The sequence below is a fragment of the Phoca vitulina genome, unplaced genomic scaffold, assembly GCF_004348235.1.
Source record: "Phoca vitulina isolate PV1807 unplaced genomic scaffold, GSC_HSeal_1.0 scaffold28, whole genome shotgun sequence".
NCBI classification, from domain to species: Eukaryota; Metazoa; Chordata; class Mammalia; order Carnivora; family Phocidae; genus Phoca; species Phoca vitulina.
The window spans coordinates 6,013,857-6,085,945 of NW_022589731.1; the positions used below are offsets into that span (position 1 = coordinate 6,013,857).

At 39.0% G+C, this 72,089-nt stretch overlaps 1 long non-coding RNA gene across 1 annotated transcript; it reads right to left on the minus strand.

Annotated features, from left to right (window-relative positions):
* Window positions 1-24,432: 24,432 nt before the first annotated feature.
* On the minus strand, window positions 24,433-38,659 carry LOC116644103. Its single transcript, XR_004301700.1, has 3 exons — window positions 38,546-38,659; window positions 25,259-25,741; window positions 24,433-24,664 (listed from the first exon to the last, which is right to left on the minus strand). It is a non-coding gene; the product is annotated as an uncharacterized LOC116644103 (long non-coding RNA).
* Between the last annotated feature and the right edge of the window lie 33,430 nt (window positions 38,660-72,089).

A 72,089-nucleotide genomic window follows, 5' to 3' on the forward strand; every position in this document is an offset into this window, starting at 1 on the left:
TTTCTTGAGAGGATTTTAATTTTGTTTGATCAATAGTTTAATTAATGGCAGACCTGTTGTCATTGATAGGCTTCTTTTTTTCTTCGCTATTGTGGTTTTTTTTCCCCTGTTGCTATTAGTCCTAATTCTTCCCTCCTGTGCTGGGTATGCTCTTTCCTTCTCATCTGGCCTTTCTGAAGTCTCAACTAAATGCTTGAAGTGCTTAGTGAGGTCTCTTCACTTTGGTTTGGCTACAATTCCATGTCCTTCAACATTGCCCAACCTCTGGCAAGTTTCTCAAGTCCCATGACACAGATGCAGCTCTCTGTGAGGCCTCATGGTGTGTGGTCCCGTATATCTGCAGCCTATCTCTGAGCCAAGGACTGCCAGGGAATCATGATCCTGGTCTGCCCCTCGTTCTGCACAGTATTCTCTTCTCTGGTCCTTTGCCCAGCATATACCAGTTGCTCAGGTGTCTGAGTTCTATCTCTGCCTCTTGTGTTCAGTAAAACACTGTCTACTCTAAATCCTGCTGGCCCCCATTTCACTGTGGAAGCTTTCTCAGTGCAACGTGTGCACGGTCCAGCCACAATGCCCTTTTTCTCCCTTTATTTCCCTTGACTTGACTGAATCCAGTTCCCCAATTCCTCCCCAGACCTACCCCTCTTTTTATATCCCAGTTAGGGTACAGAAGAAATTAGCTGAATAATTCAGCTTTTTTGCTATGGCTCTCACCTATTTCAGTGAATCTAAATTAAGGTTAGTTTATTTCCCTGTAAAGCTGATCATGGATGTGGGTCCCAGTGGTGAACTTAGAACTTATGCTCTCCTCAGACTCAGTCATCACTGCTGCTTTGACCCTAAAACAAATGACCTCTGATTTCCTCACATTGTTCACATGTTCTAAGCCATTCCTGTATGATTTTTCTTTTCTGCTCACAGGATTCATGCAGTCAAGCGCTTCAGCCATATACCCTACCCCGCATTCCAATGAAACACCATTTTCTAGTTCTGAGCTTCTTCATTGATCCTTTCAGAAATTAGACTGAGGCACTCCAAAATTTCTAGGCACAGTTTTATTCTTAGAGCCTTGAATCAAATGGTATGCCTCAGTTCAAACATGTCTATCATTTAAATGAGATATCTAAGTTGTTTGGCTTTACAAACTGCTTGTAAAAAAAAGAAGAAAAAAAAATATGTGGTCTAGAAGCAAATGTTCTTAGGATGAGCAATGTTCTTAGGATCTTATATAAACCTGATAGCAGTCTGTGACTGCAACTGTGGTAGTGTTAGATACATTCAACAAAACTAAACATTCTTGTAGATTCTCTCTGTTCTCCCTCTGACAATCAAGCAATCAAAATATGTATTATGCCTATATATAAAAGTTTCCTTTTATTTGCTTTGCGATGCAGAAGGAAAGCATACCATAGCTTCTACCACTGAAATGACAAACTAGTATGGGACTCAAGACCAACACCCCTGATATAATGGTGCTCTTTCCAGGAAATCTCATGAGAATTTATATGGCTCACATTAGAAAGGTTTTATTGCTCTTAGGTGGGAATTTACTGGGAGTAAGCTGGAGGAGAAAAATCTGTCCATAAAATTGATATACAATATCTATTTATATCTGCATACCTACAGATATAAAATAACTATAGAAATATAGTAGATATACCTACTGCAAATATATAATTAATTTGTTCCAAATTCACAAAATAATCCCCACTAGTTCATCAAATTCTTATGAAAAAGTAAAAGATACAGTGAGTAATATCAAACATACATTTTATACACATGGCTCATCATCTATTTCCATATCATTTGTCTCATTAACCCATCACAATAACCTAGAGGCAGGATGGAGCAGGTATTCCATTTACCAATGAAAAACGTGAGGCTCATGTGGTCAAGTGACTCATTGAAGGTCACACAGCTAGTTAATTATCCTATCTGGTGCTCTTTTGATTATACCACTCTAATTTGGTTTCCCCGACATGATTGCGACATCAAGACACTTCAGTAAGTTTAAGTGTTTGATCAATAATTCAAGGAGCTACTAATTGAATGGGGCGATGCTTATGGATTCATTAAAAGGTATCACTTCTCCATAGAGCACTAGCAAAGGTCATGGGATAGCTGCCCCTACGTTGTCATAATCATCCCTCAAAATAAATTATTCAGATTAGGAATTATATACCCATTAGCTTTCGGGAAAATGCTGATAAGCACATTTATCCTCCAGCTGCTCACTAGGCCCATTAATATGTATTTTCTCAAGTATAAAAAACAAATACACTGCGACCCTGAACAGGTGAAGGCATCAGGAGAGCCCATTCAGAAATGGGGAGTTTGCTGCTTTCAGCAAACCTACACTATTAGGCCTGTACTTCCAGCATGTCATTTTAGAATAAACATCCTCTGGGAGGCAGCTACACGGATGCTTTCACAGCAGAGTGAGGAGTGCCTGACACAGCTATGAATGAACAGCAGATGTTTGCTGGTGAGCTGGGATCACTGACTTTAATTGCAAGAGTAAAATGATCTTTGGAAAGGGAAAAAGCCCAGTGTTATCAGTCACTTTTGTGCAACCCCTGCACACTGAGTAATTACGTCTGAGAGCCAGCTCTGTTGTTCTGAAGGATGTGGAAGGGGGAGGGGGTACATGACATTTACCTCCTTGTACCATTTGGATAATGTTACCTTGTCTGGAAAACCTCAGGACAAGAAAAGCCTGCAGTCTTCACACTCTCAAGAAATTCTTTTGAACTTAGTTATGTGGCTATTGGTAATTGGAGAGTGGATAAAGTAAGAATAAAAAGTTCTAAAGCAATTACAACGTATTTTTCACATTTCAAATGGAACTAAATACAAAGAAAATAGATACACTGATTTAAACAAAAAAAAAAAACCCATGAATAAAGAACAAATTACAAAATTGTTAATGTTATTCTTCAAAGCGAGTATCTACAGAGTATTATTCTTAACTGAGGAATGATTATCATTAACACTGTTTTGGATTGGAGAAGAAATAGTTTCAAACTTGGAGTCAGACAGGTCTGGGCTTAAATCTCCAGTAGCTACTCAAAAGCTGTGTATTTAAAAATATACATTAAAGGGTTTTTTGGTTGCAACAGAAATCATCCTAAGGCAAATAGGGAAGGGTATCGGGGTATCTGTTTGAATCCAATAAATAATTGAATAATTAATTCATGGAAAGCGTCAGAACCTGGGCATTTCCAAAGACCTCAGCATCAAACATAGGGGAACAAGCTGAAGTTCTGCCATTAAATGTGCCAATTTCTCTTGGAGGTCACAGTCATCTTCATGTGAAGGGGAGGCTGATGTTCTGAACATCTTGTTAAGTTGAATACATTGGAATGGAGTTTGTTTTATTGAGGCATGTTACCTTTGGTTCACACGTCTAGAAGTGGTGAAAGTCTCCTGCAGGTGGGGGAGCATTCCCATGTGCACAACTGCAATATATATTTTTTCCTTTTTCTTCTACAGCTAACCAGGTGTCCCTCCACCATAGCAGTTCTTCAGGTACTCAACATAAACCCTTTTTATAAACCATTGCCAAGGACCTCCTCCTACTCTCTTTACTAACTCTCAGTCTTACGACCAAAATATCGTCTTCCCAAATTATTGAATTCCTTCCTCCCATACCTGTGCAGAAAACTCCAGCTAAGAAGGCAATCCCTCCCCTCTCAAGGAATTGAAGGTTACCAGGGTTCTGCTTGGGAAACTTTAAGATAGAAGCCACAGCAAACTCATGTTAGAAACCAAAGTGACTTGTAATCAAGGAGAACTTCCCAGGGTTTCATATTCTTAAAACTGACCAGAAAGATGCTCAGACTTCTAGGATTTATATGATTTTAAGCCTGCATTATCTGTGATCTCTATTTCATCTAGCTATTGCCAACCCCGAGAGTGTTTTATTCTTCTGTAAAATATGAAGGAATGTATAACAGGTAGTGTCTTCTTCCACACGAGACAGAGACACTACACTGAGTTGTAATGCTGGGAGCATATTGATCGTCTTCTGTGGATCATATAACAGCTTAATTGATCTCAAACAGGGTGGGAGAGAGAGAGGGAGAGAAGGAGGGAGAGAAAGGGAAAGGGAAAGAGAAAGAGATTTATTCATTTATTGTAAAGAATTGTGGTTATGAAAGCTGACAATCTCAAGATCTGCAGACAGCAAGCTGCAGACCCAGGAGAGCTGGTGTCCCAGTCAGAGGGCAGGACAAAACCAATGTACCAGCTCAAGGCAGTCAAGCAGGAGGAGCTCCCTCTTACTTGAGGGAGAGTCAGTCTTTTTGCTGTATTCAAACCCTTCTACCTTATACTTAACAATCTTAGGTTAAATAACAGCACAGAAGGGACTAGGCTGATATCTCCATGGATGTAATTTTTTTTTTTTTTTTAAAGATTTTATTTATTTGACAGAGAGAGACACAGCGAGAGAGGGAACACAAGCAGGGGTAGTGGGAGAGGGAGAAGCAGGCTTCCCAAGGAGCAGGGAGCCTGATGTGGGGCTTGATCCCAGGACCTGGGATCATGACCTGAGCCGAAGGCAGACGCTTAACGACTGAGCCACCCAGGCACCCCTCCATGGATGTAATTTTAGAAACGCCATCAAAATCCTTGCTATACCCCCAAATAAACATCCTTGCTACTTTGATATTTCAAATGTCTTTAATATAAAATAACATTTGCATCTCATTATGAGACAAGGATTTAAATGCAATGTAAATCCACCAGAAAAGTCTATGTCAATACATTAACCATGGGGCTTTTTACTTGGAGTGATGGAAACCTAATTTCAAGCTTGTTGAAGGGGAAAAAAAAAAATGAATTCATTTGATTGTTACTGAAAATAAAAATTATATATATATATATATATATATATATATATATATATATATATCAGAAATAGCTGGAGCTAGGGGTTCAGATTATGTTTTTAAGAAATACAGAAATACAGGTCAGTACATTTTCTCTCTCTTTCTCCCCCTACTTAACTCTGGGACACCTTCATTCTCTGGCAGGTTCTCTCTTCTTGATGGGAAAGACAGTAAACCTTCCAGGTTCACATGCTTCCTACAGCTTGTGATCTCAGGACAGAGGCCCTGCCCCTCCCAGAATCTAAACCTGTCTCCTAAAGGAGGCCTCTAATTGCCCAGACTGGGAAGCAAAGCCCTTTGATAAACAGTAGCCCTCCTTTAGCACATTGAATCTGCGAGGGGTCATTTCCAAAATGAAGGCCTGTGGGAAAGATAAAATGGGTAAAAGTCTTTGACAATGTGACCTTCAGACTAGAGTTTGAATGATATGAGCATTCAGAGGCAGATGAAACCAGATACGCCCTTACTATATTTTAGGACCTACCTGTTTCATGCTCAAAACAACACCATGACGTTTATTATACATATAAGGAAAAAAGTCTCTGAAGATAGGTTTATGGTTCTTAACCCATTTTTTTGTTTGCTTGTTTGTTTCCTTTACTTAAGTATATCTACAGATAGAAAGTATACTTGTCAGAGTCACTGAATAAATAGCAATGAATCTCAACATCATATATGTACGTGTGTATACAGATTTAGGGAGGAGGGTCCAGTTAGTTTTTGCCGTGTAACAAATCGCCCTGAAAGTCAATGGCTTAAATTACAATGATTTATTATTATTTATGTAAATAATAAATAGTTATTTATATAAACATATAATTATATATTATTTATATAAGAAATAATCATTTATTTGTTATTATTTCTAATTCTGTGTGGGTTGACTGACTGATTCCTATGCTGGTTTTCCCTGGCGTCATTATGTGGCCATCAGCAGAAGGGTTGTATGATCCAGCTGTCTCCTGGTGCTTGCAGGTGGTGAGCTGGGAATCTCAGTTTCCACACAGCCTCTCACTGTCTCTGAGGTTAGCCTGTTTCTTTGTTTATGGGTCTCAGGAAAGTGTCCAAGCATGTGTAGGTGGAAGCTGCAAGTCTTTTGAAGACAGCTTCGGGAGTCTCCTGATGTGACTTCAGGCAAAGTCTAGTCATCAACATAAGCCATAAGGCCAGTACAGTTTCAAGGCTTAGTAAATAGACTCTATAGCTTAATGAAAAAACTACAATGTCACATTGAAGACTGGGGTACATACTGGATGGGAAGAATCTGTGGCCATATTTTGTGATTGATCATATAGCCTGAATTTCAAGGTTCAGGCAAAAAGTAATTAGGAAAAGCCCTCCTGGTTGATGCTTGCTATCATGATCTTAGATCTTTCCTAGATCTTTGTTTATGTATTTTTAAAGATTTTATTTATTTATTTATTTGAGAGAGGGAGACAAAGAGACAGGTGGGGCGATGGAAGCAGAGGGAGAGGGACAAGCAGACTCTGCGCTGAGCACCGAGCTCGACGCAGGGCTTGATCCCAGGACACTGAGATCATGACCTGAGCCGAAACAAGAGTCAGATGCATAACTGACTGAGCCACCCAGGGGCCCCTCTCCTAGATCTTTAAACCTAGATTTTTCTGAGTTAATTGCCATATTCTGTTCATCAGGAAACAGTGATGCTCAGTCAGTGGCCATCAATGAGCCATCTAGTGGTCAGGAGTTCAGTAAACTCTATTTGCAAAACTCAGCTTTTAATTAATAGTGAATTTTAAAAATCTATCTTAATTTAAACTTGTCACATCAATTAGCCTCAGGGATGAATAAGTAAACACAAACACAATTTATCACTTTGTCAAGTTAACAAACACCATGTTGATGTGCTCAGCGCCCCTAATAAAGATTCATGAATTCACACATCTGACAGTTGTTAAGCCTATATGCTATCTAGGCTGGCCGTGCTCTTGCTAGAGATTTTAAGGTCAACAAGATGGGAATCTTCTTATTCTTGCTACTCTTACAGTCTAGGAAGGAGGCTGAAATAAAGGGATTAGTAAAATACTGTAGAAAATGAGGTGGACTGTGGCAGAGATTATCCAGAGGATGAAAAAACAGACAATTTTTCTTGAAAGCTTACTGCATGAATTAGCTCATTTAAAGTTTATAAACATCCTGTGAGTTAACAACAATAGCCATGTTTTATTTTAATAGTTTAAGAAGTCTCATTTAAGCTCAGAGACATCAAATAAGTTTCTGAAGAACATAGTAAATAAAGGCTGTGGCCAATATTCCAAACAAGGAAGATCTGACTGCAAGTCCCTTCTTCTATATAAATTATGCACATTTTAACAATATATTCATAATTTGGTGTCTATTATATTAGTTATACTTTGCCACATAACAAATTGCTGAACACTCCATGGCTTAAAACAGCACAGGCTTATTGTCTCACAGATTCAGTGGGCCAAGAATTCAGGCAGTTTTACTAGTTTACCAGCTTCAGGGTCTCACCAGACTCCAATCAAGGAGTTAGCCCGGCTGTATTGTCACCTGGATCGCTGGCCGAAGAAGAAGTCACTTTCAAGATCCCTCAGGCTTGGGGCAGATTTTATTTCCTTGTGGTTGTGACTGAGAGCTTGAGTTTCCTGCTGACTGTCAGAGGGAGGCCACCCTCAGCACCTAAAGGCTGCCCCCTGTTCCCTCTCACGTGGCTTTCTTTATGGGCAGCTCGCAACATGGCAGCTTGCTTCTTCAAGGCCAGCCAGAAAGCAAGAGTGAGTCAGCTAGCAAGAGGAGTTTTGTATCACATATGTAGTCATGAAAGTGAACCCCCATAGCCTTTGCCACGGTCTATTGGTAAGAAGCAAGAAACAGGTGCTGCTGCAATCAAGGGAGGGGGATAATACAAAGTGCAAACACCAGCACACAGGGTGTATGGGGCCACCCAAAAGTCTGTCCATCACATTGATGGCAGACATTGGCATTGACTGGGGGTTCACTCATGGACTTGTAAGTTTGAGTTTTGAGATGCCATAGGGAGTGCACGTATGCACACCCACACACACACAACACACACACACCTTGTCTCACCTTCTCATACTCATACACTCACATATCCCTCCTAAGCTTCACAAAATATTTTGCACACACATTTCATTCATGGCACCAAACTGTGAACTTTCAATCCAAAAGGAAATAACTTCTATCCTATTTTTTAGTCATCAAAGAGTTGGGGGAAGGGGAATGGTGGGGAGGGCTGCTAAGCAAAAACATTCAATTATGTTCCCCTCAAGACTGAAAAGCAGAAAGGGGGAGATTTCATCAAGGAACTTGGCAGGCCACAGAACAGTCCAAAACATACACAGTGAATGGCCCCTGATAGAATTCTATCCAGAAGGCAACCCTGCCGCCTATTGAAAGATTCCTTAGCTGGGCTGGCAAACAATGTACATTGAAGGACCTTGGAGTTAGATAATCCTTTTGCCTTCAGTGTGGTGATAAACACAGGGCCTGGGGAGTATGGCTGTGTTCTATAGAATGGAGAAGCAAGGCCAAGACATCCTCAGGGTTTTAGCCACTCCCCATGGATCTCTCTGGACTTAGAACCTTTTTCTCCACCTGAGAGAAGAAGGTTGCTCTTTGGGGGTTAGAAAGCCTATTCTTCTCTAGTGGATGGGGCCACACCAGCACTATAATATCCTGTAATAATATTCTTATTCCCAAGAATAATAAGAAAAATGGTGAGCCAGTGGGGAAGGAACAAGATCACTCAACTATGTACCCAACAAAAGTGCCGCCAAATGACAGAAAAATCAATACAGCAGTAGACCAGTGCCTTGGAAAAGAGACTTTGGAGTCTGGCATACCAGAGTTAAAACCTAGTTTGTTACATTCTAGCTATTTGATCTTGGGCTGATTAGTTGTTTCTCAGAGTCTCAGTAAAATAATACTAGATTCAAAAGTAAAGTGAGTTGTTCCTATGTGTAAGATTCTGTGCTAAGCACTTTTCATTTATCACCTCATTTAATATGGTAACTCTATCTCATTGTCCTTAATCAGAACTTTTCAAATTATAAACAAGAAAAGTCTAAAAACTCAGGGTCAATTAAGCAAATATAAAATATAATATTAGTAATAAAATAATGAAATGAGGGAGGGAGGGCTTACAGGTAAAGATTCTGCTGAAATGGGTGGACTAGGCATTACCAGATCCACTTCTTGCACACGGTTTCTTCTTTCCCACTGACTTTTTGTGCTTTAGCTTTACTTTCTGTCCATTCCATAGACATATTTCCTCCCTATGATAAGGAAATGGACAAATGCAACTGCAACAGGCAGCTGGTTATGATTACATCACCAGGTAAGGCCTAAGGAAGACGTTAGCTGATCTTCCTTGAGTAAACATATCTATCCTTCTGTCAGTTACCACAGCCATGGGGTTGGAGTTCTCTGATTCACTTGCCCTAGGTCACATGCCAAACGCTGAGGCTCAGGGTGGGATCTTTCCATTAGTAGGTTCACTATAATAGACATGATGGGTGAAGGAAGCAGACCAAAAAAAAAAAAAAAAAATCAGTTAACCACAACAGGGAGGTATATTTAGTTAACTATTTTATAGATAAGAAAACTATTTCAGAGTTTAGAGCAATTAAGTAAATGGTAGAAGATTATCCATGTATAGGAGGTAAAGGAAGGTTTGATTTGAGCCCTGATTATGTTTATAACCTATAGGAAGAGCTGTTATCAATATACTGTTTGGTTTAATCTTCTCATTGATTCCAGGAGTAAAATAGGGAGTATTTGAATGGACTAGGAAGTATTATAAGACTACTTGGGGGAAAGGTATCTTACATGGATTTGACTGGTAAAGCAGAAAAGCAAGAGAAATGATACTTTGCTTAATTAGGTTTAACCAAAAAAAATTTCTTTCAAAGATTTACTTTTAGTTGAAATATTATGGAATTTAGAGTTAAGGAGAGATGTGTTTGTTCTCCTAGTTGAAGATTAGAAAACTAAGTTAAAAGAAGCAGGTTCAAGTCCAGGCTTAGCTACTGACCTCACATTTGATTTTGGACAAGTTATATATACTCCATGAGCCTCAAGCTCCTCTTAATCTAGAAAATAATATTACTTCACAGTCTCTTGAGATTCAAATTGGGAAGGAAATTTAAAATTGTATTGAAAACCTAAAAACACAATCCAAATGGAAGATGCTACATGCCACCGTTTACTGATATCATTTCTAAAATCAGAGAAAATGGATCTTTATCACTCTAGTAGTTTTATAACTTGGTAACAGAAGAGGAATCTTTTGAGCTAATTTACCTGTCAACTTCTATTACCTTACAGATCAGTATTATTATTATTTATTGTGGTGAAGATAACTTTTGTAAGAATTGCTAGGGAACAAGATATTTAAAAATTAAGTGTTGTACCCAACAAAAGGCTTTGCTTTAACTCAAATTAAATGTACTTTTCTTTATATGTATTACTCTTCAGCAAACAGGGATATTCTATTGGCTTTTGTTATACTGCCCTTCATTCATATCCCTTTGCGCTGTTCTCCTGGACCTTTTCCGCTACGAGCTCAGCAGTCCTTTTCACTTTCCCTTGTAAGAAATCTCTCCTTCTCTCCAACATCTCTAATCATCTTCAAGGCTCTTTTCCTATGTAATTCTAGATAAGAATAGGGGATTGATTTATAGTAAGTCTTCATCCACTGCTGTGGAGACACAAAGTGAAGTGCTACATCTTGTGAGTAATTACTTTAGAAAACAAACCCCCAATGCAGCAAGATAAAACGATGGAATTCATCTCCATCACATTCATTTTGACAGTTGCAGGAATCCAGGTCCGATCGTGCTGCAGTGAAAACTACAGGCTGAGGCTGGCAAAAAAGAAAAGACATGTTCTTGTCAAAGCGACTCTCATTGCAGCTGAAAGACCATTCAGTTTTGTCTGAGAAGGACACCAAGCTACTTTCTGAGTTCTTGGCAAGCTTTTGTTCAGGAAGGGGATTCTGAGTGATTTTGCCTATGTCATGTGACCGTTCAGTGAATAACCCACCAATAGCTGTCACACAGGGACCCCGTCTTTCCATTGATGCCCCCATCTATGACTGCTCCAAGCTGACCTTTGGTCTCAGGTCAGTGCTCTCTCTGAGGGGACAATAATGTTGTAGAGCCTTGGGATGTAGGAAAAAGAATGGGGAAAAATTTCTCCTTGTCTTTTTACTCGGTTTTTCTTTTGGACACAAGTTTGGGTTAGGAAAATAATTAGAAGTGTTCTCAGAAAATGAGATGAGGAAATATAGAAAATAAAGATGATTAGGTCTAAATTTAACAAATTAACAGAGTTTTTTTATTTTTATAATTTTTTTTGTTTAAGATTTTTTTATTATTATGTTCATTTAGCCAACATATAGTACATCATTAGTTGTTTTTTTTTTTTATTATAACGCTTGGAGTTTTAAGAATACTGCTTAAGACCTAAGAGTTAACAACCAAAACACTCAAAAAGAAATTATTAAAATTAAAAGCCAGAAATTATTAAAATAAAACTTCTCAGGGAGCGAGGGTACAGACAATGAGCAATGGGGTGAGAAACTGCTGCTTTTCTTAATAAATCCATAGATTAATTTTTACTATGCCATATACTTTGATAAATGTAATTAACAAAGATACCATAAAATATGGCTATAAAATAAAAAATGATTTTGTATAGAATGCAAACTAAGCTTATTAATTACTAATATAAATTTTCACATTTATTTTCTAACTGGGACTTTATAATAATAATATGGGAAAGTCAAGGTTTATTGCTACATTTGTCAAGTGAAAAAAAGTGAAATTCACAAAAGGTAAGGAATCTTCCAAGATTATTCGGAAGTCAGAGGTACACTGATTAGGAGAAAAACCCAGGTCCCCGGCTCAGACATCAGCATTCTTCCCATCCCCCCTCCTCTGACAGAAGGGATATTCACAGGTGCCACTCACTAGAGCAAAACAATTTTAAGGCAAGTGGCAGGAAGAGAAAGCCACAGAGACAGTGACCTCAGATTTAAAACAGGTAGAACATACAAACTGGGTCGAGATTGTTTTAAGTAATGTGTAAGTGAGCCCCTGAGTCAGGCAGGTTAGGAGATATTAGACGTCAGTGGGGAGCAGGCCTAACACGGCAAGGGTGATGAATATGCCATTCCACTTAGCATCTCTGACAGAGAACTCACAGAGCAAACTCACAGACTCGTATGAGTCCACTGCCGGGTGCAGTGCAGCGAGGTTGAAATTTAGGAAAGAGCGGAGCCCAGGATTATATTTGTCTCGCTGAAGGGGGGCCAGAGGAAAGGAGGAGGGAGGATGCAGACCGGTCCATAACCTGTGCGGTTGAATGGCAGGGGCAGACCCAGCAGCCTGGACCCCTTTCTTATCAGTAATCGCTGCACACTTGTTGGAGGGGGTGGTGGGCATCTGCTCTATCCAGGGCTTTGCTGATTGTCTTGATTTCTGTGAAGTGGAAAGCCTGTTGCATCGAGCTGTCTGCAGTGATGCTTGAACAATTTCTCCTTGGAGATTAATTCAGAAGGCATCTGTGCATTACTTATTCTCTCTCTGTCTCTCAATGGAAATGAGCCTTTTGGGGAAAAATTTGGAGTGCAGGCCTTTTATGCTATGTGTCGGACCCCATCTCCTTTCTGTACATCTCTGCATTGGCCTAGATCTGGGTTTGTAAACTCCATGCAGTCTATACTTTAAAAAATAATTTTATCATGATGGCTTTGGATAAAAAGTGACTTAGGAGTAGAACAGAAGGTAGACAAGCCAGAATGCTCTTGTTACCCTGCAGACCACCTTGTCACCCTGTTGCTGAATATAGGGAAGGAAGGAAGTTGTGGAGTTGTTCTTGAAATAAGATTCTGGAGGTTAAAGAAAGAAACAAATCAGTGTCTTTTCATTACTAATATGGTGTGTATGCACAAACACACATACTCCTCACGACCCATTCCCAAGGTCCCCACGCCAAGAGAAGTGTCCTGAATCTCCTTTCCAGTGAGGACTCAGCAGATGATAATAGCCCATCCCTCATCTGGTATCTAGACCTGTGGTTTGGTCTAAATTCCAAATCATAAGAGGGACAGCGTGATGGTGGTGGTAGTGGTGGTGGTGGGATGTGTGTGTGTGTGTGCACGTGCGTGTGTGTAGTGGGGGAGATAAAACCAAAAAAATGCACTTCAGTTTAAAGTAACGTTCCTCTCTGATACAGGTTGTTACCCCTTTGTAATTTTGTAACCACTGAAAGCATTCACTGGGCATCAACTGAAAATTAAAAGAAGGCTGGGAGAAAGTTTAGGAGTTTTCAGGGGCAAAGTTGGAGGTGGTAAATAAAGCAGGCAGCTATTAACTTTTCATCAGAGATCAGCAGGAAACAAACAGCAATTATTCCCCATAGAAATTCACTCTCAGACTGTCTGCACTTTGTCCTATCCCCAGGCATAGTGTGGATGACATAGCTAAGCAAGGACACAGCCTAAGATGCACCAAGGTGGGGAAGTGAGGGATGGAGAGCAGACAGGAGCACCAGAAAGAGAGGCAGACACAGAGCACACAGCGAGGGGAGGACAGGGACACAGAGGGGGAGAAGCAGACACCAACAGCAATGAGAAAAGCAGACCCAAGCTCAACGGTGTACTGAGTCCCCAGAGATAGGGGCAAATTTTTTGCTCACCTCCGTCATTTTTACAATACCATTTTGTTTTTTATTGCAACATCCATTATCTATCTGTATTATTATTGTTCTAACATTTTCTTTAAGCATTAAATAATTTTTATGTAAACATTTTAGTAGAACCACCTATGCAAAACCTTACATTTAAATTTTAAAAGTTGGAATAACAACAGTATGAATTATATGATGGCATTCTAGCTAAGTGTTGCTGCCCAAAAAAATCTCTGAGGTTCCTTGTTGACACTATCAAAAAAAAGGGAGGGGGGAGGGAGGAAAGAGAGAAAGATTAAGTGTGAAACTATAGCAACAAAAAGGAGGCCTATTCCAGGTGCCTAGGTAGCTCGATCAGTTAAGTGTCTGACTCTTGGTTTTGGCTCAGGTCATGATCTCAGGGTCCTGGGATCGAGCCCCACATCGGGCTCCATGCTCAGAGGGGAGTCTGCTTGAGATTCTCTCTCCATCTACCTCTCCCGCTTGTGTTCTCTCTCTCTCTTTAAAATAAATAAATAAAATCTTTAAAAAAATAAAGATTTTTCCTTGATAAAGATCATAGGAATAATAATAAAAAAAAAGAATCATAAAGTATGAAAAATGTTTTTCTCCCTGAGATATAATGTGGTATTCCATGGTGTTATGGCTCTGTACCATGCAAAATAATTTCAAGCTCCTGAAATCACCTGCAAGATGCGTGAATAACACACATAGAGATTCGCTGATGCAGTGGTTAAGAGTGTGAGTGGGTTGGGCGCCTGGGTGGCTCAGTTGGTTAAGCGACTGCCTTAGGCTCAGGTCATGATCCTGGAGTCCCTGGATCGAGTCCCGCATCGGGCTCCCTGCTCGGCAGGGAGTCTGCTTCTCCCTCTGACCCTCCCCCCTCTCATGTGCTCTCTCTCTCTCAAATAAATAAATAAAATCTTAAATAAAAAAAAAAAAAAGAGTGTGTGTGGGCTCTGGACATGGAACTGGACTTAATACTGGCTCATTCATTCCAGAAATGTGTGGTGGGTACCTGCTGGGCATTTCAGGTGCCAGGAATAAATGGTAAAATAATAAAAAGAGTCTTCCTTTATGGGCCTTTTTAAAAATTGTAGTAACCAAATTTTGTGTACATAACAAAATTTAGCATTTTAACTGTATTTAATTGTACAATTTAGTGGCATTAAATGCATTCACAATGTTGTGTAATCATCTATCTCTTTCCAGAATCTTTTCATCATCCCAAACAGCAACTCTGTATCCATTAAACAATAACTCCCCATTCCTCTCCCACAGCCCCTAGTAATCTCAGTTTCACTTTCTGTCTCTGTCATTCTATCTTTTTTTAGGTACTCCGATAAGTGGAATCACACAATATTGGCACTTTTGTGTCTGGCTTATTTCACTTACCATAATGTTTTCAAGGTTCATCCATGTTGTAGCATCAGAATTCCATTCATTTTCATGGGTGAATAATATTCCATTGCATGTGTATACTGCATTTTTGTTTATCCACTCATTTATTGATGAACACTTAGGTTATTTCCACCTTTGGGCTATTGTGAGTAGTGCTACTATGATCATCCCTGTACAAGTATCTATTTGATTTCCTGCTTCCAATTATTTTGGGTACATACCTACTTCCTTCATGGGTCTTGCACTTTAAGAGGAAGTAAGAACAGATAAATTTCAACTTCAGAATATTATGTTATTGGGACACACATGTGACAAAGGAGGACAAAAGAGCCAGACAGAACCCAGGTGGAGGAGATTCTAGTAAGAAAAAAAAAAGGAATAGCACAGGTGAAAATTCTAAATTAATTGGGTGCATAGTCCATTATGAAAAAAAGAAAATTCAGGAATGCTTAGAATGGGGGAAAATGAGATTAGAGGGAAGGGCAAGGAACTGATCCCACAGGGATTTATAGACCATATAAACATCATTGAATCTCCCAAATACCCACATGATCCTTCACATCATTCAGATTCCTTAACTGAAATATCACATTCTAATAAATATCTTCTTTGATCATCATATGCAAACTGACATGTTACCCTCATCAGCTTTTAGTCCTTATCTTGTTTTATTTTTCTCCATAGCATTTATAGTCCATATATATGTATTTGTGTGTGTGTGTGTGTGTGTGTGTGTCCTTCTGCCCCTCAGAATAAAAGTTCCATGATGCAGAGACTATGTCTTTTATTTTACTTCTGCATCCCAGGACCAAGGAATGTGGCACATAAATGAGCTATAAATATCAGTGGAATTAATGAATGAATGAACCAATGAGTAAGTGAACAGACTCTCATTTACTAGCTTTATGACCTTGAGTAACGTATTTCCTTTTTTTAAATTCAAGCACCTCTTCTGGGTAGTTGTGTGGATGAAGTAAAATGTGCATAAAACACATAATACAGGGCACCTGGGTGGCTCAGTCAGTCAAGCATCCAACTCTTGATTTCAGCTCAGGTCGTGATCTCAGGATCTTGAGACTGAGTCACATGTCAGGCTCCATGCTGGGTGTGGAGCCTGCTTGGATTCTCTCTCTCTCTCTCCCTCTGCCTCCCCCCACCCCAACTCACACTCTCTCTCTCTCTCAAAAAAAAAATCTGTAATACAGGCCCTAGAACATACTAAATGTCCAATAAACATTAGCTCATAGAATTTAGAGAAAAGGACATAAACAGCAAAAAGTTGAGGGAGATAAATATAGAAAAACAAAACAAGATAAAACTACCCATTCATTATTTGTTTTGGTGGGAGCTCCGTCCTTGTATTAGACCCATCCATCACAAAAGGAAACAAAATTAAACAAAGCCAACAAATACATGTTACACTTTTGACTGTCAGAGAAAATAATAAAATAATGGGAATGGGCTGATGTTGAACACAAGTAGAATTTAAATTTTTGTTTCATACAATCAAATATCAGTCATGAGTTTTGCTTTCCTACAATGATTTACTGGTTTCCACACAAACTGCAGTGAGTGAGTGAGTGTGTGTGTGTGTGTGTGTGTATGTGCACGCTATGTATGTAAAAACATACCTGTGTGAAAATACATAGAATCATATGATGTGTTTGGAGGAATTTGAGCAACTGACCCAGGTGAGTATAATAGTTAATCTCTTGTTCCCTTGCAATACATCAAGAGACACAGAATCATCAGAAAAATCAGGAAATTTGAAGGTGTTTTTCATGCCTCCTCCTCACTCCCCCAAAAAACTTCACTCTCTACTCTTGGGGATTTGTAAACTGTAGCGATGCTTGTTCCTAATTTAATGAAAAACAAAAATCAATAATACAGCATTGATCAACATGGACCCTGGGAGTAAAAAAGAATCACATCATGGAGGTGTTAAAACACATATAAAATTGGAGATAATGAATAAGGTGTTCTAACTGTAGCTTTTGGCTTGGACCTGATAAGAGATAATACTCTCCCACAAGGAAAGGCTTTCATTTCACACCTACTTTGTGAAGCTGGTGATAATTCTGAGGCAGTTTGCAAGGACTAGGACTTATTTTGCCAATTTCATAGCTGCTCTTGGATTTGAGGAATAGAGACACAAGGCTCCTTTTATAACTCACTGGGTTGTTGTTGATTTTCTAATTTATTTATTCATCAGCTATACCTTTCTACTTACAAGAGGAATTGGCAATGGTTTAAAGCACACTTTCTTCTGAACCCACCAGGGCTGTGTTTTACCACTCCCTGCTCTGGAGAGGAGTTGGAGCTCGTTCTGCTGAGTTCCAGCAAAGGATGGCTCTGGATATGGGTGTGGTAGGGAGAAGATGAAGGGATTTTCATTTAATATATCAAAATGGAAACCATTTATTATGAAATTTTATTTATGTATACCCCATTTAAAACTCCCACTATAATATGTATACACTAGGCCAGTGGTTCTCATACTTAGATGATTGCCAGTGTCACCTGGGATCATGTTTTAAAAGCAGTTTTTCAGGACCCAGCTCCAGACCTCCTTTTGCTGTGTATCTGGAGTTAGGTCTAAGAATCTCAATATTTAGCAAGCCCTGAGGTGAGTCTGCTGGGCTGGGAACCACATTTTGAGAAATCACATAGTAATCAATATTCGCTGATTGATTTGTTAATATTCTGTTCATGACTTGCTCATCATTTCCTGTTTTTTTCTCCCACTGACCCTAACTGCTATTCTTTTTTTTTTTTAAAGATTTTATTTATTTATTTGACAGAGAGAGACACAGCGAGAGAGGGACCACAAGCAGGGGGAATGGGAGAGGGAGAAACAGGCTTCCCGCAGAGCAGAGAGCCCGATGTGGGGCTCGATCCCAGGATGCTGGGATCATGACCTGAGCCGAAGGCAGACGCTTAACGACTGAGCCACCCAGGCGCCCCCTTAACTGCTATTCTTATGGTCCATTTGGGGGAAGTTAAGCTGATTTCTGATAGAAAAATCTCCCTATAAGACTAAAACCTTCTTTTAACAGTTGAAGAAAGTACTGTTTGGAGAGGACAATAGACTGAGCCAATATCAAAGAGGAGTGGAAGAGTTAGGAAGAACACAACATGGGTGGGTCCTGTTAACAATGGCTCTTTCTTGAGAGGCCAATTATCAAGAAACTGTGTTAAATCATGTGTCCTTGGGAAAAAAATAGCATAATAAAGAAGCAAAAGTTAGTTGTCATAAAAGTCACAATGGGAAAGCCATTGGGATATAAAGCATGAAAGAATCAATGTGGAAACATAAGGATCTGGTTTCTCTTTTATCTAGAGTCAGGCCATGTCAGGAGATGAGTGTGTGTGTGTGTGTGTGTGTGTGTGTGTGTGTGTGTGTGGGTGTGTGTTTGTGTGCAGTAGATGGTAGACTGCCAGGAAAGGAGATTAGAGTCTTCTCCATGCACAGAACAAGATGAATCGGTGTTGATCAAAGACTGACATCAAACATACGGCCTCCATAATTTAACCTGCTGTTTGTAAACCCTCATTAGAAAGCAAAAAGGATCATTATGAGTTTCTCAGGTCACAGGTATTAACTCCACATCATTCTAATTTCTAGTCCTTGGTCACTTTCTGCCACATCCTTTGCTGCATCTCAAAATCAATTTGCAATTTAATGTTGTGGGGTCTGCCAAAGAAGTTAAGTTCTGTCACCAAAGTTGCCAGTAAAAGTCATTAACATATGAAGCACTAAAATCAAGGTGAAGCGTGAGGGTCTGGTTTCATTTCTACCTATAGTCAGACTGTGTGAGAAGAGGGGCCCAGCCTAGGGGTGTTGGGTGTGAATGTGCATGTACACAGGTAATAAACCTCCACGAAAGGAGATCGACGTGTTCTCCAGACAGAATGAGTTGAGTTGGTGTGGAACAAAAGCTGTATCAAATATATGCCCTCAATAATGAAATCTGCTCTCTGTAAACCGCCTTTTGAGAGGAGGAAGCTTCATTATGAGTTTCTCAGGAACATGTGTTAGCTCCATGTAGTTTTAATTTCCAGCCCTCAGTCATTCTCCAACACATCCTTTCTCTGCCCTCTCAAATTCAATTTGCAATTTAATGCCATGAGGTCTGCCAACGATGAGGTCTTCCATGTCCTCAGTCACGTGGAAAAACATACAGCATTCTGTGCAGGGACCTTACCCATAAAACACCAGTGGCATTAAGCCATCATATTGAAAGAAAATCACATTTCATAAATTCTAAGTTTAATCTATATGTAAATTTAGCCAACATTTTTAAAGAATAATAATTCATGAGTATTGATGTTTACACTGCTTGGCAATGTTTTTTCTTATTACTTTAAGTAATGATCCAGATACAAACAACATTCTTTTATTTTATAAAAACAGGTGCTTGGTTGATTGAAGAGATGCTGAAGAGACCCATCTCCTACTTTCAGAGAAACAAAACCACCAGCATCTTTCCTGAGCTAAGAAGAAAGAATAGTGATACTAAACAGAAAGCTACCAATTTTCAGTAATTTATATTAAAATTTTACTAAGGAAAATGTAAAGGTTTCCTCCAAATGCCCACTTCTTTTCATTATAACTATAAATCAACAACAAAAAGCAACCGGTAATAACGGAGACATTGAGATTGTTCCGACACAGTTATGGTATTCCTTTCAGGCATAGATATAGATCAGCATCACTAAGATTTGGTGAGATTATTTTAAAATGTAGATTCTTTGGTATTTGAACAACAAAAAACACATATGATTTAATAAGTGTGGTATGGTCCAGAATTATGACCAGAATCACTGAATTCTTAATTTATCGACTTTATCTCCAGTCTAAAACAAAGCCAAATCCACACTAAAATGCCCACACTATCCTGTACCTTGACATTTATATGAAAATCCTGAGTTGGGGGCCCACGAATCTACATTTTAATAAATTATCTGGAAAATAATAAAGCCTAGCCTAACATTTTTTGGCTGTTTGCTAAATGCCACTAAGTGTCCTAAAAGCTTTATTTTAAACCAACTTATTTGGTTTATTCAATTATTTCCTTATTTTTTAAATTTAATCTTCAAGAAACCCAATGAGGTATTACTACTTCCATTTTATAGAGAAAAAAAGCTGAGGCACAAAGACTAAGTTGCCCAAGTTTATTCTAGAAAGTCTCCAAGCTGATTCAAACCAAAGCAGATAGAACCCAGAGCTTTTATCTTCCAATATACTGTACCTTGGTGATTTTGGTGCATATGAAAAGCATTGAGTTATGAAATAGATATATAGGGCCTTCTGCAATAAGTAGTATAAAAAGCACCTTCAAAAACATGGAAAATAATATTAAAAATATTCCTTACTTTTGCTTTCATAATTACATTCCCTGTCCTAACATTACCAAATCCCAAATCTGTACATTCAAATACCTTTTTTTATGTGTCTCAGTTCAACTCTTCATGCCATACAACAAATTCAGAAAATTCTCTGCTAATTTCTCTTTCTCCAGTGCTGCCTGCTGCCTTCCACACTGTTCAGCAGATCTAAAAAGGAGGCAGTCATCCTCACTCTTTCTTTCCCTCATCATCAACATTTCCTGCCATCAGTAAGTGATCCCTATAACTTTCCTATTAAATCTCTAGCAAATTCAGCTCTCCCCTTTTATAGTCTATGTCATCATTATCATCACCATCACCATCACTACCATCATCATCATCACCATCATCACCATCATCATCATCATCGTCACCATCATCATCACCATCATCACCATCACCATCATCACCATCATCACCATCACCATCATCACCATCATCATCATCACCGTCGCCATCATCACCATCATCTTTCCTGGACTTCAGCAATTGCTTTGCCTCTTGTCTCCCTCTTGTCCCCTCCAAGCCATTCTTCACACTGCGGCAAGAATGATCTTGAAACATGGTGGCTGAATCCCCAGGTCCTTGACATTTTCCAGGAAACCTTGCATGTGCCATCCTTCCTATCTCCTTGGCCTCAGATCAGATCACTCTCCCCCAACACTTACACTCCATGCATGTCAGCCTTCCTTTAGTTCCTCTAGCTCCCGACATTCCTCTGGCTTCCTGCTTTCACATGTTTCCCTCTGCCTGGAATGCTCCCGTTAGAGGAGCATAAATTATGAGTAACTCCAGGCCTCAGCTGTCTCATCTATAAAATGGGGATAAAATAACTTTAGATCAGGGTTGTTAATACTATGAAATACAAGTATTATATATTCAATAAGCTTTAATTTCCCTAAATATGTTCAAACATTTTTAGGTATCTTCTAATAATCTTTATATTAAAACATATTGAATAATATATTCCTTCCCACCATTTCACCAGTCGTCATTTCATGGACTCTCAAGGTTAGATGTGTCCCTTAAAGAAACTGTTTATCTCATTTCAGAAATTCATTAAAATTTTCACAAATCTTGTTGTGAAGTATTCTTGCAATTTTTAATTGCTGGCTAGTTAACAATAACCTTCAGAATGTTGCATCTTTCTAAAAATGTACCTGTTGGATAGCTATAATTTTCAAAATGACTACTTTGTTCTACAATCCATCAATGAGTTAGTAAAAACAATGAATGGAATTTTCACATTTTTGTGGGCCCTGACAGGAAAAAAAAAAGATTACAAATAAATGAGCAAGTAAAGGAGCATTAATTAGCATCGAATTTGTAATAGCAGAGTTCAGTGCTCAATAATTTGAAAATTAATTGAACTTTTATGTTGATGTATAAGGTAAAAACATAGCCAAGTTCTTGTTGAGAAAAGATTAATATTACTTAGTAAAAACTCTCAAGACTACTAATTTGTTGAAGAAATAAATGTATATTGTATAAAGGTTATTAGTAGTATAATCCAGCAAGAAGGATGTTATAGTATCATGTATGTGAAATATGGAAATGGAAAAAGACAGATAGACAGAGAGGGGAGAGAGAGAGTGAAGGGAGAAATTGTGAGCAAATGTTGGGAAATGAATAATAGGGAATTCAGGATTAAGAGGATCCATGACATGTTTATATCCATCTTGCAACTTCTTTATACATTTGAATTTATTTCAGAATGACATTTATGGAATCTGGATGCAGACTATTCTTTTAACCTTTCCATAAGTATAAAATTATTACATAATTTTTAAAAATTGCCTTTTGTCCCTGGAGCACCTTCATACATGTCCCAATTTTCTCTACAGCACACCCTATTGCTTACTATACAGTTGACCCTGGAACAACAGGGATGATAGGGGTGCCAACTTCCCACACAGTCGAAAATCCACCTATAACTTTTAATATTTTTTAAAGATTTATTTATTTATTTGAGAGAGAGAGAGTGAGTGCATGAGCAGGGGAGAGACAGGGGAGAGGCAGGCTCCTCGCTGAACATGGAGCCCAATGCAGGGCATGATCTCACGACCCTGAGATCATGACTTGAGTCAAAACCAAGAAGCGGATGCTTAACCAACAGAGCCACCCAGGCGCCTGTCCACCTACAACTTTTGACTCCCCCAAAACTTAACTATTAATAGCCTACTGTTAACTGTTAGCCTTACCAATAACATAAACAGTCATTAACACATATTTTGTATATTATTTTTATTATATACTGTATTCTTATGATAAATTAACCTAGAGAAAAGACACTGTTATTAGGAAAATCATAAGGAAGAGAAAACACATTTATACTACTGTACTGTATTTATCAAAATAAAGCCACATGTAGGTAGACACAGTTCAAAACAAACTCATGTTGTTCAAAGGTCAGCTGTACTATATGATGTTTTAATTTATTATTATCTGTTTCCCCCCATTAGAATGTAAGTTTGTGAGGCTGAGATTTTTTTTTTTTTTTCATTTTATTCGCAGCTGTACACCCTGGATCTTAAACAAAGCTTCAACACAATAGGCACTCAAAAACATTTTTGAATGAATGAATGTTTGAATGAATGAATGGATAAATGAATCTATAATATGGTGGTACTGAGGATCAGCATAATATATTTACATTATACACACACATAAGGCACTTAGCACAGTGTCTTAAGTGCTTGATAAATATGAGTTGCTTTTACTGAGTAGTTCAGGAGGGTTAGATTTCCTGCTGTGTGGTGATAAGAGATGAGGCTGAGGCCAGGGACAAGGGCCACATAAGGAAGGGACACATGGCTCATCGTAAGAAACTTATACTTTATTCCATAACAAGTGAGGAGTGGTTTATTCGGATTTGTTTACATGAATTTCCCTGTTATATGTTGAATTGTTTCCCACAAAATTCATGTGTCAAAGTCTTAATCCCTAGTACCTTATTCTGGAGATAGGGTTTGACGTTATTTGACCTTATTCTGGAGATAGAGTCAAAATGAAGTTATTAGGGTAGTCATAATACAATGTGACTGATGTTATTGTAAAAAAGAATATTTGGAGATGGACTTATGTAACAAAGAATGTCATGTGAATGTGAGGAAGGCCATCTCCAGACCAAAGAGAGAAATCTGGAATGGACTCTCCCTCATAGCCCTCAGATGGAACCTTGATTTCAGACGTTAGCCTCCTGAACCATAAGGCAATAGATTTCCATTTTTTAAGGCACCCAGTTAGTTCAATTATGTTAGGGCATCTCTAGAAAACTAGCACAATCCTTTTGGCCATCATTTGGGGATAAATGGGAGGCATGCTTGACTAAAGCAGGGTAAGCCACTTAACCCTTCTGAGCTCCAGTTTCTTCATCTATAAACTGGACATAAGGCCTGATAAGCAAACCTCATGATTCTACATCAAAGACAGCCTGTGAAAATGTGTAAGAGAAATTGATGATAAATAGAAAGGAATATGAATAGGGCACGTAAGGCACAATGCGTGTCTTCTAAATACATAGGCTTTTTTTTTTTTTAATCCATTAGAGCTTCTCAGAATATTCATCACAAGTAACTCTCTCTTATCTAGAGGAAAATATTGTCAATAGCAATTCAGCCACCCTTTTCCTGAGAAAAATTTCCCACCAGGGTATCATCTCCAGTTCTGAATGGACGCATCAGTGAAATGTGACACGGACAAAGAATGAAATCTCTATGATCAACATGGCATTTTTCTCCCACAGAACCAGTGAAATGTGAAAAAGTCTGTCCTGAAAAATAACTGGCAGGGAAAGTGGGGCCAAACACTTATCCTGCTCTTGGGTGGACACAAGTGATTGAAGGGCTTAATGGGTGAAGGAAATTGCCCCCAGGGAGACAGAATCCTTGAGAACACCTTACTGGCACTGGACAGTCTGAGACCCAGTGAATTTTGTTGTTTCATATAAATGAATGAATGGTGCTTACAGCCTGAGGTAGCACAAATGAATCAGTAATTTAACTTCCATTTTAAGTTAAACAAATGGAAAACTGTGCTTTCCAAATCTATTAGCACCTTATAATTAAGCCCTTAACAGAGGTTCAGTCGTAGAATACTTCATCTTTTAAAGAAAATAAATTGTTGACAGTTCACTTTTAATTTGAGTGTTGTTAAGTCTTTTACCTAAATTGTGACTTCATGAGAACTGAGTACTTACAGATTCTTGAAGAGACGCATTTTGTTCTTAGGTATCAGTCTGGTGTAGGATGAAGCAAGACCACATCAGCAAGCAGAGATCTGGGCTGTGAAAGGGTCACAAAACTGTGAGCTTCTTAATGTCTAGGATTGTGTTTTATTTTGATATTCACCCCCAAAGACCCTAAATAAGAGGGCTTCATAATATTCTTTCTGCTAAATTAGATGATAGATACATATATGTGAATAAATAGGAAATGTTAGAACGCAAAGATAAGAGCAGAGGCAAAATATAAGAAAAGGGGAATTAGTCTTTGTCACTAAGTCACCTAGTCACTAAGACTTGAGTCTTAGAGGTCAATATCTTTATGTCTGAAACCTCCCCTTCACATATTATTCATGAGTCTTTCCTTACTTCTTTTCCTCCAATCACCATTCCATTAACACCTGTTCTCAAGAAGGAATCTGAAATTCATGCACAGAAAGGGGTAATTGACTGATGTGCCAACTTAATGACCATCCTAGAATCCTAACAGGAATTAAATTCTTAATTAAACTAAGCTAGACACTTTTAATTGTCACAACCCACAAATGGGGAGTGGTGGGTAGGAGGTTCTTGTGATACTGACTGGAGGCCAGGGGAAGCTGTTAAACATGCTACAATTCACAAGGCACCCCTCCCCAATAAAAAGAAGAATTACTTGAAAAATTAATGGTGATAAAGTTGATGAGGTTGAGAAATCCTGGTCTAGGGGAATAAAGCCTAAGCAGCGTAATTCTCAGCATAATTGGCAGTGAAGAGAGGAAGAAAGGATATTTGTTGAGAAGAAATCAAAGCTTGTCTTTACAAGGTATCACAGTATATAAAGATAGTGACATCCTCCTAGAGAGGCAGTCTGTGTAAGAAGCCGAATACAGTCAGATCCTTGTCTTCAGAAGGGAGGGTCAGCATGGCAGCCTGATGGCTGAGCCTTCTGCGAGCATCAAAGCCAGATTTCAGAGTGTGGCAATGGTGTTGTTTCCAATCTTGGGACCCTTGGCCTCAGAGTCACATCTCTTTCTTTTAATTTTGCAATTTCCATAGAGCAAGTCTTAGTTCTCTTCATCTCCACATTTCCCACTGCTGGTCCTTCCAGGGGTTTTGTATAAGGATCCCACATCTCTTTAAGCCCTTGTTATTTCATCTGTAAAACAGGAATAAGCCACAACAATAAAAGTGATTCACTGAATGGGTTTCTGTGAAGCCTGAAACTTACCTAGGACAGAGAAAGCAGGAATTGCATCTCACTTTTAGCATTTACTACCAGTTTCATTCTTTTTAAAATTTTAATTCCAGTGTAGTTAACATACAGTGTTATATTAGTTTCAGGTGTACAATACAGTGATTCAAGAGTTCCATATATTACTCAGTGCTCTTCAAGATAAGTGTACTCATAATCCCCTTCACCTATTTCACCCATCCCCCCACACCTCACCATCTGTTTGTTCTTTATAGTTAAGAGTCTGTTTTTGGTTTGTTTCTCTCCTTTTTTTCCCCTCTTTGTTCATATTTTTCTTAAATTCCACATATGAGTGAAATCATATGGTACCTATCTTTTTCTGACTGGTTTATTTCACTTAGCATTATACTTTTCAGATCCATCCACGTTAAATAACAAGTTTTTTTCTTTTTAATGGCTGAGTAATATTCCATTATATATATAAATTTATTTATCCATTCATCTACCATGGAACTTGGGCTGCTACCAGTTTGGCTATTGTAAATAATGCTGCAATAAACATGGGGGTGCATATATCCCTTTGAATTAGTGTTTTCATGTTCTTTGGGAAAATATCCACTAGTGCAATTACTGGATCAGAGAGTAGTTCTATTTTTAATTTTTTGAGGAAACTCCATATGTTTTCCACAGTGACTGTACCAGTTTACATTCCCACCAACAGGGCAAGAAGGTTTCTTTTTCTCTACATCCTTGCCAATGCTTGTTGTTTCTGGTGTTTTGATTTTAGCCATTCTGACAGGTGTGAAGTGGTAGCTCATGGCGGTTGATTTGCATTTCCCTGATGATGAGTGATGTTGAGCAACCTTTCATGTGTCTGTTGGCCATCTGTATGTCTTCTTTGGAAAAATGTCTATTCATGTCTTCTGCCCATTTTTTAATTAGGTTATTCATTTTGGGGGTTTGAGTTTTATAAATTCTTTATGTTTTTGATATGTCATTTGCAAATATCTTCTCCCATGCAGTAGGTTGCCTTTTAGTTTTGTTATTTATTTATTTATTTTGCTGTGCAGAAGCTTTTCATTTTGATGTATTCCCAATAGTTTATTTTTGCTTTTGTTTCCCTTGCCTCAGGAGACATATCTAGAAGGATGTTGCTACTACCTATTTCATTCTGAACTAATTGCTCAACCCTCAATGTTCTCATTTGTGAGATGCATGTCACCTACATCAATAGGACATTGTGAGGATTTAATGCAAAAAGGGAGAAGAGCAATGAGCTCTTGTCCTTTCACATTGTAAGTGTCAAATAAATCATATTGCTGTTGGGATCATTGTTATCATTGATAATCTTTTCTATTGATTATCATTCATCGATTCACTGATTGTTTGGTTTATTTGTTCATTCATTCATTTATTTGACCAACATTTGGTAAGATCTTGCCATAGTCTAGGTATTATAGAGATAAGTGCTTCAAAATGCCTCTTTCTTGGCCAAAAATTGTGAAGCTGAAACTCTGAATTTGGAGGAAGCAGAGAGAGCTAGCCAATGTAGAGAATGAATGAAAGTAACCTGTGTCTGCAAGTCATCTACTCTAAGAGAGCACATCAAACTGGCTTCCTTTTAGCTCTTTTTGTCTTGTCACCTTTGTTGTTCCTTCTAGGACTTGATTCAGCACAATGTGATATTCTTTTTTAAAAATTTTATTTATTTATTTGAGAGAGGGAGAGTGAGCCAGAGAGAGAGAGAGAGAGAGAGCATACAAGCAGGGACAGACAGAGAGGGAGAAGCAGACTCCCCTGCTGAGCAAGGAGCCCGATGGGGGCTCAATCCCAGGACTCTACCGATTGAGCCACCCAGGAGCTCCATAATGTGATATTCTTTATTGCAAAAAACTTCACCATGTTAACTCAAATAAACAATCTTATTAAACCTGATTTAGGAAGAAGAATAGGGCTAGAGAAAGGGAAAAAAAAATCAGTGAAAGGACAAAATGATATTGTGCCTTAGGATGAATGGACTGTGACAATGGAAAGTATGGATTCCTGTGGTGGCCACTCCCCCCAACCACTTCTACTTTTTTTCCTAATAAAAGTTATTAGATAGGTATTTGGATTTTATTGCTGTGTAACCAACAGGTACTAACAGTGACATACAACAATACACATTATTTCTCATGGTGTGGCTCAGCTTCATGCTGTTGGGTCTGCTGCCCCCCTTCTCATGCTGCATGCAGTCTATGGTGGGTGGTCAGCTGGGGCAGGTCTGACTGACATGAGTTCATTCTGGGACCCAGACTGAGGAGGCAGGGAATACCCAGAGAAAACTCTTCTGAGAGATGCCAGGAAAGAAATGGAGCCTGTTACCTAGTCCTATGCTCCATTGACCAAGGGAGGTCACAAGGCCAAGCACAAAGGAAAGTAAAGGAAAAGTATACTCCACATTTTGTTTTTCTTTGAAAGACTGGAAGCATGCATTGAAAAAAAAAAAAAGATCAAGAAATGAATAAAGAATAAGGGCCAATAAAATGACCTTGCATATAACCTATGGGCTGCAATGTCCTGGGAAATAGATTTAGGCTCAACTGATGTAACCCAATATGTCAGCCCTGGCCACTACCAATTTGTTTCATTTGATCAACTGGAAATGGCAGGTTAGTTGGAAGTTTTTAAAAGAAAATTGTTTCACCAGATTGTTCTGATCCAAAGAAATGGTCAAAGAATAATACCTTGTATTGTTATTGTTGTAGTTAAATATTTTTTCTGTATTATCTGTATTTTGCTGTATTATCTATAAAGCATAAATAATCATGCTGTCTAACTCACAGGCCATATATAGGAATTAAATAAGACCATGCATAAGCAATTCTTAGCATAGAACTTGGCACACAATAAGCACTCAATAAATATTACCCAACAATAACTGAAAAACAGAATACAAAGACTTAGTTAACATATATTTCAGAAGCACCTAATATATGTAAGACCTAATATGTGATAGATTGTGCCACAGAGAACAAACCTCTGCTTCCAAAAACCATGTACTAAAATCCGAAGGTGGAGTTAGGAAGCTCTTACCAGTCATCAGTTCTTAATGACAGGCTTTCTAACCCAATATATGCCCTCTTTTTCCCCCCTTACACCCATTTTAGTGGTCCAATCACTGGTAATCAAAACAGCCCAGGCAGAGGGACTATGCTGACGTTGTTACTGACAGGAATGGCAGAGGCAGAATAGGAGCACTGAAGGAGGGGAGTCAGAAGACATCCTGGAGGTGGTGGCGCAGGAAGCGCAGTAGGACTTTCATGCGCAGGTATCAGGGGAGCGGTGCTCTAGGCAGAAACATCAGCCTAGACCAAAGGCACAGTGACCCGAAGGAATAGATGCATTCAGGATAGGGAGGGCAGTTGAGCCAGAGCACAGGAGAGGAGTCTGACCTGTTCCTCCCACAGATGTTTAAGTGACTGTTTCATATCCTACTGGTGTCACCTCAGGTTTCATCTCCCCAGTGTTACCTCGCCTGATCACCTTGCCTAGTGTCGCCAGGGAAACTGTACCATATTTTTTGTTTTACAGATTTTGTAGCACTCATAGTCTCTGAAATTCTCTTATTTGTTTGTCAATGTGTTTATGGTCTGCTTCTACCCTGGTGTATGAGCTACATGAGAATAACACTATTGTCCCTCTTGCTCCTTCACAATTCTGTGTGATCACAAGAAGTTCACAGTAAACACCTGTTGACATAACAGATGAAGAGATGAGGAGTGTAGAAGGTAAAATAAAGTTGGAGTCAAAAATCAGAGGCTGTATAACATCAGAAGCATGAGCTATTAAAGAAATAATTGATAAGATGGACTTCTTTAAGATGAAAAATGCTGTATAAAAGACAATGTCAGAGAATAAGAATGGAGGAAAATATTTGCAAAAAACTTAGTAATAAGGGACTGGTATCCAAGATACAAAGAACTCTTAAAACTCAAAATAAGAAAACAAACTGATTTAAAAATGGGCAAAAGGTCTTGACTGGTATCTCATCAGAGAAGATATACAGATGACAAATAAGCATATGAAAAGATGCTCCACATTGTATATTATTAGGGAAATTCAACCTAAAACAACAGTAAGATACCACTACACACCTATTATAATGGTCAAAATCCAGAACACTGACAACACCAAATGATGACAAGTATGTGGACCAGCAGGGAATCTCATTCATTGCTGGTAGGAATACAAAATGATGCAACCACTTTGGAAGACGATTTGACAGTTTCTCCCAAAACTAAACATACTTTGATTCAGCAATCATACTCTTTGATATTTACCCAAAGGAGATGAAAACTTATGTCCACACAAAAACCTGCTCATGGATGTTAACAGCAGTTTCATTCATAATTACCAAAACTTGGAAGCAACCAAGATGCCCTTCAGTGGGTGAATGGATAAATAAACTATAGTACATCCATACAATGGAATATTATTTAGTGTTAATAGAAATGAGCTATCAACCTGAAAATACATGGAGGAAACTTAAATACATGTTACTAAGCAAAAGAAGCCAATCTGAAAAAGCTACATACTATATAATACTATATGACACTTTGGAAAAGGCAAAGCTGTGGAGACAGTGAAAAGATCCGTGGTTGTCAGAAGCTATGAGGAGAAAGGGATGAATTGATGGAGTACAAAGGATTTGGGGGGCAGAGAAACTACTCTGTATGATGCTATAATGGTGAGTACATGTGATATACATTTGCCAAAACCCATAAGAATGTACACCACCAAGAGTGAACCCTGACATAAACTACGGACTTTGGGGGACAATGAGGTGTCAGTATAGGTTCATCATTCATAACAAGTGTACCACTCTGGTGTGAGATGTTAACAGTAGGTGGGCTGTGCTTTTGTGGGGGGGAGGGAGTATCCACTCTCTATACTTTCTGCTCAATTTTGCTGTAAAACAAAAACTGTTCAAAAAGAAGGAAAAAAAAAAAAAACCCTGAGAGAATGCAGGATCTGGTCTTTTTTCAGAGAATGAGGATCTGGGGTTTCTGAGAAGGATGGTATAATTTTCAGAGCTCTGCTTTTGGCTGATTTGTATGTATTCAAGCAGAGGCTAGGCATGGACTGAGATCTTGACAGTAGTAAGGTCATTGTAAACATTTGAACAAAGAAGTAAAGTTTCTCTAATAAAGGGAATAATCTATGGGAGCCCAATTGTCTTTCTCTACATGATGTCCATACCAAAGAGAACATCAACTGATTTTTCTCTCTCTCAGGACTGGCTACTCTGCAAAAGACTGTTATTTCTTCAGATAAAAGTGTTGGAACAGAAACTACCATCCTCCACATGAATATACAATGGCTCGTCTCCCCCAGGTAATAATATCCTTGAAAGGAGACCTTGTCTGTGGTTTCTTGATCAGACAACAGAAGCACAGCAACATTTAAAGCTTCTATAACAAAGTGCAACTTTTCACGTTTCCCTACTCAGGGCCCTAGTGTGCCCTGGGCCGGATATTGGCAACATTAGAGCCTTTCTCCCTTCACACAAACCCATTTCTATTTCTATCTTGACTTTTTTTTTTTCTTTTTAGCAATCATGTTATTCACTCTTATTTTTCATGCTTTTATATTCAGTTGAGTAAATTTCTCTGCATTTTGATTTTTTTTTATAAATTTTTTTTATTGTTATGTTAATCCCCATACATTACATCATTAGTTTTAGATATAGTGTTCCATGATTCATTGTTTGTGCATAACACCCAGTGCTCCATGCAGAACGTGCCCTCCTCAATACCCATCACCAGGCTAACCCATCCTCCCACCCCCTCCCCTCTAGAACCCTCAGTTTGTTTTTCAGAGTCCATTGTCTCTCATGGTTCTTCTCCCCCTCCGATTTCCCCCCCTTCATTCTTCCCCTCCTGCTACATTCTTCTTCTTTTTTTCTTTCTTAACATATGTTGCATTATTTGTTTCAGAGGTACAGATCTGAGATTCAACAGTCTTGCACAATTCACAGCGCTTACCAGAACACATACCCTCCCCAGTGTCCATCACCCAGTCACCCCATCCCTCCCACCCCACCCCCCACTCCAGCAACCCTCAGTTTGTTTCCTGAGATTAAGAATTCCTCATATCAGTGAGGTCATATGATACATGTCTTTCTCTGTTTGACTTATTTCGCTCAGCATAATACCCTCCAGTTCCATCCACGTCGTTGCAAATGGCAAGATCTTATTCCTTTTGATGGCTGCATAATATTCCATTGTATATATATACCACATCTTCTTTATCCATTCATCTGTTGATGGACATCTTTCCACAGTTTGGCTATTGTGGACGTTGCTGCTATAAACATTGGGGTGCACGTAGCCTTTCGGGTCCCTACTTTTGTATCTTTGGGGTAAATACCCAGTAGTCGATCCCATTTACAATTGCACCCAAAACCATAAGATACCTAGGAATAAATCTAACCAAAGAGGCAAAGGATCTGTACTCAGAAAACTATAAAATACTCATGAAAGAAATTGAGGAAGACACAAAGAAATGGAAAAACGTTCCATGCTCATGGATTGGAAGAACAAATATTGTGAAGATGTCAATCCTACCTAGAGCAATCTACACATTCAATGCAATCCCCATCAAAATACCATCCACTTTCTTCAAAGAAATGGAACAAATAATCCTAAAATTTGTATGGAACCAGAAAAGACCCCGCATAGCCAGAGGAATGTTGAAAAAGAAAAGCAAAGCTGGCGGCATCACAATTCCAGACTTCCAGCTCTACTACAAAGCTGTCATCATCAAGACAGTATGGTACTGGTACAAAAACAGACACATAGATCAATGGAACAGAATAGAGAGCCCAGAAATGGACCCTCAACTATATGGTCAACTAATCTTTGACAAAGCAGGAAAGAATGTCCAATGGAAAAAAGACAGTCTCTTCAACAAATGGTGTTGGGAAAATTGGACAGCCACATGCAGAAGAATGAAACTGGACCATTTCCTGACACCACACACAAAAATAGACTCCAAATGGTTGAAAGACCTCAATGTGAGACAGGAGCCCATCAAAATCCTAAAGGAGAACACAGGCAGCAACCTCTTCGACCTCAGCCGCAGCAACTTCTTCCTAGAAACATTGCATTTTGATTTTTGAAGGTTTTGGAGATTTAGCTAAATTGACAGATGTTGTATTAGTGCAATTATTTCCATTATCTTACAGCTTTGCATTTTGTGACTATATCATAATTTATTTATCACTTTTTCTGTTCAGGATCATTTAAGATGTTTCAATCAATTTTAATTTTCTTTTTTTTTCTTTTTCTTTTCTTTTTTTTTAAAGATTTTATTTATTTATTTGACAGAGAGAGAGAAAGAGAGAGAGAGAGAATGTACACAGTGGCAGGAAGAGGGAGAGGGAGAAGCAGGCTCCCACTGAGCAGGGAGCCTGATGCTGGGCTTGATCCCAGGATCCTGGGATCATGACCTGATCCGAAGGCAAGATCCTTAACCAACTGAACCACCCAGGCGCCCCTAATCTTAATTTTCAATTTAAGATGGGTTCCCCAACCACATACAATAATATAATGAACCGTCAAGCATACATTGTCTTTTGCACATGTGTGAAAATCTCTTCAAGGTACATACATAGCACTACAGTTACTGGGTTAAGAAGTATGTACATAACACAATTTATTCAATATTGTCATTTGCCCCCCGAAGGTATGTACCAGCTTTTACTGTTTGGAATTTCCAAATTTGCCACATCTGTGTCTAGCGCTTCGGCATTATTTGACTTTAGATTTATGTAAGTCTCAGGGGTACAGAATAATAGCTTTCTATTGTTTTAATCTGCCTTTCTCTGATAACATGTCAGATTGAGCACATTCTCATGTACTTATTGTCCATTTGTCTTTTATCTTTTGTGAATGACATTTTCATATATTTTGCCCTTTTTTTCATTGGGTTGTTTATCTTCTTTCATTTTGATTTGTAGAAGCGCTTTATAAATTCTGGATACTTAGCTTTTGTCAGTTTTATGCATTGCAAATATCTTCTCAAAATCTGTTCCTTGTCTTTTTACCTTGTTTATGATGTCTTTAGATGAACAGATGTTCTTTATTGAATGGATTCAAACTTACCCATTTTTTTTCCTTTATGGTTCGTCCTTTTTTAGGTCATTTGAAAAGGAAAATCTTTGCAAACCTAAGACTGTAAATATAATGTTTCACATTTTATTCTAAACGTTTAAAATGTTTTACTTTGCACAGTTGGTCTTTTGCCCACCAGAATTTAATTTTGCGTTATCTCTTGTTCCTCTTATGCACCCTCCACTAAAGTACCCTCCTTTATTGCCTCAATAAATCTTGATTTTTTATAAGACAGCTTCATTCCCACTTTTCTTATGAAGCCATCTTTGAGCTCTCAATGTTTTGCTGACTTCTCTCTCCCTGACTGCTAAAACATCTGTCTCTGAAATTGTAATGATTTTTATCTGAATACTGTGAATGTTAATAGATACCTGCAGTGTCCAGACAGGTAACCCAGATAAGTGAAATGGGTCAGAATGCACATCATTAGTGGGGAATGTGACAGATCGGGATGCACAACAGAGCATGTGACCTACTCATTGGTGAAACTGCTACACAGGTTTGGTCAATTATTGCCATGGAAACCATCAGCCCACAGTTGCCAGAGCTTCTGATGTTCATTTTTAAAAGACACCAGGAATTTAGATATTTACATAAAATCGTCTAAGTTTGAAAGTTGGCAACAATTTGAAATGTTTAAATGAATAAGGGGATCTGGGACATCTGATCTAATGCCGTGTTTCTCCACCTTCTTGTCATTATCACCTTCTTTATGGAAACTTACATTTTTATTCCCTAATCCCTTACCCATGGAATTAAATACTAAAGAATTTCATAATCACACTCAGATTCTGAGGAGAGAATTTAGAGGAAATTCTACAATATGATCAGAATGCTTTCTTAGTTACTGAACATTTTTCATTCCAGCCAGACCCACACCCTGAGAAAATGGCAAACAGACAAAACCTCTTCCCGAAGGTAAAGTTGTACCTCTGCTCTTGTGGATAGAATGCAATCCCCTCTAAGAGCTTTTTGAGACATCGCTGGACCAGATGCCAGGGAGAAGAGTTTCATAGTCCTCAGAAAAGCAACAAAGGAGTAGAGAGAATTAGACAGAACCCCATTGCCTTCCAGGGAAACCCAGGCTCCTTTGGAGGATGTTCAAGGCATGGCCATTGGGCTTTTAATTCAATCTTGGTTCCTAAGCTTCAGTTTCTTCACCTAGTCCAGTTCACATACACTTCACTGACTATTTCAAAAGTTCATTTGTCTGGTGACATCAGCCCTAGAACAGGAATCAGAATATTAGGTTCAGGTCTGTGTGTGCCCCTGGGAGCTCGGTGTAAAGTACTCTGAACTTCAGTTTTCCCACATGTAAAGTAAGATGAGCCATAAGATCAACCCCAAGCCCAGTGTGTGCAGGGGCCTTGACACACAGCTGCCAAGAGCACTGGCTCATAAGTCCATCAGACATGAATTTGACTTCTAAATATGCAATTTATCAAAAATGTTACATAGCTTCTCTTGGGAGTCATTTCAACAAGTGTAAAATATTTATAAAAAATAATTCTTCATTTGGTTACTCTGAAGATCAAATGAGATCACAGGGAACAGCTTTATTATCATTATTACAGGATATTTTGTTCTACTATCTGGATCTCTGTCGTGATTCAAACCTGAGTGAAACATTCTTTACTTGTTCCCCAAATTTTCAGGTTCCCATGGGAGGAACATTTTTAATAGAATCTCCTTTTCCAGAAAAATATGTGTAATTCTCTCCTTGGAGGCTGGAATTTCAGTCCTGCCTTCCACACGACCCACCTGGGCAAGGGGCCAGGGAACTTGCAATTGAGTTTGGCAAAAGTATTGTCCACCAATAGGCAGCAAATAACACCACAATGCCACTCCAAAAACCCGCAGACACTCACACACAAATAAAGAAGACCCAGAAATACTACAGGAGATTTCCTGGGTTTGTAGGTCTCCTCTTATATCTTTGTTTGCTGGCTGTCTAAGTGTGGCTCAGCAATTCTTACTCTTAATTTTTCAACAGCTTTATTGAGATATAATTAACAAACCATGAGGTTCATCCTGTGGTTATTCTTTCTGTTTTTGAGTATGTCTGATGGTCTTTCCGTGTGTTTGGGGCTAGGTGGATGCATGTGGGCTTTTGAATGTGTCCAAATATGTATGTGTTGGGGTGCATGGGTGGCTCAGTTGGTTAAGTGGCTGCTTTTGGCTCAGGTCATGATCCCAGGGTCCCGGGATCAAGTCCCATATCGGGCTCTCTGCTCAGTGGGGAGCCTGCTTCTCCCTGTGCCCCCTGCCGCTCCCCGTGCTTGTGCGTTCTCTCTCTCTCTTTGTCTGATGAATAAATAAAATCTTTAAAAACAAAACAACAACAAAAAACCAAATATGTATGCATTTTTGTTTATTTGTGTCTCTGTACCAATACCTGAATCTGTGTGACTCTGGAACTGTGGCTCTCTTTCCTACGAGGTCTCTGTGTCTATGTGTGTCTGAGTGTGTACATATCTCGGAGCCTGGTTGTGAGGTTCTAGGAATGAATCTGTGTGTCTGAATGTGTATCTGTAGTTGTGTGGTGTAAGTTTCTAAACCTGTTAGTGTTTGTCTCTCTGTGCCGGCTCTATGTTGTATGTTTTGTGAATGCGGTAACAGTTCTGAACATGTGTATGCCAATTTTTGTTACAAATGACAAGGTTGAGCAATGGTAATTTGGCCCATCAAGGGTACCAAATTGTTCAAACAAGCATGGTTTGAAAAACACAGGTGAATGATTTTAAATTCTGATTTTATTATTATTATTATTATTTTTTTTTTTTTACATTGGGACCTATATCCTACTCTTCAACTTGATTTTGGGACTATGCTGAATGAACAGTGATTAGTCCTAGGTGGCCCCAGCCATAAGAAGTTGTAAAGGTCCCAGGTAATTCTAATGTGCAGCCAAGGTGTAGAACCTCTGCACCAGGAAAGTGGCTAGATCCCTGCCACTTTTCTTGAAATCTGCAACCTGCTTTCCTTAAATTTAACATTAAGTCTGTAACAGTAGGGAGGGAGGTTAATTTGATACTTTATTGGATGTGAAAAAGAACTTATCCTCCCTTTGCCTGTGGAGCAGGGAAGTGTCCCAGGAGACTGGAGCCTGTGAGCTAACAGCTCCTAACAGCTGAGGAGGAGTTCCCCCTAGCCCAATCCTCCTCACATTCCAGCAGGCAGTGGGCTCCTTTTATGAGTACATCTGTCTAATTAGGCAGATGTAGTGCTGCCTTTATTTCCATATAAATCCTTCAGACCCACTGTGGGTATTTGGCAAATCCAAAGAGAATTTACTAGTATAATAAACAAAATGTTTTATTTAAAAAAATTGCATGTTCTGCAACATTCCTTTAATGGGGAGGTTCAGAAAAGAGAAAATGCAGAGTGGTGTAGCATGGAGACCTGAAGTTAAGATGAAGGGAGAACAAGAAAAGGGAATGAGAAGAATAAAGTCTTTGATATTTAAACCCCGAGAGAGGGACATCCATGAGCTGCAAAGTAACTATATAAAAATTAGAGGGAAAAAATGAGCCCTTTCTTTCAGGTTACAGACCTCACTTATGGTACTCATAAGACTCTTTGGAGTGAGAGACTGATTGCTGACTCTTTCCAAACCCATCAACCCAACCACTCCCCATGAAGAGTTTTCTCAGGTCCTGAGAATTTTAATTCTGATACTCATAGCAATGAATTCAGGTGGGTAGCAGACTTTCATTCTCTGAGACTAGAAAAAATTAGATTCCTTAATATTCGCACTATCCACTACTGCAACTAGAAGTCTACATGAAACACAGTAACTGCTCAATAAATATTTGAGAAATAAATAAATGACAGGTCTGGTTTTAACAACCTGGTAGATCTGAATTGGCTACCCAGAGGTCTCTCTGTAACAGAAAGAAAGTGAAATAATCAGTGAGAAAGGCTCTAAATTACTCACAAGGGAACTATTACATGAAATAAAATATTCCTAAAAAAAAAACACAAAAATTTAAGAGGATAGAAGTAGTAGAGGATATGAGTCAGTGTTTATTAGCATAATTTAATGATGCTTATAGATGCTTATAGAAGGAAAATTAAGTGGGAAATACCTTAATACCACAACCCATCTGAAAGTGTCAGTTATAATTTACACAGTACCTTATAGCTTCTGAATATAATTCAGTTAAAAGTGTTTGGGTTGATAAAAATAATAGCTAATGTTTATTGAATCACCTATATGTACTAGCACCATAATTTACATAAAAGGCCTCATTTCATATTTTCATTTACCTCAGTAGGTTGTTTTATGATACCACAATTTCACAGGTAAGAAAAATTAAGACTCAGCAGGTTAAATTACTTGCCTAAGTTCACATGACTCTAGAATTCTAAAACAGGTCAATTGACCCCATATGATTACTACACTATTTGACTTGACTTTCTCGACCACAGTAGTACCAGGTGCCAACCATTCTGACCTCCACTGAGGTCTTGATGGAAGAACAATTACTGAATATGATGGAAACGCTTGGATGGGGACTACTTCAAATGCATCATTCACTTTCCTTAAGTCCTATACTTTACGACGCTTAGATACAACACAAAGTATATATAGTCATATGTTTGCGAATACCTTATTGTGGAAGGCACGAGACGGCTTTGCTTCACAATTCTTATGATAGGCAAGATGGCCATCCTGCAGAACTTTATAGCTATCCCTGGGACAGTTCAGTTTTACTTCTGTTCTTTTATAGTTGAGGGTCCTGTGGTCTTTATACCTGGAGAAAATTTTCCAGTAACAGACTAGTCAGTGATAAAACCGGGATGAGAATTTAGTTTTGCCAACTCCCTAGCTATAGAACTTTTGAAGATATCAGATGTTTAATCTTTTTCTTGAAACATTTCAGAGATGGGAAGACAGATATGTTGACCTCAGTGATCTCTGACTACACTAAAATAGCCCCAGGAAGTTGCTATCCATTGATCCAAAATAAATTCTTAATAGAAAAATTAATTTTTATTCTCAAATGGGAACCAAGAAGGATTCTTTCCTCTTCTCCAGACCTTGGCACTTATAACATGGGGGAAAGAGTTACAAGCATTATGCAGTCTTATTCCTTAGACTGAATTCTTTGGAGTAGCCCCTGCCATTATTTTGGCCTCTAATATAGAATGATAGATTCTGGAATAGGGGAAAGGCTATTTATCTTTATATTCAAACAACAATATATCTCTGCATCACAGCAAGAAAAGTCAAAACAAAAAGAAAAACAAACAATAAGTTTTTTTTCTAATTGTGGTTTCCCCAAAGCTTTGCAGAAACAACCAAAATTTTAGGATTTTCATGCAGTATCATGCAGTCTTTTAAATCAGGCTATCATTAGAAATTAGTCCAGCAATTTGCTAAATTGATCCTACTTTTCCATTAGACACAGCTTTTATCTGACCAGCAGTCTGTTATCTCCCACACAACACCCCCACTTAACACCACGTGCAGCTGCTTAATTTTAAAATGAAATGAGCTTCAGTTTATTGATGAGAAATCTCCCTGAGAAAGAAAGAAAACAAAAAGGATCTTAAGACAATTGAGATGAAAGACAGTGAAAGACAGTAAATTCTAGGTTAAAACTTGGCATGTTTTAGAAGGTGCTAAACTAAGTGGCCATTAGATAAATGGTATCAACAGCTTGTTCCTTGAGGGGGAAAGATAAAGAATAGAGGGGAAGTGAACAAACAGATGCAGCATCAAAAAGGGAAAAAGATCCTAAAAAAATTCTTCTGCTCTGAATTTAAAACTTTGAGATACAACTGATTTCTATGTATTCTTTTATCCCCAAGTGCAGAGTCATGATTCAAAGAGACTTGAAGGTCTTCTATTCCAAATGTTACTGATTCATTGTCTGATACATTCCAACCAAGTAGTTGTTTAGCCCATGTTTAAATAGCACCTGGAACATTAAATGTATAGCCTTGCTCCTCAGCTCATCCCTTCTTTAAATGTTCTGATGATGATGCTTCTTCATGAACAAAGTTTAAGTGGGATTCTCAACTATTTCAACAAACTTGGAACATTGTCATTTTCACTGATAATCAGAGATTTGAAAATTAAAACAGCAAAATGTCATTTTATAAAAAGTAAATTAGCCAAGTATATTTCTCAATGATACCCAATGCAGATTCACAACTTTTCTTGATCCTATCAGAGATATAATTGGTAATACACACACATATACATATATATACATATATATATATAGAGAGAGAGAGAGAGAGGGAAAGATACCTGCAAGAAAGACAAGATGCAAACACTGGCTTGAGTTGGGTTAGAAAGTGGGTGAAGGACAAATATGCATGGTGAGAAAGTTTAAAGCCCTTGGGATGACTGAAATTAGAGGAGTCAGCATTCTTTTTGAGTTTTTTTTTTTTTTTTTTTTCCTGTAGTAATCTCAACAGGTCCTCCTACAAAGATTGGAGAAAGTCCTCAGAAAATGTCCCCCATCAGACAGACCTGGGAGAGAATAGCAACCACATCTAGTGAGGCACAGGACTCCACTTGGATATGCCTCTCTCTCCTATTGAACAAATGCCTGAGTTAGGAGATGCAGTGTGTTGGGGAGCCTGGGTGGCTCAGTCAGTTAAGCATCTGCCTTTGGCTCAGGTCATGATCCCAGGGTCCTGGGATGGAGCCCCGCATCGGGCTCCCTGCTCAGTGGGGAGCCTACTTCTCCCTCTCCCTCTGCCTGCCACTCCCTCTGCTGTGTGATCCTTCTGTCAAATAAATAAATAAAATATTTTAAAAATGATATAAAAAAGGAAGATGCATTGTGTTGAATGGTGCCCTCCTCCTCCATGAATAAATGCCCATGCCCAAATCCCTGAACCCTATGAAAATTACCTTAAATGGGGAAAGGTGTGATTAAGGATTTTGAGAGGAGCAGTTTAATTGGGATTATCTGGGTGGGCCCTTGTAATGTAAACCCTGACAGTTGCTTTTTTTTTTTTCCTTTTTGTAATGCAAGTGAATGACCTAAGCTTTGATTGCTGGAGCATCAATTTCAAAGAGGCATCCACTTAAAATGAATAAATGCATTATCAGAAACAGGACCAGATAAAGTGCCAGGCCACCTCCCCTGACTGAGGCTCCTTTTCTCTTCCCACTCTTACTAAGTTTTATTTATTTATTTAAAGATTTTATTTATTTAGGAAAGCACGAGAGTAAGAGGGAGAAAGAATCTGAAGCAGACTTTGCACAGAGCACAGAGCCCAAGGTGCAGCTGAATGCCACAACCTCAAGATCATGACCTGAGCTGAAACCAAGAGTCAGACACTCAACTGAGCCACCCAGGCATCCCAGGTTTTAAGTTCACCAATAGGAAAGGAGCCTGTGAAACCCTAGGCTCTCATCCTGACCTCAACAAAAGCAGAACCACCTGCCCTTGCACACTCCCCCCTCCCCTCCTTGACCTCACTGCGTGGCCCCAGGTGTGCTGTGTAATTTCCAGGTCTTGTAAATAATAAACCTCCATATTTTTCAGAGTTTCCTGATGGTTTTTGATGAAGGGCGTCTTGCAATCATAATAAGAACCATAAGGGCCTATCCAGCCACAACATCTGTTATCGATATGCTATGACCTTCACAGAACAACCCTAGATGCAATAATGTGTATTCTTACAAGACAGATACCAGAAAAGAAAACACATCGAGGAAAGAATGATGTGAAGACAGAGGCAGAGACTGCTAAAAGCATGGAAATATCAGGGCAGCCACCAGAAATTGTTAGAGGAAAGGGCCAGATTCCTCTGTAGAGCCCCTGAAGTGCGTGTGGCTCTGCTGGATTTCAGACTTTGAACACCCAGAACCGTGAGTGATGGAATTTGTTATTTTAAGACACCAAGACTGTGGCAGTTGCTGCAGCAGTCTCAGGATCCTAGTCCAGAAGGACAATGAACACTGATACCCTGAGGACACTAGTGAAAACCTGGAGGAAAAACCAGAAAAGAAATCTACCCCTGAAGGACAGGCAGGGGTAGGCGCTGGACCCACAACGACGGCCAAGGGGTGTTAGGAGCACTGACAGGACCACAGACGCGGGGGCATGGTGTCACTGAGACCGAGGCTTCATCAGAATAACCAGATAAGGGGCGCCTGGGTGGCTCAGATGGTTAAGCGTCTGCCTTAGGCTCAGGTCATGATCCCAGGGTCCTGGGATCGAGCCCCGCATCGGGCTCCCTGCTCAAGTGGGGAGCCTGCTTCTCCCTCTCCCTCTGCCATTCTCTCCACTTGTGCTCTCTGGCTCTATCTCTCTGTCAAATAAATAAATAAAATCTTTAAAAAAAAAAAAACTCTTTAAAAAAAAAAAAGAATAACCAGATAAGGCCCTACCTGCCTGCCGCTGCTGAGGTAACAAGCATCGAATAACAAGTAACGAGGAAATCATGCTAGAAGGGGTAGGAGAGGGACGAGAAGGTGGGAGACCTTTTTGAGGTCTTTTTGAGATGGAGGACAAAAGCTCCACGTGGAATAGACACTGAGAAAAGCTATCTGGCATATAAGCCCCTACTTTAAGCACAAAGTTTTGCTAGAGGAGTTTGAAGCCTGTGTCACACTGAGGATAGCCAGACTGACCACAAACTTCAAACCCCAAGTCCCAATTAGAATAACGCCAAACTTCACTGTAAAGTCCTAGAAGAGGGAACATTTTACCCATTAATGGGTTACCTAGCACCGAACTACTTACCTCAGCCTCCACTGTCCTTCCCAAGATACTCACCTTGCTACAAAAAATTATGAGTCCTACAAAAAGTAAGAAAATACAACACACTGTTTTTTAAAAAGTTTATTTGAGAGAGAGCAAGAGAGCATGCGCACGCAAGCAGGGGGTAGGAGCAGAGGGAGAGGGACAGAAAGTCTGGAGCAGACTCCAAGCTGAGCACAGAGCCCTGAGATCATGACCTGAGCTGAAACCAAGAGTCAGACACTTAACTTGACTGCATCACCTGGCACCCCTACAACACACTTTTTTTAAAAAGAAAAGATTTTATTTACTTATTTGACAGAGAGAGAATGAGTGGGGAGAGGGGCAGGAGGAGAGGGAGAAGCAGGCTCCTGGCTGAGCCGGGAGCCCAATGTGAGGCTCACCTGAGCTGAAGGCAAATGCTTAACCGACTGAGCCACCCAGATGCCCCTATAATACACTTTCAAAAGAGAAAGCAATCATCATTTCCAGACTCAGATCTGACAAAGGTTGGAACCATTCTTAAGCAGATTTCAAGTAATTACAATGAATAGGCTACCAGGTTTAAAAAGGTGGAAAACAGGCAAGATCAGAGGAAGAGTTTCAGCAGAGAGACTGAGGCTACAAGAGAGATTCAAATATGAATGTTTCAAATGAAAAATATAGCAACTAGGATGAGGACTACTTTTGAGAGATTCATCAGAAGACTCAATATTGTGAAAGAAAGAATCAGTGACTTTGGGGATTGTCAATGGAAAATACTCAGAAACAAAGTGAAAAGCTAAAAAATAAAAATGAAAACAAACAATAACAAAAGCAGTGTAACTAAGAGCTCTGTGACAATATCAAGTGCTCTAACATCTGAGTAACTGTAATCCCAGAAGAAAAAGAGAGGTCTGAGCAGGACAGAGTACATACCTGATGAGGTAATGACCAAGAACTTTCTAAAATTAATTGCAGATCTAAAAAGCTAAGAGAGTGCCAAGCTCCACAGCCCTGCAAACACACACACACACACACACACACACACACACACACACACACACACACAACACAAATACCCTATGTCTTTCTTATTTGAATTACTTAAAACCAAAGAGAATATCTTGAAAGGAAGGAGAAATCAAAAGAAGTCAATGAATGATGACACAGATAAGAATTATAGTAGACTTCTTGTTCAAAATCACATAACCTAGAAGAAAATGGAATGGTATCATTAAAGTGCTAAAAAAAGAGTTCAATAAATACAATTGACAACCCAGAACTATAAAGAACAAAGGAAAAGTAAACACTGATTCAGAAAATCCAAAACAAAAATTGAGGGTGTTCCTTACCAGAAGATACATGCTATATGAAATAACAAAGGGAATTTTTCAGAAAAACAACCTGATAATGGTTGAAAACTTGGCTCCACACAACGAAATCATGAGTATTGGAGATGGCATAAATGAAAGTAACATAAAACTCATTTTTCTTATTTTTAATTATTCTAAGAGATAACTGGTTATTTAAGGCAAAAATAGTAATAATGTATTTTATATTTATAACATGTAAATATAAAATATATGATAATGGCACCTGGTGTTATTGACACCAGTATTATTCTAAGGCAGGACTTGGAAAAATACTGTCATAAATATTGGATTATATTATCTGAATATTGATTCAGATTGTTCAGAAATGTTAAAGGAAATTCTTCAGGCATTAAAAATGTGTGTATTTATAGAACATGCAAAATATATGATAGCAAAAAGAATGAAAAGACTTGAGACTACACAGTTGTATGATCTTAAATTACACATTCAAGCTGTATAACATTATTTTAAGGTAGTATTTAATTGAATAAAGATATATAATGTAAGATGTATAATCCTAGGAAAACCATTATACTTTTTTAGAATTTTAATAATAAATTAATAGAGGAGATTAATCATAAATATGTCCAAATAACCCAAAGGAAGACAGAAAAATAGAAGAAAACAAACAAAATTAAATGGAACACACACATGAACAATATGGCAGACTATAGTTCAATTTTTTCAATGATCATATTAAATGTGAACTGTGTTGGTAAATACATGACTCTGTGCATTTTTTCCCCAAATGATAGAACTGTACACAACACAGAATAAGTTTTACTATTTGGATTTTTTCAAATCTACCAGGATATGCAGGGAATTCAAGATATAGTAAAAACTGTGACAAGAGATTCTGTGTTGCCAGTGAATTACTCACTCCTCAAAAGGGGATGGGAAAGAAAGGAGCTGACCTAAATAACTTTGGAAACAGTGTTTTGATTGTATACTCTAAGACTTAAAGACCACTCACAAAAACTGTATTCTGGTTGGTCAATTTGTTTAAGAATTAGCAACTCTATGTGTACATTAGTGTTGAATGAGAGTTAGTTCCTCATTGTCAGAGAAAGAAGCTGCAAAAGTAAAGACTGAATTGCCAAATTGGAATCAAGGATATTATTACAAACTATTTTTTATATATAAATAGTATATGCAAATAATTATTTGGAGGTGGGTTAGTATACATTCATATATTTGTCAGGTATGTTCACGAGAAGAACCAAGGAGCTGTGCCACCACAGTAGCTAAAAGAACACCTAATGCTAGGCACCTGGGTGGCTGAGTCGGTTAAGTGTCTGCTTTCAGCTCAGGTCATGATTCCAGAGTCCTGGGATTGAGTCCTACATCAGGCTCACTGCTCAGCGGTGAGTTGGCTTCTTCCTCTGCCCCTCCCCCCACTCATGTGCTCTCTCTCTCTCTCTCTCTCTCTCTCTCTCAAAAATAAATAAATAAAATCTTTAAAAAAAAGAACCCCTGATACCTACAACTTAGTTTCTGTATTCCATGTTCCGACAAACACAATCTTCTTGGAGAGATGATTCTTTTCAGGGCTAAGACAAGCAAAACAGGATCACCCCAGAGTATCTTGTGGTATGCAAAATAAAGGAGTCCCTTCCCACCCTTCCAAATACCATGGGAGTATGTTGAAAGAACACAGGAACTAATCTGAAAGAGCTCCAGTGGTCATAACTAGAAGAATTTGAGCAATATGAGTATCAAAAGTTTGGATCATAATCCAAAGGCTAAAACACATATCCATGGGACCATGTTAATATAAGTACATAAAAGAATAAATGAATAAATGGAGGAAAAGGGATAATTCTTCCTTATGGAACAATCTCAATAAATATAGGAGGAATAAGGAAACTAGAAAATCACTATTAAAATAACATAGTAGGGACGCCTGGGTGGCTCAGTCGTTAAGCGTCTGCCTTCAGCTCAGGTCATGATCCCAGGGTCCTGGGATCAAGCCCCGAGTCGGGCTCCCTGCTCAGCAGGAGGCTGCTTCTCCCTCTCCTCCCCATTCATGCTCTCTTCTCACTATCTTTGTCTCTATCTCTGTCTCTCTCAAATAAATAAATAAAATCTTCAAAAAAAAATAGTAATATTTGCTTTGGTTCTTGAAGTATATGGTTTCAAGGTCTTTGTAACAACAAGAGGAGATAGGATATTGGTATAGTTTCAAAGCATTCCCACCCCCAAGTACTTATTAATTGCAGGAAAATAGCTATATAATATCTTCCTATATGATACCCTGAGGTATATAGTATATATATAAAACAATTTGTCCCACCATAGACACAAAGAGTTGTAAAGAAATCAGCAATCTTACCAGCTGACTCAGCACTGGTTGGGAGAATTGATGTAGCTATTGCATGAGCAGGCCAATGGTATATGATCATCAATTAGTGAATGTGCTGGATGTGATAACTCGAATTTATTAACTATATTTACACAGTACATGCTGTCCATTTTTTCTTTATATTTCTTTTTTTTTCATTAAAATATTATGGGTCTAACCCTTGGGCCTATGAGGAACATAAGTACATTTCTTAGCAGTCTTCGACCTGCTTAGCCTTCATCCACACACACACAAAAAGACAAAGAAAAATCAAACAGAAGCTGTTTGAATGGTACATATGTTATAAAAAGTTACCAGCTTTTTTGGTCACAGTTCAAAACATTCAAAGAAAGGCCCTTGCTGATTTTGAACACTTATAATATGAAGAACAGAGTTTGGATAAAGAAAATGAGGTAAAGATGCTTATATTAGGGAATACAAATAAATACATATATTGAAAATTCTGAGCTGCCTAAGATAGTAACATCTACTGTGAAGACACTCACAGTTAGGGCAGTAGCCACCAAGAAACCATTTTCCCCTGCCCTGCTCCACTATCTTCACCCTTATTGCTCTCACCTCACCTTCACAGGATGAACACAAGAAATCTAAACACATTTGATGCAAGCAGAAATGGAAAGGTATGGTACCTGAGAATTGTCTCCCATTAGGATGCTTAACCTTTACTCATAGTGCTCCCATTTTGTGTATTTGACCATAACTGAGTCACCTAGTCACCCCTTGCTGCAAGGGAAGCTGTCAAAGGGGCAACACAATTATTACACTTAACACTGCACTCCTACTCCCAGCCCCAGAAAGAAGCAAACGTTGCTTTCAGGAAGCAGCACTAATACTAGGTAGAAGGACAACAACCTAGAGTACCCCTAGGGGTGGGGGCAACAACTAAGAGTACCTTCCAAGGCTATTTATTTTGGCTCAATGCCTTGATCCATCTACAACTCTGACAGAAACACCAAGCTGCAAAATATAAAGTCATGTGATGAGTTTCATAATATCACCCTTTAAAGATTAGGTGTGTGCCCTATCCTACTTATTAGATTGAAACAATCAGCATGAAAGTAAGCCCTCTAAATCAGCTTTGCCAAATGTCCTCTACTGAAGATTAGTCCTGAAATAAGGCCCAAGAGAAAAATGTTCCTGTTGTCAAATACATTGGAGCGTCTTAATGTGCGGTAGTATGTTAAAGCCTCTGGCAAGTCCTAAAGTTAAATATGCTTAACATAATGTTTCCCAAATGACAAAACATACTTTTTGTGACATTTTTACCATTCTCTAGAATTAATTTGGACAATATTGATAAATCTTCTCTCATAAGCCCTGGAAGGCTAATCTTTTTTTTTCCTGCAGAGGAAAATTTTCTATAGAGGATTTCCCAATAAATCCACTGATACTTCCGCTCATTGTTAACAGTGCTGCTTGTCAAAATTGTTTATGTTTTTCCTTATTTTTTTAGTTTAAGCAATTGGATCAGGTTGGAATGAGTAGGCAATCTTACTCTTTTTTAGTTAACAGGTCTCTAACAGAATCCGATAGGTTTTACCAAGTAAACTGAAATTTAGAAATATGACATCTTGAATTATAATATGGGAAAATAAATACCATGTGAGAAATTTAGAGAGACTCTGAAAAAGTAGAAACAGACAATATGTTTTGTGATTACTCAAATAAAGGTTCCATTTAGCTCACTTTAAATATGATCCTTTTTTATAGCCCAGATCTGTTTCAAGAAAAGGAAGAAAAAAGCCACAGACTTAGAGGATCTCTAATGACATTTTATTGCATGCCTTTCTCTCACTTCTGTCCCCCGCCAGCCCTTACTGTCCACTGTCTTAGAGTAGTCAAATCCCAACTAGTCAGAGTCTGAAAAGTAAAGATGGGCTATGTCTTAGGGTTCAATAATATTGATCCCCATGCTCATGACCTGACATGTTAATGGACATAAAACGTGTTCTCTTCTGAATATTCTAAGTCCACATTTCAAGGGATGGACTGAGGAGTAATACAAGCATTTGTTGGCACAAATATTGTCAAATGCAGCTTTGGATTTTGGATATCTTAGAATCACCTCCATATTCTAGGTCTTCCACATTTATCTCTTCCACAAAGCTTCCCTGGCCCTCGCAGCCTGTGCCTTAGGGAAGTTAAGGGACTTATCCAAGGGTGTCCCGCTAGGAAGTAGTAAAGCTCAGATTTGGACAAGAGTCTATATAAATCCAAAGTCCATCATGATCTTAATTTCCTCAAACAGAAATAATGCTCTGTATCTTCCCTAATAAAAGGTGGAGTTGTGAAATCTAATCCAAATGGTGTAAGCGCAGAGTCTACACCCCTGATGACTTCATTTCTCTCACCTGCAGAAGGCATGCTGGGATTCGTGTCTAGACTCCACTGAGTGAAATCCACCTACTTTCCCGTAGTCCCCACTTGTCAGCCTAGAATTACTGATGTGTTGGTGATTCAAGGGAGAAGTATTGTGGAGAAGATTTGGAGGAAAAAACAGTCTAGGCACTTCACAGTAATGTCCCTATAGATGGTCAACTAATGGCTTTATTGGCAGTTTCAAAACATTTTGGACATGCTTCAAGCAAGCGGTTACTATAAAGTGAGATTCAAAACCCAATCAACTTTATGAGGCAGCTGACACATTGACCTCACTGGGACATGTTTGTGTGAAAAAAGCATCACAAAAACAGCTCCATTTATTTCTGGCAAGCATTAGCTTCTTAACAAGTGCCAGTTATTTTATGAAAGGCACAAGATGCTAGAAGATCCTTTCCAAGAGAAATTCCAGCTCCTTTCCAGTTTACACTAAGCTACTAAGCTACTCCACGGGACCTAACTGGGGACAAATATATTTTAAATCAATATCTCCACAAATCATTTTCATCTGTGTGCACTTTCTAAAGTTATTAGCTATTACATTTTCATATTAAAAAAAACAACTAGACTGAGGATTTAAACAATTTACTTAGAAATATCATCTGGAACTTGGTACTGTCACCGCCATCATATTTAACTGTCTCAGAGGAACATGACCTAGCAGAAAATCTACATTGTACTTCCAATTCCTTATTATTCCTCCAGCACCACCTCCATTAATCCTTACCATAACACTCAATACATCTATTAATTAACCTTTCAAGAATTAAAGTGTCCCAAGGATATTTTTTAATTAAAAAAATTACAGATCAAACCAATCTTCTCAGTGGTGATTTGTAGCTCAGTATTGCAATTGTACAGTTTCCTTCTCACTTTGCTCTAAAGACCCATCACTTTTTACAGCTCAGTTCATAGGCTCTCATCCACTCTCTGGATGGAATCCCCCCTCCTCTGGACTCCTATAGTCTTTTGTTTATTCTTGTCCTAATGCATTTATAATTTGACTTGCTTTTGAGATATTTACTTTAAAAGACTGCAAATTCTATGAAAACATACAGGACTTTATTCATCTTTGAGGCCTCTACCACATCTAGAAAGAACATAATTATCCTAAAATATAATTATGTTGAAATGAAGTGACTCAGTATAATCTTACTAAATGAGAATAGGTTTCAAAACCCAGTACTTTGATAGACAGCATTATTTAGGTGATCAAACACCTTCAAAAGAGTCTGAATCATACAAAAATAGATTAATACAAGTATAATATTTAATATCAGGCAGCCTGAGATTTCAACTCTGTCAGTTATTATCTAAAAGACTGGGCAATAGGGCGCCTGAGTGGCTCAGTCGTTAAGCGTCTGCCTTCGGCTCGGGTCATGATCCCAGGGTCCTGGGATAGAGTCCCGCATCGGGCTCCCTGCTCGGCGGGAAGCCTGCTTCTCCCTCTCCCACTCCCCCTGCTTGTGTTCCCTCTCTCGCTGTCTCTCTCTCTGTCAAATAAATAAATAAAATCTTTAAAAAAAATAAAAAATAAATAAAAGACTGGGCAATAGTTAAAACTCTAGAAGTCTTGAGATTTTAATCTGTAAAATGGATTATATTAATGTAACATAGTTCTTAGGATTACTGTGAAGAAATACAGTACCTACCATAGAATAAATTACCAAAGCATGGTCATCATTTATATTCACTTACATAAATCAGGGCATCCTCCCTGCCTCAGTCAAGATAGCCTAAGTAGTTGTTTTTAAAGCATGGACTTTGGATGAACAGCATTGGCATCATCTGGCAGCTTGCTAGAGATCCTCACATTCCCCACCAACCTACTAAATGAGAAACTCTGGAGGTGGACCCAGCAATCAGTTTAAAAAGTCCTTCAAGTGATTCTGATGAACACTAACATTTGAGAAGCTACTCTCAACTCCTAAGGTTAAAAGGCTTATTTCTCTTGTATAGTACATGCCCATTCGCTGGGAGCTCTGCTCCAAGTCAACCTCAGTGGAAGGCCAAGCCTGAAGAGTTTTCTCCAGCACAAGTTACTTTCATTTACATTTCATTGTACAAGATAAGTCTTAACGGCCATACCTGACTTCAAGTGCAATCTCAAAATACCCCCAGAAGAAGAGGAAAAAGAATATATATGGATAGCCCAATGACAACCGTGGTTGCTTTCAGCTTTTTGGTTTCTTCCCTTAGTGGAAATGGAGCTCCTGGTTAAGTCAAATGCTAATATTTTGACCTTGCCTCAAAGGAGGGAGGAGGTGATCAACCTCCACTCATGTAGAAAACTGACTGAAATACTCTGCTGCTTTAAAAGGTGCACTTTACCCAACTGTCATCAAGAAATAAATTATTGGGTTGAATTTTTCTCAAGTTTAAGTCTTTCTTTCATAGTTATTTAATCCTCAAAACTTGATTCAACTTGCTAATATTGGATCCAATATAAGATGATGCCTGATAGAGACTGAAATATTTATGTTTTATTGATATTCCAAGATACTCTGTAGAGACCCTTACAACCTCCAGGCATTCCACCTCTGCCAGGTAAAGGTATCAGAGCATCACTCCTGCCACCACAAATGGTCAGCACCATCTAATTCTCAGTAGGCAGGACCTAAGAAATAGAAATGGAAAGACTTACTCATTAGTTTTCCGTACTAACACCAAACCCTGGAGCCAATGCATATGCTTGTGCAGGTTGTGTATTGAGAATAGTAACACACTAGAGGGTATCAGCACATCGCCAACATCAGATTTTTGTATATTTATTAAGAAAAACATTGACACAACCATCAGTAAAATACCTAATTTTTTAAACTAATTTATCACCATAGTCTAAGAGAAGTAAATTGTATTGAGAAAAAAAGATGATCTTTTTTCTTTTCTTTTCTTTTTCTTTTCTTTTCTTTCACAAAGGCAGCTGAAAGGTTAGAGTTGACCTGTGTACTGTTTGATCCAAGATTTTGCTTTAGGCAATGCCATATGCCTACTCTGTTTCACAACCTAGCTATAGTCTTAAAAAGCTACTTATAGAAATTGAGCTTTAGCACATTAGAACTCTTTTACAAATAGAAGAGGCCCAAAATATGGAGTATAATTATTTAAAAGCTGAGTCCTTTAGTAATACTACCAACTACCATCAAGATATACCTTGGATATATTTTCTCAAATCAACCTGTTTGATTATATATATATATTTGTACATGGGGGAATTCTGCTGTTTTAGCCTATCTAGGTCTAAGCAAATTTTACAAAATAATAGAGAATAAGAGAATAATCCATAATTACTTAGAATGAAGTCTCTAAATGGGAAGTTCTGGTTCAGTTAGGTAAAAGTTTTGGGAAAAAATTTTGTTTTTGATTTCCTTAATAGCCTTCCCATAGTCCTGACTCTTGTTATATCTCTTTCTACACTACACCATGACCACATTTGGGTAAATAATTTGCACTTAACAGTCAACATTTTAACTCTTAAGCCTACCACCTTCTTTTTTTTTTTTTTAAAGATTTTATTTATTTATTTGAGACAGAGAGAATGAGAGAGAGAGAGCACATGAGGGGGGAGGGTCAGAGGGAGAAGCAGGCTCCCTGCCAAGCAGGGAGCCCGATGCGGGACTCGATCCAGGGACTCCAGGATCATGACCTGAGCCGAAGGCAGTCGCTTAACCAACTGGGCCACCCAGACGCCCAAGCCTACCACCTTCTAAAAGACTATGTAGGAGCACCAGATTCATGATGAGAATTGCATTCAGTCTGGTATGAATGTACATGTGTGTACTGATATGTATTAATAAAGATGGAGTGTTGGTGGGCTCATTGCAAGGCTGAGAAAGCAACGCTTTTTGCTCCCACTCAGTGTTGAGAATGCACAGCAGCAGTCCCTGCCTTCTTCCTTACTTCTGGTCACTTCTGCTGGACTTCTCCCAAGGTTACTAACAGCTCAGCCAAAAACAAAAGCTTGGATGTCAAACATTCTGCAAATACACCAGTCACCTCTTGAGTAAATCCCTGTGAATGACCTTCTCTGGGGATAAACTGCACAAGGCGTTTGAAGAAAAATTCTGCTTTAAGCATCCTTAGGCATATACAAATTTGAAAGAATGAAGGGAACCTTAATTTGGGAACTTAGCTGCAGAAATTACACGCATAGCTTCAAAAACTGAAGCCAGAGTCCTTCAAAACTGTTAAGTCTTTCTTTACATGTTTATTTAATTTACCACAATTTTACTTTTACTGTATTCAGGACTTTTCCACTGCACTAACCAGTCATTTAAATCAACCCTTCCTACTGCTGGCAAAAATTGGCACAGGAAGAAAGAATGCAGAGCAAAAATAGAGCTTACCTCTTCCTATAGACTGGATACATCGCTTATAAAGCCATAATGCACATGGTTCAGGCCTGGAACACTTCCATGTAACCACTGAAGACACATGATTTGCAAAAGTAATTACAAAATGACTTGGATCTCTTCATACACTTTTTATGGTGGTATGAACATTCAACATGAGATCTACCCTCAATGGATTTTTAAGTGTAAAATATAGTAATGTTGACTATAGGTACACTGTCATGTAGCAGATCTCTGGTAATTCCTCATTTCCAGAAAATGCACATCACAACCACAATGAGATACATTCTTGTGCCTGTCAGGTTGGCTGTGATCAAAAAGACCAAAGACAAGTGCTGGTGAGGATGTGGAAAAACTGGAACCCTTGCACCATGCTGGTAAGAACACAAACTGGTGCGGCCACTAGATAAAACCCTGTGGAGGTTCCTCAAACATTGAAAATGGAACTACTATGTGAAAAAGCAATCTTACTTCTGGGTATTTATCCCAAAGAATTGAAATCAAGGTCTTGAAGAGATATTAGCACTTGGATGTTCATTGCCACATTATTCAGAGCATGCAAGATACAGAAAAAACCTAAACATCCATCAACAGATGAATGTATAAAGAAAATGTGATATATACTACATTCTGTGTATATATATGTATAAAATAGAATGTAGTCATATACTTTCAAAACACTTTTACTCTATCCTCCTTAAAATGCCTTTAAAAAGCCCCCAGCCCTATAAAACTATGTAAAAATCATAACTCTAGGTACCAACGAGAAATAACACTGGAAAAAGAGACCATCATCATCATCATCATCATCATCGTTATTATTTTCACTTTACCTCTATTGTCCTCCTCCCCTTGCACTTTTCACAGATACTTCAGTGGAACATGAGGAAAGAAGCAAGATTAAGAGAGGTACAACATTTTCTTTAAAGCTCATGAGGAAATGGGAGAGAAGACTTTTGGAAATCTCAGTCATTTCTATCCAGCATATTAAATTAAATAAAACGTAATACTTGTCTCATATGTTATTTTTTTTTTTTTAAGATTTTATTTATTTATTTGACAGAGAGAGAATGAGAGAGAGCGAGTACATGAGAGGGGGGAGGGTCAGAGGGAGAAGCAGACTCCCCGCTGAGCAGGGAGCCCGATGCGGGACTCGATCCAGGGACTCCAGGATCATGACCTGAGCCGAAGGCAGTCGCCCAACCAACTGAGCCACCCAGGCACCCTCATATGTTATTTTTTTTAATAGCCATGTTTTCAACTTTCCTCTAGCTCTAGCAACAAATTACCTGCAAGCATAACACCCACATGTATAGAGATTCTTTTTAACTTCTACTTCTTTTTAAGTACTAGTGTCTAGGACTTAGCAGGCATTACCCAAATTTAGTGCTGACCTACCAAGAAAGTTCTATGAGTTTGAGCTTAGAAAATATAGAAGAAGAGGACAGTATGGGTTTCCTTTTCGTCAAAGTGCTGATGGTTGTTTAAAGAACACTATTGGATCATTTATTTTAATAGCTTTTCATTTCCTGTTTCAATTTGTAATACCTATGGGATGTGGGAAATAAGTGCTATTCTAGATAAGTTTCATTTGGTAAACATTGATTTCTTTGCTCTTATTCTGATCAGAGCTGAAATAAACTGTTTTCCTTCCCTATTTTTATTCCCCAGCACCCCAGCTGGATGTCCTGAGCTGACCTGTGGCTATTGGTCACAACGTGCTCTCAGCATAATCCCTGCCTCTCACTTTTCTACTTCAGGGTAGGAATTTTTTCAGGGTAAAAATGAGGGCTCATCTTACTTCCTTTTGCATGGAAAACAAACAAATCTATTTTAGGAAAGAGGAAAACAAACCTTTTGAGGAAACAGTATTTGTTAAACTGTATTGATCAATTTTCTGATAGCTCTTCCTTCATATCATAGACTGGCCATCTCCATGGCCTTTAACAAGTGACGTCATTTCACTAGGCCAGTTCCTGCATCTGTAAAATGGAACTAATAATAGTCCTGTCTTCATAACACTCTTGTGAGGATTCAGTAAACAATGATTAATGAACAGAAATCTAGGCAAAATCATATTACATCAATACCTATGCATTCAGCCCAGACCATGGTACTAGAAAAAAAGAAACAGCAAGAAATAACACTGGAATAACATTGGAAGAAAGAGAGAGAGACACAGAGATACAGAGACAGAAAGACAGAGTGAGAGAGAGAGTGAGAGAGGGAGAAAGAGAGAGAGACTAGTGATATACTGTCTTGGAAATGCATAAAGAATAATCTACATAATAATTTTTAAAAAAGAAAAAAAAGAATAATCTACAGTCCACATTCACTGCATGTGTTGAGGATGAGTTAAAGTACATAGGAGTTCATCATATTATTCTCTTCTTTTCTGGATAAGTTTGAAATATTGCACAATTAAAATATTAAAGAAAACCAAATTCTTGGTATGTAGGCCCCTACAACTGTGGGAGAAGCAGGAAATTTGCATGAGCTTAATTTTTCTTCTCTGCATATATTTTTTTTAAATTTTTATCTAGAAATAGCCTATCCTCATTCTTGCCTTTATTTTTTCCAGGACATGCTGCTGGGTATGTGTTTTTTAAGCAGCTCTGAGAATATGCTTGGCAGTAATATTTCCCCTTAGAGAAGGGGGAGGCAGAGGGCAAGAGACGGCTCCCAAATCCCCCAGGGAAGGAGGGTCTCCCTAGATTTTAACATAAAAACTGCCATAGGCTTACAGGAGATTGCAAATTACCTCTCCTGTTCTTTTGGGATCCTTGACCTAAAGGAAGCCAGGGAAACTGACTCACTGAGAAATAATGTGTGGCCTAGGAGGCCATCTGGAGCTACTGTAGTAGAAAAGGCTGTGTGGAGAAGATTTAATATGACAGCAGCTTCCAGTCCCTTCCTGGAGTTAGCTTCTGACCTTCTGTTCATCTTCTTTAGCCTAAGGTGCAGGGCACCATAGGCCTGAGAAGCCCCAAAGCGCTTGCCTTAACATGAGGCATTATCGGTATTAGGGCATAGTGTCTGAATAACGAAGTTTCCATGTCAATCAACCTCAGATTCAGACTTTTATGACTATGAAAAAGCCAGAAAGTGTCTAGCTGTGTGGTTAATGGTTTGTTTGATGTCTGTCTTTACTAAGAACAATTATGAAAAGAAATTTTATGACCCTCTTTTTCAAGGCTTTGGACAAAGGCTTCAAGGAGAAGATATATGAAAATGAGGCTGAACATGTCTTGATCCCAGCAAGGAATAATGTATTAATTATCTACTGGTAAATCACAAAATACCCCAAAACTGAGCAACCTCAACAACAGTAACTTTCTCAAAGTTTCTTTGGGACCATAATCAGGTGTGGCTTATCTGGGACCCTCTGGTTCAAGGTCTCTCATAAGGTTGTGATCCAGCTGTGGACTGAGCTACAATCATCTCAAGATTCACCTGGAGAAGGTCCCCTTCCAAGCTCATCACATGGCAGTTGTCAGGATTGAGTTCCTCACTGGCAGCCCATCACAGACATCTATGAAAGAATCCCAGGGATTGGTTTTGTTAATATTTTTCTTGCTTTTTACTTTTGATGGGATACAACCCACAAATTTATTGTAAAATTAAACTAATATCCATCTGTCTGGAGAACGCACGCCTTCAAAGTGCCTCAGTGCCACCCTGGCATCTGTCACCTAACCACCCCTCTACTTACCCATCACATCCCAACTTCAATGGGCCTTCTTCTGGGAACCTATTCTTTGCTTTCCCAAACAAAACCATGTGTAACATATAATGATATAATTAAGATTCTGTGATTATTTGTATTATAATGTTTCATGGGCAGTGCAGTTTATGGAAAATAAAGCCAAAAAACATCAAACATCAAACACAAGATAAGGAGATGTGAGTTCAATGCCCTTGCTGCTTAACAGGAAACTGAGGTGAAGTCACCTTCTCTCTGAATCTCAGATGCTTCATCTCCCAAATGTGGGACCAGATTGCCCAGTTCCCTTGTGGTTCAGAGGGCATGACTTCCTTTCCCCCGAGATTTAAAGGGTTCTTGCTTCCCTTACCACCATCTCATCATGATGTACACCTTTGAATACTTTTCAATATTCAGAAGTCATATTCTAGCCAGAGCACATGTAGGTAGAATCATCTTCTAGTACAGCAGATGCTGAGCACTGATTATCCACACATACCACCTAGTCCGCAGGAACATTGCTTTTCAGAGCTGGGGGATGATCCATCTACCTTCTCCCTGGGTCCCCTATATGAACATCACCACTCCTTGTGCTGCATCTTTCCTTTTCTCCAGAAACAGACTTCACCTGACTATGCTGGAATCCAGTAATAATGGGTTTAGGATAGCTCCTCCATTCACAAAATAAATGCTCAGCAAATAAGTGTTTGTAGACAAATTTAAAAATAAACAAATAAAAACAAATGGATGAGTGTCAGAGGGACAGACTTCCAATTAATATCTCCCACCCTGGCTCTCTCTGTGAGAGCACATGGCGACATTTCATGATTTGAAAGGGGTCAGTACCCAGGGCTAGAGGATGGTACCATTCACCCAAATGCATTGATAAAAGATTTTAGTTTTAGTAAACTAAAGATGGGTAGATGGATGTGTTACACTGGTTAAAACAATAACAACTTGGAGTGCCTGGGTGGCTCAGTCAGTTAAGCGTCCAGCTCTTGATTTCAGCTCAGGTCATGATCTCAGGGTCCTGGGATCAAGCCCTGCATCAGGCTCCACACTCAGAGGGAAGTCTGCTTGGGAATCTCTCTCTACCTCCCCCCTCTGCCCCTCCTCCCTGCTCTCTCTCTCTAAAATAAATAAATAAATCTTAAAAAAAAAAAACCAATAATAATAACTCTATGTACTTGCTTTGTTTTCCAAATTGGCAAGAATAAATGGCTCAGAAGTATAAAGCTAACGAACTTTTTCGTATTCCCCTTTCCTCCCAGCTTTCTCTCTGTTTCTTTCACCTTTTATAAGGGAAGAACCAATTCCTCGATCTGTTTCTTTTTCCTCATTTCCCCAAATTACCAAAGACTGATAGGAACCCCAGGAAAGGATATCTGCATTTTACCATAGAACCCTCCCTTACCTGAATAAGCCTTTTTCCTGTCTTTTTCTGTGGAGACTTGAGATAATCCCATGCCATTACCCCCAGAAGGAAAAATCAAACCCAAGCCTTGGAGTTGCCCCAGGCCTCTCCATCATTTATTTTCCTGATTCACAGAGGAAGATAGAACCTTGAATTGCACATTGCACACCGAAAACCTGCCCTTTAAAAGAAAGAAACACAGAAGTCAATACAACTAACATTATGAAATCTACTAAATGAAACAAGATTGAGGTTTTGCACAAGGACTGAAGAGGTCAGTGTGAGGTAAGGCCCCCGTTCTTTAAGACCATCTGTCCTACTACAGGAAAGTAGCAGAGTCTGTGTTTTGAGCGTTTTCCTCACAGTCATTCAGCCCGTTCCAGAGCTAGAAGGGCCACTGTTCTCCTCCCATGGTGGAACCTGGAGCAATGGAAAGAGCCCTGGCTAACCAAGCCATCCATTCAGCCTATGAAATGTGTGCAAACGAAGAAGGAATGCACGCCTGTCTTAATGGATTGCTCTGAGGATGAAGTGACATGATGTGAATGCACTTCGTAAATTATACATGGGAAGATAAATGGGAGGAGTGTTTTAACTGTTTTGATTTACATCGTTATTAGCACTGAGAGCTGACTATGTGCCAGGTACTGTTAGCTAGTGTATACACTTCACTTACCTAACCTTCCCCCAAACCTTAGGGGACATGTATTGTAATGCTTATGCTACAAAGAGAGAAACTGAGGCCCAGAAAGTCTAGGTGACTTTACTCTACTCTAGGTTGTTACATGGCAACGTGGGGACTCACACTCAACTCTCTGACTGCAAAGTTTAAATTCCACCAATAATTCATCTATCTCTTTCCTTTGCCCTTATTTATCTTACATGTAACACATATGGAATAAGGGAAGACCTTTGGCACAAAATCTTGACTTTCAGCAAAGTTTTAAGGAATACCCCTACCAAATCTTGGAGAGTGACTGCTGACAAATTTGTGATTAGGTCTCAGCCAGCAATAAACCCTGTCTTCAGTGCTGAGATGGGGACTTGGGAATAGGACTCATGAAGGGAGCAGTGTGTTGAGGCAAAAGGTAACATTTTATGTAGTTCCTTTGTGTGTTGTAACTGCATTCCCTTTAATGCCCTTTCATTTCTCACTCTTAAGCTGTGGGGGTGAGAGAGGAATTAATTATAGTGAGCCAACGCTCCTGCCCACGACAGAAAGCTGCTCATAAACTGCCGGCTAGGGATAGATGTTCCTATAAAAAAATGAAATGAGAGGCCATTCCTCCCCTGGAAAAGACTGAGAATAGGCATTGCTCTACTTGTGTTGAGAGATGCTTAGACTATTCAAAGGGTACTTCCTTTTCTTACCATGAGCCACGTCCCTTGAAATGACAAGATCTTCTCTCCCCTGTTCATGCGCATGTATGGACACACATGCACACATTCCAGATACAAACATCACATGTATGTGGACTCAGACACATGCAGTCACACAAACATACTCAGGCATACATGTGTTCATGCATACACACACACACACACACACACACACACACACACATACACACACACCCCAAACTGAAGAGAGAAGGAATCAAGCCTCATAGCTGAGGGCTCTGAGTCTGGCAGATTGCTCCTCAGACTCTAGGTCCATCATGCATTATCTGTAAAGCTTAAATTCCTTTCCTTCCCTCTCTGAGATTCAGTTTTGCACATCTATAAATTAAATATAATACTACCTCTTTAAAGGATGGTAGTACAAACTGCATTAAGGAATACAATGCATGAGAAAATAACTTAGTACAGGAATTGATGTGCAGTAAACACCAAGGAAATCCTTTACAGAGCACTTACATTCCAAATGTAGAAAACTCTGAAATATGGGAGTTTGATAAATTTGATAAAGCTGGATAATAACAGGTAAAGAAATATTCATTACATCATTCCCTATTGTTTCTTGTATGCATACAATATTTCATGATAATATTCAAATTAATGTTTAAAAATCTATATAAGTGCATAGAATCTTAACACAGGATGTCTCCCAGAAGCAAAACTGGAAAATGACACCATTATTTAAAAATTTATACTCCTGCATATTGTTTCATTTGTTTCAAAATATGTGTAATATTTTTGCAAAATGTTGAACTCTATACAGTTTTGTTTGCTTGCTTGTTTAGTTTAAAGAAACTATATCTCATATACATACAGTTAGCCTGTGAACCACCAGTCAAAACGCTCTTTCCCATTCCTATGGGGCTGTCTCATACTGAAGCGACCTTTAGAGGGCTTCTTACATGTTTGAGCTCCTCTTACTTGATTTTAACGAAACATCTCATAACTGGTTGGGTTAGGAGGAAAGGAGTACAGGAAGTTGGCTCAATGTGCACCTCCTTAAACCCAGAGGGACCCTCTCTCACAGCCCAGAAATGAGCCCTGCTTTAGACACCTCTCCATGCTTGGCACTTGTTCCTCTGAGATCTCTCTTTTACCATTGCTGATACCATAGTAATTACATAACCACAGCAATAATCCTTTAAACCAAGCCAATGAGAAGATGAAACCAGAGGGCTGGGCCCAGGGACAGATACCTGAAACATATGCCAAGAGTCTTTGTCATGCTGCCTGGAGGGAACAAATAGACCAAAGAGTAATTAAATATTTTCACATTATATTAAAATAATTACCAGGTCTTGGGGCGCCTGGGTGGCATAGTTGTTAAGCATCTGCCTTCGGCTCAGGTCATGGTCCCAGGGTCCTGGGATCGAGCCCCACATCGGGCTCCCTGCTCAGCGGGAAGCCTGCATCTCCCTCTCCCACTCCCTTTGCTTGTGTTCCCTCTCTCGCTGTGTCTCTCTCTGTCAAATAAATAAATAAAATCTTTAAAAAAATAAATTAAAATAAAATAAAATAATTACCAGGTCCCACCAAACAAATAACAAAAACAACACATTTAAATTACTAAAAGGGAATTGGAGAGGATTGTAGGACACTGGTATACTCAGTGCTTGCAGCAAATGAATTTTTTTCCATTTTTAAAAGGGCAATCTGAACAGGTAACAAGAGCCATAAAAATGGTATGCATTTTGACCCAGTAATCCCAATGTTGGGAATTTACCCTAATGAAAAACAACCTTAAAGCAAGCAAACAAACACACAAAAAAGTAGCAAAGAATGGGTAACTCAGATTCTAATAGGAGTTTGTAAGGTAAATTTCAGGGTGACAGCTCAATAGACCTCCAGGTAACCACAACAAATGAACTCTCTGAAGTACATGTTGATGCTTGGAGAAGTTGATGTGAAATTATCAGAGTAGGACGAGCCTTTAGAAATAGCCAAGTTCATTATACTTTTGGATGCTCAGTATCAGTTTTGGAGCTTGCTATTATAGATCCTGAGGCCCCATATCTCAACTGCCCGTTCAGCCATGCCTGAGCTCAGGTTTCGTTCCCATGCTTGGGTCTCCAAGGCCGGCTCTTTGCCACCTCATTATCCAGTTGGGTGTCTGAGATAACAGCAGATATATTGTTGCTGCCCCTACTGAAGACTAACTATAGGGACTCTTACAGTCTCGTGTGGTCCTGACAAGGAGGAATTCAAATGAATAATCCAGAATATGAGTTTCCTGCCAGTAGGATCAAGCTCTGCTAAGTCCAGCCTCTTTTCCTTTGCCAGCCTTCACCAGAGAAAGGAGGTGTCAAAGAAAAAAACTGCACCAGAAGCAGTTCAATAGGAAAGGAAGTCTTTTTTTTTTTTTTTTTTTGAGATTTTATTTATTTATTTGAGAGAGAAGGAGAGAGAAAGCATGAGCAGGAGGAGGGGCAGAAGGAGAAGCAGACTCCCCACTGAGCAGGGAGCCCTACGTGGGGCTGAATTCCAGGACCCTGGGACCATGACTGTAAGCTGAAGGCAGACCCCAGGCGCCCCTATTTTTTTTTTTTTTTATAAAGCAGCTGGTGAGCTAGTGGAAAACTACTAAAGGGCATTAGGAAAGAGTTTGGTTAATGTGATTAGACCATGTCTGTTTGCTAATTGGTGCTTATTCAGTTAGCTTCAAAGACTGGGAGATAAGATGCCTATCTTCCTTCACGATTATATTTCAAAGGGACAGTTTTTGTCCTTGAGAAAGACATTCCTGGGTCATAAAACTGGCAAGTGTTAGAGAAGATTTACATCTTAAAGGGCAGAGAAAGCATTTATAATTCCAAGTTTTCTAAAGCAAATGCTCTAAGAAAATGGAGGTCAGGGGCCTATGGTCAAAAAGAAACTTGCCTGAAGTTGAATCAAGCTGAGGGAATGTTCAGGCAGTGATGGTCAGAGAGAACATCCATGCGGGGACAGCTGGCTGCAATCATGTTTGTTTGGGAATCAGGAAAAGATCCTATCTTCCTGGACTTGTATCAATAATGATACCATATTGCCATCAATTTTATTATAGCTGAATAGACCCAATGTATTTTTGCATGGTCAACTCCTTATCAATTACATCTGCCACAGGTCATGTGAAAGCAGACTGTGGGAAGCCAACTCTACAACAGAAATTTGTGTGCACAAAATTTACTAGGCAGTGTTCTCAGGATGGAACTCTGGGAGTGAAGAAAGCAGGTTCGGACAGAAGGAGAAGTTGAAATGTGATGACTGCTCAATGAAAGTCTCAGTCAACGTCATGGGGAGTTTTGGAGTGAAGAAGGTTCTACATAGTTGTCCCTTATTAGAATGAGGTACCCAGGTCTTTATTTGCTTACTTGTTGAGTCATTGCATGTGAACTCCCCCCATAGTTCCCTGGAAGGGAACATGGTCTTGGGTGAAGCAGCTCTCTTCAGCTGAGGGCAATCACTGGAGTGGGTAAGTCATCTGCAAGGTTATCATGCAATTTAAAATATCCCATTCAGATTCTCCTTATCACAATTATAAAGGATGCTTTTTATTTTTTTTATTTTTTTTTTTTTTTAAGATTTTATTTATTTATTTGAGACAGAGAGAATGAGAGAGAGAGAGCACATGAGAGGGGGGAGGGTCAGAGGGAGAAGCAGGCTCCCCGCTGAGCAGGGAGCCCGATGTGGGACTCGATCCAGGGACTCCAGGATCATGACCTGAGCCGAAGGCAGTCGCTTAACCAACTGAGCCACCCAGGCGCCCCAAGGATGCTTTTTATTTTTTATATGCATCATCACCTGAAACTATCATGTTTATTTGTACAAATGTTTGTTGTGTCTCTCCTTCCATCTAGAATGTAAGCTCTGTGAAGATAGGGACCTTTGTGTGTTATTTGTCTGTATTCCAATCACTTAGCATAGTTTATGGGTTACAATAAATAGTAGTATTTGCTAAATCAATCAATAAATGAATATGTTGAATGCTTTCTGTATATGAACAATTTGAAAGTTCTGGGAGAAATTTTTGACCCTACTTCCTAGGAGGCCCATTTCTGAAAATCTCTGGTTCCAAAGAAGTTCATCTCTTGAAGCAAATTTCCTTTGTATCTTCCTTTGGGGCATTCCTATCATTAGGGCATAGATTTTTTTGCATTTTTTTCTCTGTGACATTTACAATAGTTGGCATTTAGTTGATGCTCTGTAAGTATTTATTTAATGAATAAATGAATTAATGAAATAATAAATTAATCAATCATAACTCTGTCCTTTGGAGCCACATGAAATTGACACTCCTCCATTTAGTCTCTGAAACTCCTCTTCCTACTTAATCTCCAGGCAATAACTCTGACATCTTTTCATCATTTCTCAGATGACCAGTTTCCAAACCCCTTCAACATCCTGGCCTGTCTTCTACAGACTAACAACTAAGATAGAAGATCCTGGAGAGCAGAGGCTGTGCGCTATTCTTCTAATTCCCACCCTACTTAGTGTAACACTTCACAACACTGCATGTAGAAGGTGCTTCATAAACATTGCAAATGAAGTTGTTAGCTACTTCCAAAAATGCAAATTGATAAAGTTTAACTAAGCTGATTAAGTTGCCTTGACTAAACCTCTTTACCTTCCCTTCATTCTCTAGACTTTATTTCCCTTTCTGTCTCTTTTTTTTCTGTGTAACTTACCCCAAGGAAATGTTCCCCCCTTCCAGAATCTAATTAAAGTTTTCCAATAATTATAATAATTGCCAGAAGACACGCCATGCCTTAGATTCTAATAGCAAGCACTTTCTGAAAGCCAAGGTAACTCTTTGCATACAAATCTTTCAATTTATATAGTAAGTAATAAAATCCATAAGAAAAAAAATAAAGAATTAAAGGACAAAGTTAGAAAAAAAAAAACAACAACCCCAAAACCCACAAAGAACAAAGATAGAGAATACGGGGGCAAGAATATGAATTCGTTGGAAATAAGGTGTAAATAAAACAGAAGAACATAGACTGGAGAAAATTAGAATCTCCAGCCTTATTAATACTCTCCATATTTAATGCAAATGCCTCATTCCAACAATTCTGAAAATAATTTGCACAATTCATTAGTCCCTAGAAATCTACCATTTATCAGCTGTGCATGTCCCATAATTCCCATCAAAAAAACTTTATTTCCCTAGTCCCTCTTGTTTGTCTAGGCATTAGTTCACACTGACTTTGTATTAGAAATTATGCTTAGTACCAGGCATCCAATGGCAGAGAAGGCAGTCAAAGCTCTGAATGCTTGGAAGTGCATTCAAGCATGGAAGACAAACATTCAACACAAAATTACACAATTGATTAAGTACAGTCATGGTGCATTTTTTTCTGGTTAATCTCAGGCATATACTGTCTTGGAGTAGTATCAATCTTTCATTTATTAGGTGCTAACTCTATGCCCAGCACTTTGGATGATGGCTCACTGTACAACATTCTCAGCAAGTAATCATTAGTTTTCCCATTTCACAGTTTTCTAAAATGGATTGACTTTTTTTATATAGAAAACCCTTATTTACACTATTTCAGTCACTCTCATAGCCATCCTATTGAGATGAAGAAGTTCAGAGAAGTTAAGAGACTCTTCCAAGTTCACAGAGCCAGAATATAGCAGTGGTAGAATTTAATCTACTACCAAATCCTATGTTCTAAACCTGGAGCTGAGCTGAAGATTTTTGGGCAAACTGAAGCCTTAGAGAGGTGAAGTAATGGACCCAGGATCACATGCCTGATAAGTAAAAGATGTAACCCAGCATGTCTGACTGCAAAGTGCATGTTCTTATCATTAAACATAAAGGATTGATTTCCTCAGTGTTTCCAGTGAGGATAGAGAATATCTTGATTTGGGCTTAAACTTCTCCAAGGTAGAGTCAGCCTTGCCCCTCAGGCATTTGAAGAAATAGGCATTGCTGCTTCTTGCCCATCTGCTCCTACACACCAGGATAATCTTCCCTCCTTTTGCCAGCCATACTATCGTTTTCCTTCTCTATTCCTTCTGCCAAACCCCCCTTTTCTGCCAAGCCTTCACCCATTATACCACAAAGCTGATGGGCTCTCCCTACTCTGCATCTCAGCACTTACCAACTCCCTAGGCACTTCATTAATCTGTACCTGTTTATGTGCTGCTCTGAAAATGTCCCTAAGTCATTTTTGGGTGTATCTGTATTCTTTCTCCACAATTCAGCTTTATGTACCTGCAAGGCAGAAATAGAGCCTCTTCTGGTTTTTGTAGTGGCCTTCACAGAGCCTGGTTCAATTCTTGCACACAATGAGGTTAATGAAATCAAGCAACTCTCCTTCTTTCCCTGGACAGACTGATGTAAACTGCATGATAAAGGAAGAGGACAGAGACAAGGAGAGTGAGCATTTGCAGGTGCTGTTCTTGTGGGGGAAAAACTGTCTTCATATAGAACACATTGCAGAAAATGTTACACCTATTGGGGAGAGTTGGACACTGTCTCAGAGGGTTGCATGGGTTAGAGAGAAACCTTCCATTTTAGGGGCAGAGGACATATCAGGGAAGTCAAAGGGAAGATGACATCTGAACTGAACTTCAAAAGATGGTAGTAAATGGGCATTTAGAGAGGGGAGAGTATTGAAAATGATGGAATAATGGAAACAATGTCTCCAATGGGGTAACTGCAGTCAGACTTGAGGAAGAGGAGATGGGTCCATTTAGTTGGGCCACTGGATGCAGCAATGTGTGCAAAGGAGAAATAATGTCTGAAAGGTGAGTAAGGTCTAGATACAGGAGAGCTTGAACAGCAGAACCTAGAGCTTGAAATCTAATCATTAGACGAGGAACCACAGGAGTTCTCAGTGTCAAAGACTGGCATGATCAGAAATGTGGTTCTGGAAAACTCAACTCCTTTACCATGGACCACAGATTGAATGGGGACAGACTGTAGGCAGGGAAACAAGTTATGAAGTTATTCTAGTACATCAGAAAGAAGGAACAATGGTCTCAACTAGAGTAAGAGTGGCATGTAGGGAAAGGGAAGGATTTGTGAGGCTCCACAGAGGACGAATGCACAGGACAAAGCATAGATGCCTATATGGGGGCAGAGGAGAGAGAAGAATGAATGCAAGGCCAAAATACCTTTTGGTATTTGGTATTTGGCATTCTGAACATAACAATGGCTAACATTTTGTGGTCACATCCTCTGTTCCACATATCACACTAAGCACCTGTTACACGCCTTAGCTCATTTCATCTTTATAATAACTGCTTTGAAGTAGGTAGCAGCTAGGAAGTTAGATACTGCTGTAAACCTCATTTTATAATTATAGCAATCAATGCAACAAAAGGAAAAAATAACATGTCCAAATAACACTCAGCTATTAAGTGACAGAGCACAAATTATGAATCCATGAAGTCAGGCTGCTCAGCCCACAGGCTTAACCATAAGACACAAATGGAGTGTCAAATGCAAAAATGGTAAACAAGGAAACCACAGTGGGTAAAGGGTGATTGGACAGAAGGATCCCAGGAAACATCACCTAAGACAAAAACTGAAAAACAAAAAAAACAACACACCACCACTGTGGGGAACATGGGATAGATTCAACCAGGAAGATGCAGTCCCATGTATTGAATGCTAACTTCCCAGGCCTGCACATCATACTTCAGATATTTTTCCTGTTGAATGAATGTAACTACATTATGAAGTAGGTATTATTACTGCTATTCCTTCTTTTATAAATGAAGAAACTAAGGGTCAAAATAACTAAGTGACTTGTGTAAGATCACAAAAGAATGCCAGGAATTGAACCCAGGGTACTGTGCCAAAGCCTTTGCACATAACCTTAACACACATGCGGCCAATGTTGACAAGTGTCAGTGAGAATGAGGACTCAGTAATGGCCATTTATATGGTGACTAAGATGTAGTGTTGACCACAATTGATTCTCCAATCTGTAAGATTTTTGTGAATTTAAAAACAGAGATTCATTAATATGAGCTCTCAGACCACAGGTATATCTTGTAGCAATTCCTAATTAAGGAAAATTAGGGTGTAGGGACGCCCTACCAAGAGGACATGGACATCCTTTAAAAGAACAGTGTCTGCAGACCTATGAGAGTGGAAGCCAGAGGGTAATGGACTGAGGAGAAAGTTGGAGATGAGGAACAGGAAGAACTGATGATTACATATCTTCTTCAAAAAATGTGAAGATGTAAAGAAGGGACCAAAGAGGAAGACTGGGCCTGAGTGTGGGCTGGGGTGGCATGTGGACACAGGATGGGCACCCAATACTTATCTGATCACTCACTATCAGAGACAAAGAAAGGGGCTACTTTTGCTTATTTTGCTTTGCTTTTGTTTATTCCTCCAAGAGGAATACTGAGCATATCTGTAGGCAAAGAGGGAAGACCTAGTAGGAAGAAAGAGATAAAAGGTGTAAATGAGAGAGGAAAACATAAAATAAGAATGGTTGCAGAGCTTCAGGTGTTCGAGGAGAGGAGTCGTTTTGGAAAGAGAAGAAATTGATTTTCTTAAAGAGATAATACCATGGCCAAAAGATGGACAAGTGTGAAAGAGACCACTGTCTAGCAAGAAGTGCCCAGCTCCCTGGTTGAGGACAGGTGACAGCCACATTCATTCCAGGCTGCACTCAGTAAGTATAGATGGGGTGTCTACCAAGTCCTGGCACCTGAATGAACACACTAACAGAAGTTGGGCCCTTCCTCGTAGAGACTTCTCAAGTTACAACAGTTATCTCAGGATGAAGGACCAGGCAGCATGGCAAGGGAGCTGGATTAAGCTGAGAAAGCTCTGTTCCCAGTGGGATCATTGGTGTGTTTCACAACTTTGAACAAGATGGTTTTCCTTCAGGTCCTCAGTTTCCTCATCTGCCAAAAAGGGAAACAAAACCATATCAGCGATTTCCAAATGCCTATAGGTCTATACAGGAAGATGATGACAAATCCTTTATTTTTTTATTCATTTTAATTGAAACATAACATATGACAAAGTTCATGTAAAAGAGTGTACGGCTTGCTGAATTTTCACAAGATGAATAGATGAGTTTATCACTACTTGAATCAAGAAACAAAATGTTACTAGCACCCTAGAAATGTGCCCACTTCACTCCCTTCCAGACTCTCCCCAGACCCTCCCCATCTCCCTCTTGATGATAACCCACTGCCCTGACTCCTATCAGCAGAGATTAGCTTCACCTGTTTATATCATTTCTGTAAATGGAACTATACCGTATGAGCTATTTCGTGTCTGGCTACTTTCACTCACCATTAAGTTTGTGAGATTTATCTTTATTGTAGAGTGTAATGTTGAAGGGTTTAGTGATGCATGTTTTAAATATAAGAAAAAAAAGAAAAGAAAGTATGTTTTTCATAAAGCTAAATTTATTCAAAATAAATGACTGTCGTTTCATTTGAGATTATGTGCTTCTATCCTTTGGGTAACAAAAATCATCTTTCTTTTTGGAAATCTTTTGTTAACTGCTGGAAGCTTAGTTTGGTGCTTTATTTATTTATTTACTTATTTATCTTTTCATTTTATTGTGGTATCTTATCAAATTCAGCTCCAAATTATTTCATACTAAAATTTTTGATCGGGGCTTGAAATCCCCAATCTTGAGTTCCATGGGGCTAGGAGCCCTTAAATTCTTTGGCTCTGTGATTTACAGGACAGCTAGAGGAGGGCGCCTGGGTGGCTCAGTTGGTTAAGGACAGCTAGAGGCTCTGGGCTTTGGTTATAGCCACCTTTGACAGCCAACTCCTGTGGGCAGATTCTTAGTGGTGCCCACAAAAACCACAGTTACCAATTATTGTTGTATCTTGACAGGCAAAAAAAGAGGGGAAGGTTTTTTGTTTTGTTTTGTTTTGTTTTCATGCTTGTCATCCACAATTACAAATAACAAACAACAGTGTCAATTTCCCTAAGTATCAGGTCAGATTGAGTTTTATCAGAAGCCCTTAAGAATTGCCAGAAAGTCTGGACTAGGGGTATAAGTGATCCACATGTAAGAAAGGAGAAGAGGACAAAGATAATAAGCATGAGGTTTCTGTGCCCCAGTGAAGTTTTGGAAAAGGAAAATGTGCCCTGGGCTGGTGGTCCTTAAGGAAAGCGTCATCACCAGAAGCAGACTCTAAAGAAAATCTAGGGGCTCCTAGCATGAACTCAATTAACAAGAATGAGTTATTTAATTGCTTGGAAAAGAGGATAAAATCAATCACATAAGTCAGAGCTGAAATAGCATGCACGATTGCAAACAAGAATCACATACATGCTCACACAGATGAAGAAAAAGAAAAGAGAAAGGGATCCCAGTACATTTGGTTCTTAAAGTATAATTGTCTGGTTGAAATAATGGGATCTGTAATGGAATTGTCCATCAAGATCTATTTAAAAAAGAAGCTTCCTGAAGGCAGAATTCAGAATTCCTTCCTTAAGAGAACTCAACTACGTAATCAGTTTCTGTCCCTTAAAGCAAGCCATTATGGGATAATTCTACTTTTAAACAATTTGAGGCTTGTTTTGCATTTGCATTACTAGCTGTGAAAAGATACAGCACCCAAATTATTCCAGCTAGATTGTTACCCTTTACAACTGAAATAAGAGACATTTTAAATAGTTTTTAGAAACCTGTATGTTATATAAGGCAAGATAGACACAGACACACACACACACACACACACACACACACACACACCACTAAATATATATACAGTTTTGACAATGAACTTTTAGAAACCTTGATGTCAATGCTTATAGTGATTCCAGTGACCCAATGACCCTCATCCCAGTAGCATCACCTTTTTTTGTTGATGTTGTTGTTATATGAAGGTGACACAGATGACCCAATTTCTATATCAAATTCTCTTTGAATCAGGTTCCCAGGGATAGTGATTGGCTGCACTGATTCATTCTAGCTCTCCTTTGCCTGATTGCTGCTGTGTCCAGGGCTACAAAGGGGTAGCCCAGACTCTCCTGGGAAGGGAAAGAGATCATAGCATGCCCACTTGGATGGTCAGCAACACAAACACTCAGAAACAGACAAATTGTGTTGAAGAGTAAGATGAATGCTGGTAATTTAGGTTGGTGGTTACTTCAGAGAAATCTATCAAAAAGGAGGGTGCCCTGCCAAATGGAAGGAACATGGACTTGTGCCATTTGAGAGTGAGCAAGTCTGGACCTTCAGGTGGATGGTTGGCATCAAGATGTAGCACCTGCAGCCAGGCCCAGAGAGAGAGACCCAGGATTGAAAAAAAAAAAAAAAAAAGATGGGAGAATGGGAATGGACATTTCTATGCACAGATGCTTACTGTATCTTATTGTTTCTAGTTTTCACCATACCCTACAAGGCAGTATTATTAATCACCACCATCCCTTTTAAGAAAGGAGGAAACTAAAGTTCAGAACCAGAGAACTTAGGTAAGTTCTCACAGCTACTATATGGTGGAACCAGAATTAGACACCTCTTCACCCCACCTTGACAGCACCTTTGCCCTCCTAGGGAACCACAGGGGCTCTGGGCAGGAAATCAAAGCTGTATCTTAGACAAGGAGGATATTCAGTAGCTTAATTCCCAACCTGATAATTAATAATGCCACGGACACTTTCTAGACATAGACACAAGGAAGTAATGGGAATCCTTTGGCAGAAAGAATATCTAGAATCAGCTTAGCACTCAGCTTGACTCCTCTTGACTGTTAACTTCCCCTTTCCAGGATTTTGACATGGACAGTCAGGATCCCTGTAGTGTCCTTTTTTAAGATTTTTTTTTATTTATTTGACAGAGAGAGAGACAGCGAGAGAGGGAACACAAGCAGGGGCAGTGGGAGAGGGAGAAGCAGGCTTCCTGCTGAGCAGAGAGCCCAATGTGGGACTCGATCCCAGGACCCCAGGATCATGACCTGAGCTGAAGGCAGACACTTAACGACTAAGCCACCCAGGCGCCTCACGTAGTGTAATTTTTTCAACAGTCTAGGGATGCCTATTTTTGCAGTGACCCTCCAAGTCTATAGAAGGTGCTCTGAGACGCTTTTTGTTTTAAGAGAATGATTTTTTTTCCCTCCGAACAGGTGAAGATTATTTGGAGCCAGGTGTGGGACTTAACCTGGGCAATGCTTTTGGTCCAATATTATGTAAACAATGAAATGGCAGTATTGATTTTCTTGTGATGTTTGTAAACATCCATTAAATGTCCAATGTTAACCCTATTCACCCCATTAAAGATTATGAAACACTGAATGGAATAAAATATTAATTTGTCTCTGGGTAGCTTACAAACTGTTAAGAAACAAAAAAGGCAAAACATACAATGAGTGCCTTTAATTATAGGTATTTAAACTCTCCCTGGCTTTTCCAATACTATTTATGGGCAGCTTAATTAAACACTATCCTAAGTCAGCATGAGGAGACCCTAAGGAATATATTTTATACCTTCAAACTATAAGTGTAAAAGAAAGCTTTGTTTTTTGAAGATTTTGTTCTTAAGATGTTTACGCAA